Consider the following 72,089-nt stretch of genomic DNA (forward strand, 5'->3'; position numbering starts at 1 on the left):
AATTGTTGCTTATTCCCAAGCAACTGAAAATCAATTAGGATAAAAGAAGAGAATATACTATAAATCCCAAAATATCAATGAATATTAATTCTAATTAGATGAGCGGGACTTGTAGCTTTTTGCTTCTGAACAGTTTTGGCATCTCACTTTTTCCTTTGAAGTTTAGAATGATTGGCTTCTCTAGGAACTTAGAATTTCGGATTGTGTTATTGAATTTCCTAGTTAAGTATGTTGATTCTTGAACACAGCTACTTTTATGAGTCTTGGCCGTGGCCCTAAGCATTTTGTTTCCCAGTATTACCACCGGATACACAAATGCCACAGACACATGACTGGGTGAACCTTTTCAGATTGTGACTCAGCTTTGCTAGAGTCCCCAGTTAGAGGTGTCCAGAGCTCTTAAGCACAATCTTTTTGCTTTGGATCACGATTTTAACCACTCAGTCTCAAGCTTTTCACTTAGACCTTCATGACACAAGCACATGGTTAGGGACAGCTTGATTTAGCCGCTTAGGCCTGGATTTTATTTCCTTGGGCCCTCCTATCCATTGATGCTCAAAGCCTTGGATCCTTTTTACCCTTGCCTTTTGGTTTTAAGGGCTATTGGCTTTTTCTGCTTGCTTTTTCTTTTTCTTTCTATTTTTTTCACCATTTTTTTCACAAGCTTGTGTTCTTCACTGTTTTTTCTTGCTTCAAGAATCAATTTTATGATTTTTCAGATGATCAATAACATTTCTCTTTGTTCATCATTCTTTCAAGAGCCAACAGTTTTAACATTCATAAACAACAAGATCAAAAATATGCACTGTTTAAGCATTCATTCAGAAGACAAAAAGTATTGTCACCACATCAATATAATTAAACTAAATTCAAGGATAAATTCAAAATTTATGTACTTCTTGTTCTTTTGAATTAAAACATTTTTCATTTAAGAGAGGTGAAGGATTTCATGGAATTTATTCATAGCTTTAAGACATAGTTACTAAACACTAATGATCATGAAGTAGAGACACAAAATATAGATAAACATAACATAGAAACCGAAAAACAGAAAGAAATAAGAACAAGGAATGAATCCACCTTAGTGGCGTCTTCTTCTTGAAGGTCCAACAATGTCCTTGAGCTCTTCTATGTCCCTTCCTTGCCTTTGTTGCTCCTCCCTCATTGCTCTTTGATCTTCTCTTATTTCATGGAGAATGATGGAGTGCTTATGATGTTCCACCCTTAATTGTTCAACATTGTGGCTCAAATCTTCTAAGGAAGTGTTGAGTTGTTTCCAATAGTTGTTGGGAGGAAAGTGCATCCCTTGAGGCATCTCAGGGATTTCTTGATGATGAGCTTCCTCATGCATCTCTTGAGAACCGTGAAGGGTCTCTCTTGCATGCTCCATCCTCTTCTTGGTGATGGGCTTATCCTCTTCAATGGAGATGTCTCCTTTTATGATAACTCCAGCTGAGTAACATAGATGGCAAATAAGGTGAGGAAAAGCTAGCCTTGCCATGGTGGAGGGCTTGTCGGCTATTTTGTAGAATTCATTGGAGATGACTTCATGAACTTCTACTTCCTCTCCAATCATGATGCTATGAATCATGATGGCCCGATCCACAGTAACTTCAGATCGGTTGCTAGTGGGAATGATGGAGTGTTGAATGAACTCCAACCCTCCTCTAGCCACAGGCTTGAGGTCCAGTCTTCTTAGTTGAACTGGCTTGCCTTTGGAGTCTCTCTTCCATTGAGCTCCTTCCACACATATGTCCATTAGGACTTGGTCCAACCATTGATTAAAGTTGACCCGTCTAGTGTAGGGGCGTTCATCTCCTTGCATCATGGGCAAGTGAAATGCCAACCTCACATTTTCCAGACTAAAATCTAAGTATTTCCCCCGAACCATTGTGAGATAATTCTTTGGACTCAGGTTCATACTTTGATCATGGTTCCTAGTGATCCATGCATTGGCATAGAACTCTTGAACCATTAAGATTCCGACTTGTTGCATGGGGTTGGTTATGACTTCCCAACCTCTTTTTCGGATCTCATGTCAGATCTCCGGATACTCATTTTTCTTGAGCTTGAAAGGGACCTCAGGGATCACCTTCTTCTTTGCCACAACATCATAGAATTGGTCTTGATGGCTCTTGGAGATGAATCTTTCCATCTCTCATGACTCGGAGGTGGAAGCTTTTGTCTTTCCTTTTCCTTTTCTAGAGGATTCTCCGGCCTTAGGTGCCATTGATGGTAATGGAAATGCAAAAAGCTATGCTTTTACCACACCAAACTTAAAATATTGCTCGTCCTCGAGCAATAGAAGAAAGAAAAGAAGAAGAAGAAGAAAAGAATATGGTAGAGAGGGAGAGATGTAGGTTCGGCCAAGGTGAAAAAGAGGGGGTTGTGTTGTGTGAAAATGAAGTAGAATGAAAGGGTATATATAGGGAGAGGGGAGAGGGAAGTTTCGGCCATATAGGGTGGGAATGGGTGGGAAAATGTTTTTGAATTTTTGAAGGTAGGTGGGGTTTTTGGGGAAGAGTGGATGGATGTGAGTGGTGAAGGGGTTGATTGGGAAGAGGGATTGAGGTGATTGGTGAAGAGTGTTGGGAAGTGTGACATGGGGAAGAGTAAAATAGGAATAGGAGGTAAGGTGGGAATATGTTAGGTGGGGATCCTGTGGGGTCCACAGATCCTGTGGTGGCAAGGAATTCCATACCTGCACCAAATAGGCATGTAAAATGCCTTTGCACACCATTCTGGCGTTTAGACGCCGAGTGGTGCATGTTCTGGGCGTTCAACGCCCACATGTAACATGTTTCTGGCATTGAACGCCAGTTTCATGCTTGTTACTGGCGTTCAGCGCCAGCTTTTCCTCTTAGGCACATTCCTGGCGTTCAGCACCAGAATGTTGCTTGTTTCTGGCATTCAGCGCCAGTTTCATGCTCTGTTCTGGCGTTGAACGACAGCCAGATGCTCCTTACTGGCGTTGAACGCCAGTCTGTGCTTCCTCCAGGTGTGATTTTTTTCTTCTGCTGTTTTTGATCCTGTTTTTGATTTTTATATTTTTTTCGTGACTCCACATGATCATGTACCTAATAAAACACAAAATAAAAATAAAATAAAAATTAGATAAATAAAATTGGGTTGCCTCCTAACAAGCGCTTCTTTAATGTCAATAGCTTGACAGTGGCTCTCACGGAGCCACAAAGGTGATCAGGTCAATGTTGTATAGTCCCAACACCAAACTTAGAGTTTGAATATGGGGTCTTAACACCAAACTTAGAGTTTGGTTGTGGCCTCCCAACACCAAACTTAGAGTTTGATTGTGGGGGCTCTTCTTGACTCTGAACTGAGAGAAGCTCTTCATGCTTACTCTCTTTTGTCACAGAAGGATGGCCATGTGCCTTAAACACAAGGTAGTCCCCATTCAATTGAAGGACTAATTCACCTCTGTTGACATCTATCACAGCTCCTGCTGTGGCTAGGAAAGGTCTTCCAAGGATGATGCAATCATCCTCTTCCTTCCTAGTGTCTAAGATTATGAAATCAGCAGGGATGTAAAGGCCTTCAACCTTTACTAACACGTCCTCCACTATTCCATAAGCTTGTCTCAATGACTTGTTTGCCAATTGTAATGAGAACAAGGCAGGTTGTTGATGCCAGGGCATTTTAGCCAGTTTCACTGACCTTTTCTTTACTGTTTTTAGGTAATTTCATGCATTTTCTTAGGAAATAAGTTAGTTTTGGGCAAATATTCACTCATACCTTGATTCAAGCATACATTGTTCATTTTACATTATTTCATGAGGATTTTGCATAATTTTAATGACAAAAATTGTATATTGCATTACCCATGACGTGGACTAGAACTTTGATGCACTCTATTGCTTGATTTCAGGACCAAAGAAAGCAAGGAATGGGAGGTAACTTGCAAAGTTAATGAGAAAAATGATTGCCAAAAACACTCTCAAAAGCCATCAATGCCCACGTTAAAGAGTCACGTTAACTAAGTTAACGTGAACTCTAACGTGGAGAAGAGAAGTTGAGCCAACGTTAGTGACACTTAACATTGTCACTAACGTTGGCAATTGCTCACAAATGGCCACGTTAGAAGCCACGTTAACCTAGTTAACGTGGCCTCTAACGTTAAAGGGGGAAGAGAAGCCAACGTTAGTGACACTCAACATTGTAACTAACGTTGGCCTAAGGTGCAAAGAACCATGTTAACTCCCACATTAACTTGGTTAACGTGGGAGCTAACATAAGAGATGGAGAGTTGTTGACAACGTTAGTGACACTAAACATTGTCATTAACGTTGGAGCAACCACACAACCCCCAAGAGCCACGTTAACTTGGTTAACGTGGAAGCTAACGATGAGGAATGAAGAATGAGCCAACGTTAGTGACACTCAACATTGTCACTAACGTTGGGATGGCTAAGAATGGCCACGTTAGAAGCCACGTTAACCTAGTTAACGTGGACTCTAACGTGAGACCTAGGGGCACACTTGAACGTTAGTGACAATGTTGAGTGTCACTAACGTTCTCGAAGGTTGGCAAAAGCCACGTTAGAAGCCACGTTAACCTAGTTAACGTGAGCTTTAACGTGAAGCAAGAAGGGGCACACTTGAACGTTAGTGACAATGTTGAGTGTCACTAACGTTCTCAAAGGCTAACAAGGCAACGTTAAAAGCCACGTTAACCCAGTTAACGTAGGCTTTAACGTGAGGCAGAGGGGTGCATGGCAACGTTAGTGACAATGTTAAGTGTCACTAAGGTTCTCGAACTTGTATTTTCACTAACTGTTAAACACCCCTAACTTCTTGAGCTAAAGTCTCTGCCCACTTCACACTTTCTCTCTGCAAGTAAGCCAAGCCCAATTGAAGAAAGGAACTGCTTCAAGCTCAAAGATCCAGAGGCCCAAGACTTGAAGAGCTAACTAGAAGCTAAGAAGAGTAGTATATATAGGAGTAGTTTTGAAATAGAGAGGAGCTTTTTGGGAGGAGCTAGGAAAGAGAACTACTCTTTGTATTTACCTTCTTTGCACTTCTAGCTTTATTATGTATTCTCCATCTTTGATTTTGATTTCTAGAGCTATGAACAACTAAACCCCTTTCATTGGGTTAGGGAGCTCTGTTGTAATTTGATGGATCAATACTAATTTTCTTATTCTTCTTCTATCTTTCCTTTTGATTTTACTTGAAAGCTTTCGATCTTCATCCAATTGGATAGTTATCTTGGAAAAGAAGCTATTCAAACATGGATCTCTTCGGATCCTTGAAAGAGGAATGAAGAGATTAGCTAGAAATGCTTTCTCATGCTGGACCAAATTGAGTGTGGATGGGTATGTGGCTATAACCCTCTAAGCATTTGATTTGGGAAGTGCATGTGGTATAATCAGTGACCACACTTCATCTCTTCTCATGAGCAATTGACCAAGGAATTGGCTATTGATCAAGATTTGAGAGATTGAATTGCAAGAAATTGTGATTCAATCACTTAAGATTGCCAAGGAGATCAATGAGTGCATTGATTGAGGAAGAGATGAAAATGAAATTGATTCGGAGAATGCAACATCTCCTAAGCCCAATGAACTCCCCATTTCTGATCTTACCCATTCTCTTTATTTTCTGCAATTTACTTTTATGAGCAATTCCCCCATTCCCATTTACAATTCTGCTATTTACTTTCAGTCATTTACTTTCTCTCCATTTTAATTTCTGCAATTATCAACTCTATTCATGGATTCACTCAACTAGATCATTCCTCTAATTAATGTTGCTTGATCAATCAATCCCTGTGGGATTCGACCTCACTCTATTGTGAGTTTTTACTTGACGACAAATTCGGTACACTTGCCGACTGGGAATTTGTTGAGAGACAAGTTTTACCCCGATCAAGTTTATGGCGCCGTTGCCGGGGATTGATTGTGCATCAACAATGATTACATTAGAGGATCACTAGATTGAGCATTTGTATTTTGTTTGATTTAATTTTCTGTTTGGTTAATTTGCTTTCCGTCTTAGTTTAATTCTTCCCCTCCCCTGTTTCTTAGTTTTTCTTTGCTATTTACAATTCAGTTCACTAACCCACTAACTGTTTGATATATTGCATCACTGACACTAACAAGTAATTCTAACAAGATACTTTCTCCATTGCTTTTCTTGCTTGTACTCTGTTGGTTGTATGACAGGGAGAAGAAGCGGAGCTTCAACTTCCTTTGATTCTGAACCTGAGAGAACCTTCTTAAGATTAAGAAGGGAGGCAAAAGAAAAACGTGTAGTGGGTGCTGAAGAAGAGGAGGAACACTGTGAAGAATACTTTGAAACAACCATGGAAGACCATCGTGAGGAAGAGGTGCACAACCATGGTGGAGGAGGTAGAGCAAATCCTGGTGGGGAAGATAGAGGAGTCTTGGGCTCTTACATCAACCCAAACCCAGGGAATTGCGGAAGTAGCATCCAAAAACCAACCATCCATGCCAACAACTTTGAACTAAAGCCACAGCTCATCACCCTCGTTCAGAACAATTGCTCATTCGGAGGAGGTGTTCAAGAAGACCCTAACCAACACTTAAACACCTTCCTGAGAATATATGACACAGTGAAGTCCAATGGCGTTCAACCTGATGCCTATAGACTGTTGTTGTTCCCATTCTCTCTTAGAGACAAGGCAACCAAGTGGTTGGAGTCTTTTCCAAAGGAGAGCTTGACAACTTGGGATGATGTTATGAACAAATTCTTAGCAAGATTTTACCCCCCTCAACGAGTCAATCAGCTGAGAGCTGAGGTCCAAAATTTCAGGCAACAAGATGGTGAGACTCTATATGAAGTATGGGAGAGGTTTAAAGACCTAACAAGGAGATGTCCATCTGATATGTTCAATGAATAGGTGCAGCTGCACATCTTCTATGAAGGACTGTCATATGAATCAAAGAAGGTTGTAGACCATTCATTCGGAGGTTCTTTGAACAAGAAGAAGACCATTGAGGAAGCATAGATGTCATTGAAACTGTAGCTGAGAATGACTACTTCTATTCTTCCGAAAGAGGGAACACTAGAGGGGTAATGGAGCTGAACAATGTAGATGCTCTGCTGGCTCAAAATAAGCTCATCACCAAGCAGCTATCTGACCTCACCAAGAAGATGGAGAGAAGTCAAGTAGCAGCGATCACCACTTCAACTCAAGAGGAAGCAAGTGAAGAGGAAGAAGGCACTCAGGAGCAAGCCAACTACATTGGGAATTCACATAGACACAACCATGATCCATACTCCAAGACCTACAACTCTGGATGGAGGAATCACCCAAACATTGGGTGGGGTAATCAACAAGACCAAGGCCAAGATCAGAGACGTCACAACTCCAACAACAACACAGCTCTCCAACAATTCACACAGAGGACATATCCACAAAACCACATCAATACATCTCACTCTTCTACCTCCACCCCAACATACCATCATTTGATGACAGAATCTCTAAGATTGAAACCCTGCTTGAGAGCATATGCAGAGACATCCAAGATAGTAAAGCATTCCGAGAGGAAGTGCAGTCAAATATGTAGAACCAAGATGCTGCCATTGAGAAGCTTGAAACACAAGTTGGTTACCTATTCAATTAGACTTCTAGCAACAACAGAAGCAAAAAGGAGGAGTGTCAAGCTATCACTCTTAGGAGTGGGAAGGAGCTGAAGGGATTTAACCAGAAGAAACTAGAAGAAGAGTCAATTGAGGAAGGAGAAAAGCAAGATGGAGACCAAAGCCCAACTTCTAAAAGTCAACAAGAAGAAGGGAAGCTGAAACCGGATGTCCTGAGAGTTCCATACCCTCAGCAATTGAAGAAAAAGGGGGACGACAACCTGTTTTTGAGATTTTTAGAAATCTTCAAAAAGCTACAAATCAACATACCCTTTGCTGATGCAATAGAACAAATGCCTCTCTATGCCAAGTTATTAAAAGAACTTATGACTGAGAAGAGAAGCTGGAAGAACAACGAAACTGTAATACTGACCGAAGAATGCAGTGCTATCATTCAGCACAAATTACCCCAGAAATTGAAGGATCCAGGGAGTTTTCAGATCCCCTGTGACATAGGTGAGATCACGGTAGAGAAGGCTCTTTGTGACCTAGGAGCCAGCATTAATTTGATGTCAGTAGCTATGATGAGGAAAATGAAGATTGAAGAGGCTAAGCCAACAAAGATGGCCCTACAACTGGCAGACCGATCATTCAAGTTCCCTCACGACATAGTAGAAGATTTGTTGGTGAAGGTGGGAGAGTTCATATTCCCAACAGATTTTGTAGTCCTAGATATGCAAGAGGAACCCAAGGCCTCCATTATCCTAGGAAGGCCCTTCTTGGCCACTGCAGGAGCCGTCATTAACATCCAAAAAGGTGACCTCACCTTGAGACTACACAATGAAGAGATGACCTTCAACGTATTCAAGGCCATGAGTTACCCACCAGAGCAATTCGGGGAATGCATGAGGTTAGATGCGCTTGAGGAAGAAGTACACGAGGACTTTGAGGAAGAAGAACCTGAAGAGCCAGAGAGGGTAGTAGGGGAGGAATATGAATCAAGTGAAGAGGTTACAGCAACAGAAATTCATACACAAGAAGCGCCCAAGGTGGAAAATCAAAAGTCAGAGGCACTAAAGCTTGAGCTCAAAGCATTGCCACCTACTCTCAAATATGCATATTTGGGGAAAAATGGAAGTTACCCAGTAATCATAAGCTCATCCCTCAACCAGGATCAAGAGGATGAACTACTCCAAGTACTGCGGAGGCATAAGGATGCCATTGGATGGACTCTTGCTGACCTGAAAGGAATAAGCTCAGCCATATGCATGCACAAGATACTGCTAGAAGAAGATGCCAAACCATCCATTCAATCTCAAAGGAGGCTGAACCCAATTATGAAAGAGGTGGTGCAGAAAGAGGTTATGAAGTTGTGGCAGGGAGGGGTGATATACCCTATCTCAGATAGCCCATGGGTCAGCCCTGTACATGTTATCCCAAAGAAGGGAGGAATAGCTGTAGTTCCGAATGAGAGGAACGAATTAATTCCTACAAGGACCGTCACTGGATGGCGGATGTGCATAGACTACAGAAAACTCAATGAAGCTACACGAAAAGATCATTTCCTGCTTCCATTCATGGACCAGATGTTGGAACGACTTGCAGGCCATGCATTTTATTGTTTTCTGGATGGCTATTCAGGATATAACCAAATAGTGGTTGATCCTAGAGACCAAGAGAAAACCTCCTTCACATGCCCATATGGAGTGTTTGCTTATAGGCGCATGCCATTTGGGCTATGTAATGCACCTGCAACGTTCCAACGCTGCATGCTTTCTATCTTCTCAGACATGATAGAGAAATTCATTGAAGTTTTTATGGATGATTTTTCAGTATTTGGAGATTCTTTTCCTAGTTGCCTACATCACCTAGCCCTGGTATTGAAGAGATGTCAAGAGACCAATCTGGTTTTGAAATGGGAAAAATGTCACTTCATGGTGACAGGAGGAATAGTCCTTGGTTATAAGGTTTCTAACCAGGGTATTGAGGTGGACAGAGCTAAAGTGGAAATTATTGAAAAACTTCCTCCACCCGGTGATGTCAAGGCAATTAGGAGCTTTTTAGGGCATGCAGGTTTTTACAGAAGGTTTATTAAGGATTTTTCAAAGATAGCAAAGCCCTTAAGCAATCTCCTTGTAGCTGACACACCATTTGTCTTCGATGAAACATGCATGTTGGCTTTTGAGAACTTGAAAATGAGGCTATCCTCTGCACCTATCATCTCCCCACCTGATTGGAACTTACCTTTTGAACTAATGTGTGATGCATCTGATTATGCAATAGGGGCAGTGTTAGGACAGAGGAAAGATAGCTGATGAGCGGATAATATGTACGCTTTTTGGCATTGTTTTTAGTATGTTTTTGGTAGTTTTAGTTGAGTTCTTAGTATATTTTTATTAGTTTTTAGCTAAAATTCACTTTTCTGGACTTTACTATGAGTTTGTGTGTTTTTCTGTGATTTCAGGTATTTTCTGGCTGAAATTGAAGGTTCTGAGCAAAAATCTGATTCAGAGACTGAAAAGGACTGCAGATGCTGTTGGATTCTGACCTCCCTGCACTCGAAGTGGATTTTCTGGAGCTACAGAAGCCCAATTGGCGCGCTCTCAACGGCGTTGGAAAGTAGACATTCTGGGCTTTCCAGCAATATATGATAGTCCATACTTTGCCCAAGATTTGATGGCCCAAACCGGCGTTCAAAGTCACCTACAGAAATTCCAGCGTTAAACGCCGGAACTGGCACCTAATTGGGAGTTAAACGCCCAAACTGGCATAAAAGCTGGCGTTTAACTCCAAGACAAGTCTCTACACGAAAATGCTTCATTGCTCAGCCCAAGCACACACCAAGTGGGCCCGGAAGTGGATTTTTATGTCATTTACTCATCTTTGTAAACCTTAGGCTACTAGTTTTCTATAAGTAGGACCTTTTACTATTGTATTTTCATCTTCGGACATCTAGTTCTTAGATCAGATCTTGGTTCTTCTGGTTCCCTCTCTTGGGCCGAAACCAATGATCACTTTTGTTCTTATGTATTTTCAACGGTGGAGTTTCTACACACCATAGATTAAGGTGTGGAGCTCTGCTGTACCTCGAGTATTAATGCAATTACTATTGTTCTTCTATTCAATTCCGCTTGTTCTTGTTCCAAGATATCACTTGTTCTTCAACTTGATGAATGTGATGATCTGTGACACTCATCATCATTCTCACCTATGAACAAGGTGATTGACAACCATTCTTGTTCTACAAGCATACGAGGCCTAGTGAATATCTCTTGGATTCTTTAGTCGGAGTCTTTGTGGTATAGGCAGGACCTGATGGCGGCATTCAAGAGAATCCGGAAGGTCTAAACCTTGTCTGTGGTATTCTGAGTAGGATTCAATGATTGAATGACTGTGACGTGCTTCAAACCTGTAACCTACTGGGCGTTAGTGACAGACGCAAAAGAGTGATTCTATTCCGGTAGGGGAGGGAACCAAACCGGTGATTAGCCGCACTGTGACAGAGTGCATGAGCATTAGTTTTCACTGCGAGGATGGGAGGTAGCTGCTGACAACAGTGAAACCCTACACGAGCTTTATTTTGATACCTTTATTTTCCTTTTCACTCAATTTTCGAAAAAGCAAAAAAAAATTACAAAATCATAAAATCCAAAAATGTCTTGTTTGAGTCTAGAGTCTCAACTTAAGTTTAGTGTCAATTACATGTTTTCGTTCTTATTGCATTCATGCATGTGTCTTCATTGATCTTCAAGTTGTTCTTGATGATTTCATTGCTCTAATCTTTAAATTCTATTGACTTGAGTGTTTTGTGTTTCTCATATGCATTCTCATGTTGTTAGTGTCAGTAGTATACAAACTGTTAAGTTTGGTGTCTAGCATGCATTGTTATTTGATTTTTGTTGCATCTTGATTAGTCCTTATTATTAAAAATCCAAAAATATTTTTAAATTGTGTCTTTTCAAGTCAATAATACAGAGAATTGAAGATTCAGAACATACTGCAGAGGAATCACACAGAAAAAGCTTGGCATTCAAAAATGCCCAGTAAAGAAGACAGACTGGCGTTTAAACGCCAGCCAGGGTGCCTGGCTGGGCGTTTAACGCCAAAAAGGGTAGCATTTTGGGCGTTAAATGCCAGAATGGATACCATTCTGGGCGTTTAACGCCAGGATGGCTAGAAGGGAAGATTCTGTTTTCAAATCAAATTTTTTCTAAGTTTTCAAAGTTTTTCAAAATCAAATCTTTTTCAAATCATATCTTTTCAATCAAATGTTTTCAAAATCAATTTCTTTCCTTTTTCAAAGATACTTACTAACAATTAATGATTTGATTGAACATTTTTTGCCTTTTCTGTTGAGGAAGGTTTTATGTTTGAATCATATCTTTTCTTGTTAGGCAAGTCATTAATCTTTAAAATCATATCTTTTCAAATTATTTTCAAATCAAATCTTTTTAAAATGTTTTTCAAATCGTATCTTCTCAATCACATTTTTTTAAAAATCAATCATATCTTCTTAACCACATCTTTTTCAAAATAGTTTTCAATCAAATCCTTTTGATTTCTAATTTCAAAATCTTTTTAAAAAATCACTTGATTTCTTTTCCATTTTCATTTTCGAAAATTAAGTAATGTTTTTCAAAAATGTTTTCAAAATTTTTCACTTAATTTTCGAAAATTACTTCCCTCCTTCTCACATCCTTCTATTTATGGACTAACACTATTCCTTAATGCAAAATTTGAACTCCATCTTCTTTGATAAGTTCGAATTTTCTACCTCTGTCTTCCATTTTTCTTCCTCTGACACCTCAAGGAATCTCTATACTGTGACATAGAGGATTCCATATTTTCTTGTTCTCTTCTCTTTCTTATGAAGCAGGAGCAAAGACAAAGGCATTCTTGTTGAGGCTGATCCTGAACCTGAAAGGACCTTGAAGAGAAAGCTAAGAGAAGCCAAAGCACAACTCTCTTTAGAGCACCTGACCGAATTCTTCAAGGAAGAAGAACAAATGGCAGCCGAAAACAACAACAATGCCAACAATGCAAGGAAGGTGCTGGGTGACTTTACTGCACCTACTCCCGACTTCTATGGGAGAAGCATCTCTATCCCTACCATTGGAGCAAACAACTTTGAGCTTAAGCCTCAATTAGTTTCTCTAATGCAACAGAATTGCAAGTTCCATGGACTTCCACTGGAAGATCCTCATCAGTTTTTAGCTGAATTCTTGCAAATCTGTGACACAGTCAAGACTAATGGGGTAGACCCTGAGGTCTATAGACTGATGCTATTCCCTTTTGCTGTAAGAGACAGAGCTAGGACATGGTTGGACTCACAACCTAAAGAAAGCCTGGACTCTTGGGAAAAGCTAGTCAATGCCTTCTTCGCAAAGTTCTTTCCACCTCAAAAATTGAGTAAGCTTAGAGTGGAAGTCCAAACCTTCAGACAGAAGGATGGAGAATCCCTCTATGAAGCTTGGGAAAGATACAAACAATTGATCAGAAAATGTCCTTCTGACATGCTTTCTGAATGGAGCATCATAGGTATTTTCTATGATGGTCTCTCTGAACTATCCAAGATGTCCTTGGATAGCTCTGCTGGAGGATCTCCTCATCTGAAGAAGACGCCTACAGAGGCTCAAGAGCTAATTGAAATGGTTGTAAATAACCAATTCATGTATACTTCTGAAAGAAATCCTGTGAACAATGGGACTAGTCAGAAGAAAGGAGTTCTTGAGATTGATACTCTGAATGCCATATTGGCTCAGAATAAAATATTGACTCAACAAGTCAATTTAATTTCTCAAAGTCTGTCTGGAATGCAAAATGCACCAAGCAGTACTAAGGATGCTTCATCTGAAGAAGAAGCTTATGATCCTGAGAACCCTTCAATGGAGGAGGTGAATTACCTAGGAGAATCCTATGGTAACACCTATAATTCTTCATGGAGAAATCACCCAAATTTCTCATGGAAGAATCAAGAGAGACCTCAACAAGGTTTCAATAACAATAATGGTGGAAGAAACAGGTTTAGCAATGGCAAGCCTTTTCCATCATCTTCTCAGCAACAGACAGAGAATTCTAAGCAGAACCCCTCTGACTTAGCAACCATGGTCTCTGATCTAATCAAAACCACTCAAAGTTTCATGACTGAAACAAGGTCCTCCATTAGAAATTTGGAGGCACAAGTGGGACAGCTGAGCAAGAAAATTACTGAACTCCCTCCAAGTACTCTTCCAAGCAACACAGAAGAAAATCCAAAAGGAGAGTGCAAGGTCATTAACATGGCCGAATTTGGAGAGGAAGATGAGGCAGTGAACGCCACTGAGGAAGACTTCAATGGGCGTGCACTGACCTCCAATGAGTTCCCCAATGAGGAACCATGGGAATCTGAGGCTCAAAATGAGACCATAGAGATTCCATTAGACTTACTTCTGCCTTTCATGAGCTCTGATGAGTATTCTTCCTCTGAAGAGGATGAATATGTCACTGAAGAGCAAGTTGCTAAATACCTTGGAGCAATCATGAAGCTAAATGACAAGTTATTTGGAAATGAGACTTGGGAGAATGAACCTCCTGTGCTCACCAAAGAACTGGATGACTTGTCTAGGCAGAAAGTACCTCAAAAGAGACAAGATCCTGGGAAGTTTTCCATACCTTGTACCATAGGCACCATGACCTTCAAGAAGGCTCTGTGTGACTTAGGGTCAAGTGTAAACCTCATGCCTCTCTCTGTAATGGAGAAGCTAGGGATCTTTGAGGTACAAGCTGCAAGAATCTCACTAGAGATGGCAGACAACTCAAGAAAACAAGCTTATGGACTTGTAGAGAATGTTCTGGTCAAGATTGAAGACCATTACATCCCTACTGATTTCATAGTCCTAGAGACTGGGAAGTGCATGGATGAGAACATCATCCTTGGCAGACCCTTCCTAGCCACAGCAAAGGCTGTGATTGATGTTGATAGGGGTGAATTGATCATTCAAGTGAATGAAGAATCCTTGGTGTTTAAAGCTCAAGGATATCCCTCTGTCATCATGGAGAGGAAGCATGAAGAGCTTCTCTCAAATCAGAGGCAAGCAGAGCCCCCACAGTCAAACTCTAAGTTTGGTGTTGGGAGGCCACAACCAAACTCTAAGTTTGGTGTTGAACCCCCACATTCAAACTCTAAGTTTGGTGTTGGGAGGTTCCAACATTGCTCTGAGTATCTGTGAGGCTCCATGAGAGCCCTCTGTCAAGCTACTGACATTAAAGAAGTGCTTGTTGGGAGGCAACCCAATGTTATATTTTATCTATTTTCTTTTGTTATTTTACTTTATTTTGTAGGTTGATGATCATAAGAAGTCACAAAATTAATGAAAAAAAGCAAAAATAGAATGAAAAACAGAAAGAAAAACAGCACACCCTGGAGGAAGATGCTGCTAGCGTTTAAACGCCAGTAAGCCTAGCAGTTGGGCGTTTAACGCCCAGTCTGGCACCATTCTGGGCGTTTAACGCCAGAAAGGGGCACCAGACTGGCGTTAAACGCCAGGAATGGGCAAGAACCTGGCGTTAAACGCCAGGAATGGGCACCAGCCCGGCGTTTAACGCCAGAATTGGCACAAAACGAGATTTTGCTTGCCATTTGGTGCAGGGATGACTTTTCCTTGACACCACAGGATCTGTGGACCCCACAGGATCCCCACCAACCCCACCACACTCTCTCTTCTTCACCCATTCATCAATCACCTCAACCTCCTCCATCTCCTCCATTTTCTTCTTCTTCTCCTCTATTCTTCCTTCTTTTGCTCGAGGACGAGCAAACCTTTTAAGTTTGGTGTGGTAAAAGCATTGCTTTTTGTTTTTCCATAACCATTTATGGCATCCAAGGCCGGAGAAACCTCTAGAAAGAGGAAAGGGAAGGCAAAAGCTTTCACCTCCGAGTCATGGGAGATGGAGAGATTCATCTCAAGGGATGCACTTTCCTCCACAAGACTATTGGGAGCAACTGAACACCTCCCTAGGAGAATTGAGTTCCAACATGGGACAACTAAGGGTGAAGCACCAAGAACACTCCATTCTCCTCCATGAAATTAGAGAAGATCAAAGAATCATGAGAGAGGAGCAACAAAGACAAGGAAGAGACATTGAGGAGCTCAAGCACTTCATTAGACCTTCAAGAGGAAGAACAAGCCGCCATCACTAAGGTGGACCCGTTCCTTAATCTCCTTGTTCTTTATTTTTCTGTTTTTCGAAAATTATGCTTTATGTTTGTCTATGTTTGTGTCTTGTGATCATTAGAGTCTTAGTGTCTATGCCTTAAAGCTATGAATATGAATCCATCACCTTTCTTAAATGAAAACTGTTTTTAATCACAAAAGAACAAGAAGTACAGGATTTCAAATTCATCTTTAAAACTAGCTTATTTAGTTTGATGTGGTGGCAATACTTTTGTTTTCTGAATGTATGCTTGAACAGTGCATATGTCTTTTGAATTTGAGGTTCATGAATGTTAAAATTGTTGGCTCTTGAAAGAATGATGAAAAAGGAGACATGTTACTGAGGATCTGAAAAATCATAAAAATGATTCTTGAAACAAGAAAAAGCAGTGAATACAAAAAAAAAAAGAAAAGAAGGAGAAAAACGAAAAAAAAGGGGAGAAAAAAAAAGAGAAAGAAATAAAGTTGTGATCCAAGGCAATAAGAGTGTGCTTAAGAACCCTGGACACCTCTAATTGGGGACTTTAGCAAAGCTGAGTCACAATCTGAAAAGGTTCACCCAATTATGTGTGTGTGGCATGTATGTATCCGGTGGTAATACTGGAAGACAGAGTGCTTTGGGCCACGGCCAAGACTCAATAAGTAGCTGTGTTCAAGAATCATCATACTTAACTAGGAGAATCAATAACACTATCTGGATTCTAAGTTCCTAAAGAAGCCAATCATTCTGAATTTCAAAGGATAAAGTGAGATGCCATAACTGTTCGGAGGCAAAAAGCTACTAGTCCCGCTCATCTAATTTGGAGCTTAGTTTCATTGATAATTTGGAGTCTATAGTATATTCTCTTCTTTTTATCTTATTTGATTTTCAGTTGCTTGGGGACAAGCAACAATTTAAGTTTGGTGTTGTGATGAGCGGATAATATGTACGCTTTTTGGCATTGTTTTTAGTATGTTTTTGGTAGTTTTAGTTGAGTTCTTAGTATATTTTTATTAGTTTTTAGCTAAAATTCACTTTTCTGGACTTTACTATGAGTTTGTGTGTTTTTCTGTGATTTCAGGTATTTTCTGGCTGAAATTGAAGGTTCTGAGCAAAAATCTGATTCAGAGACTGAAAAGGACTGCAGATGCTGTTGGATTCTGACCTCCCTGCACTCGAAGTGGATTTTATGGAGCTACAGAAGCCCAATTGGCGCGCTCTCAACGGCGTTGGAAAGTAGACATTCTGGGCTTTCCAGCAATATATGATAGTCCATATTTTGCCCAAGATTTGATGGCCCAAACCGGCGTTCAAAGTCACCTACAGAAATTCCAGCGTTAAACGCCGGAACTGGCACCTAATTGGGAGTTAAACGCCCAAACTGGCATAAAAGCTGGCGTTTAACTCCAAGACAAGTCTCTACACGAAAATGCTTCATTGCTCAGCCCAAGCACACACCAAGTGGGCCCGGAAGTGGATTTTTATGTCATTTACTCATCTTTGTAAACCTTAGGCTACTAGTTTTCTATAAGTAGGACCTTTTACTATTGTATTTTCATCTTCGGACATCTAGTTCTTAGATCAGATCTTGGTTCTTCTGGTTCCCTCTCTTGGGCCGAAACCAATGATCACTTTTGTTCTTATGTATTTTCAACGGTGGAGTTTCTACACACCATAGATTAAGGTGTGGAGCTCTGCTGTACCTCGAGTATTAATGCAATTACTATTGTTCTTCTATTCAATTCCGCTTGTTCTTGTTCCAAGATATCACTTGTTCTTCAACTTGATGAATGTGATGATCTGTGACACTCATCATCATTCTCACCTATGAACAAGGTGATTGACAACCATTCTTGTTCTACAAGCATACGAGGCCTAGTGAATATCTCTTGGATTCTTTAATCGGAGTCTTCGTGGTATAGGCAGGACCTGATGGCGGCATTCAAGAGAATCCGGAAGGTCTAAACCTTGTCTGTGGTATTCTGAGTAGGATTCAATGATTGAATGACTGTGACGTGCTTCAAACCTGTAACCTACTGGGCGTTAGTGACAGACGCAAAAGAGTGATTCTATTCCGGTAGGGGAGGGAACCAAACCGGTGATTAGCCGCACTGTGACAGAGTGCATGAGCATTAGTTTTCACTGCGAGGATGGGAGGTAGCTGCTGACAACAGTGAAACCCTACACGAGCTTGCCATGGAAAGGAGTAAGAAGAATTGGATGAAGGCATTAGGAAAGCAGAGAGACGGAAGGGAAGGCATCTTCATACACTTGTCTGAAGCTCTTACACCAATGATATACATAAGTATCTCTATCTTTATCTTTATGCTTTATTCATCATCTATACCCATTTGAGTCTGCCTGACTGAGATTTACAAGATGACCATAGCTTGCTTCATACCACCAATCTCCGTGGGATCGACCCTTACTCGCGTAAGGTTTATTACTTGGACGACCCAGTGCACTTGCTGGTTAGTTGTGCGAAGTTGTGTTTATGCCATGGTATTGAGCACCAAGTCTTTGGAGCCATTACCGGGGATTATGAGAGTTGTGAAAAAGTAATGTTCACAATTTCGTGCACCAATAGCTTAGTCCATGTGATATACTATGCCAGCAAGGTCCTTAATGATGCTCAAAGAAATTATACCACAACCGAAAAGGAACTGCTGGCAATAGTCTTCGCATTTGACAAGTTTAGATCATACCTCATTGGTGCAAAAGTGATTGTTTTCACAGATCACACAACACTTAAATATTTGTTTGCTAAGCAGGAATCAAAACCAAGACTAATAAGATGGATCTTATTGTTGTAGGAATTTGATATTGAAATCAGAGACAAGAAAGGAGTGGAGAACAAGGTAGCAGATCACCGCTCCAGAATCCCTCAGGATGAAGGTGGGGGACATGATACTCAAGTGAACGAGCTCTTCCCTGATGAGCAGTTGATGATAGTTCACAAGGCTCCATGGTTTGCAGACATAGCCAACTTCAAGGCAACTGGGGCTTTACCACCAGAGATACATAAACATCAGAAAAGAAAGCTCATAAATGATGCAAAGTACTTTGTCTGGGACGAGCCATACCTCTTCAAGAAGTGCTCAGATGGAGTACTCAGAAGATGTGTATCCGAAGAAGAAGGACGAGAGGTCCTATGGAATTGCCACAGTTCAAGTTATAGAGGCCACTTTGGAGGGGACAGAACTGCAGCAAAGGTTCTACAAAGCGGGTTCTTTTGGCCGACCCTTTTCAAGGACGCCAAAGAACTGGTAAAAAAGAATGCCAAAAATCGGGAAACTTGCCCAAAAGAAATGCCATGCCACAAAATTTCATCCTAGAGCTGGAACTGTTTGATGTGTGGGGAATAGATTTCATGGGGCCATTTCCAACTTCATATGCAAACAAGTACATCTTAGTAGCTGTGGATTATGTCTCCAAGTAGGTGGAGGCCATTGCAACTCCAACAAATGATAACAAGGTGGTTATGAACTTCCTCAGGAAGAATATGTTTAGCCGGTTTGGAGTCCCAAGAGCCCTCATCAGTGATGGAGGGAGCCATTTTGGTAACAGACCATTAGAGGCTCTTCTCCTACGATATGGGGTAAAACACAAGGTAGCCACACCTTACCACCCCCAAACAAGTGGACAAACTGAGATCTCCAACAGAGAACTAAAGAGAATTTTGGAAAAGACTGTGGGTGCATCTAGAAAGGATTGGTCAAAGAAGCTGGATGATGCTCTTTGGGCATACAGAACAACATTCAAAACACCACTTAGAATGTCCCCATATCAGCTGGTGTACGGTAAAGCTTGTCACTTACCACTGGAGCTAGAACACAAAACTTTATGGGCTATCAAAATACTAAATTTTGATAGCATTACTGCTGGTGCAAAGAGAATCTTGCAGCTGTAAGAGATGGAGGAATTCAGGTCACAAGCCTATGAGAATACCAAGATGTACAAGGAGAAGGCAAAGAGAAGACATGACTCACATCTTGCACCCAGAAGTTTCGAAAGGGGGCAACGAGTGCTCCTATACAATTCCAAACTAAGACTGTTCCCAGGAAAACTCAAATCAAGGTGGTCCGGGCCCTTTCTTGTCACAAAGGTCTCGCCATACGGGCACGTAGAAGTCATGGATGAAGGGTCAGAAAGGACTTTTACAGTGAATGGACAAAGACTCAAGCATTATCTGGGCAACATGGGGGAAAACCCCAGAATGAAATACCATCTCAAGTGAGTGAGGACTCGTCGAGCTAGCGACGATAATAAAAAAGCGCTTCGTTGGGAGGCAACACAACCTCAGGTAGTCATTTTCATCTTCATTTCAATAAAAATCACAAGTTGTTTCCCCTGTATTGCAAGGAGCTAAGTTTGGTGTTTCACACCAGAACAATCAAAAGAGACAGTGTAATTCTAAGTTTGGTGTTCCACCAAAAGGACAATTAGTTAGAATTACACCTGCTCCCAAAACACATTGCTAGCTCTAACCAATTGAGGGAAACCACTTAGATGTAGTTAGACTTTAGTTAATCATTGTTCTGTTAACAACAAGATATGAGTTATCATTGTATGTGCAAGATTGTGTACTAAACAAGGAACTAAGTTTGGTGTTCACACACCAAATCAAGTTCATAAGACACAAGCACATGCAAGCTAATTATTCCTCAAGTGCTTTGGAAACAAGCAACTTCCAATAACTTTACAGGAACCTTATGGTGCCCCTTCGCTCAAGGAAGCAAAGAGCAAGAGGAGAACGAAAAGAAGGCGATTAGAAGTTGTCACCTGAAGGTTGTATTGTCACTTAATTCCATATATTTACAGTTCGAACATTGGAAGCTCAAATGCAATCTTGATTAATGATTACCAGTGAGGCCTAAACATGTTTTTTTTTTTAAACTTTACCTTGTTGTTGAGCATGGTCTGTGATTCTGGTTTAAGTGTCACTGCATCTTTCCCTTATTTACTTGTAAGCTTGTCTATTTGTTTGAAGAAGGGAATATTTTATGTTTTAAAAGAGCAGAGTAGGGCTCATAATATGGAAGTGCATTCATGAATCTTTGGGGGTAGCCATAAGTTAGCTAAGTTGGTTCAACCACAAGGTTAGGATGACATCTATCTATCCTGAATGCTTTACTTTTGATATACCCATGAGATTAAGATAACAACAAGATCCTAATAAGAGAAAAGGGAAAGAACAAGGGAAGTGAAAAACAAAAGAAAAAGAGTAAGCAATAAGGCTAGGCACCAATGGTTTACCCTAAGACATGTGTCTGTGTTGCTCCTGTGTAAGGGATCTACTTGGAGGAATAAGCTCTTTGGGGTGCTTCATCACCTGGTAACTTGGGTTAACTAACCCGGGATTATCAGCTGAAAATCCACTATCAAGAGTAACCCTCACCACAGAGCATTTAGTAACCCAAAGACGTGCTGGACACCAAGGTCTGAAGGAAAGAAAATAAATAAACTATATGCCTGTGGTGTGTATGTATGGGGGAGAGACTTGAGCAAGTAAGTCCTTAGGGGTGCGTTAACACCTAGCACCTTGAACCAAATGGTTCGGGAGTGTTGGCTGAAAGCTTATCCTAAAGAGTTGCCCCCTTACAAAACACTTAGCCTAAAGACACAAATAAGCCCTTGAAATAACAATAAAAGGATCAATAAATAAAGGTCTCATGGGATATAACAAAGTGAGTATTTTAGGAGATGATAAAGGTCTGAAAGCCAGTAGTGGAATGAACCTAAGTTGCTATGCATGAAACCACCATAAAATCAGTAATATGACTTCCACAAGAATGACTAATTTCTCTGGAGATTCCATTCATCATTCTCTTGTTCCAATACTTGCTTAAGGACAAGCAAGCTTTAAGTTTGGTGTTGTGATGCCAGGGCATTTTAGCCAGATTCACTGACCTTTTCTTTACTGTTTTTAGGTAATTTCATGCATTTTCTTAGGAAATAAGTTAGTTTTGGGAAAATATTCACTCAGACCTTGATTCAAGCATACATTGTGCATTTTACATTATTTCATGAGGATTTTGCATGATTTTAATGACAAAAATTGTATATTGCATTACCCATGACGTGGACTAGAACTTTGATGCACTCTATTGCTTGATTTCAGGACCAAAGGAAGCAAGGAATGGGAGGTAACTTGCAAAGTTAATGAGAAAAGTGATTGCCAAAAACACTCTCAAAAGCCATCAATGCCCACGTTAAAGAGTCACGTTAACTAAGTTAACGTGAACTCTAACGTGGAGAAGAGAAGTTGAGCCAACGTTAGTGACATTTAACATTGTCACTAATGTTGGCAATTGCTCACAAATGGCCACGTTAGAAGCCACGTTAACCTAGTTAACGTGGCCTCTAACGTTAAAGGGGGAAGAGAAGCCAACGTTAGTGACACTCAACATTGTCACTAACGTTGGCCTAAGGTGCAAAGAACCATGTTAACTCCCACGTTAACTTGGTTAACGTGGGAGCTAACGTAAGAGATGGAGAGTTGTTGACAACGTTAGTGACACTCAACATTGTCACTAACGTTGGAGCAACCACACAACCCCTAAGAGCCACGTTAACTTCCACGTTAACTTGGTTAACGTGGAAGCTAACGATGAGGAATGAAGAATGAGCCAACGTTAGTGACACTCAACATTGTCACTAACGTTGGGATGGCTAAGAATGGCCACGTTAGAAGCCACGTTAACCTAGTTAACGTGGACTCTAACGTGAGACCTAGGGGCACACTTGAACGTTAGTGACAATGTTGAGTGTCACTAACATTCTCGAAGGTTGGCAAAAGCCACGTTAGAAGCCACGTTAACCTAGTTAACGTGAGCTTTAACGTGAAGCAAGAAGGGGCACACTTGAACGTTAGTGACAATGTTGAGTGTCACTAACGTTCTCAAAGGCTAACAAGGCAACGTTAAAAGCCACGTTAACCCAGTTAATGTGGTCTTTAATGTGAGGCAAAGGGGTGCATGGCAAAGTTAGTGACAATGTTAAGTGTCACTAAGGTTCTCAAACTTGTATTTTCACTAACTGTTAAACACCCCTAACGTCTTGAGCTAAAGTCTCTGCCCACTTCACACTTTCTCTCTGCAAGTAAGCCAAGCCCAATTGAAGAAAGGAACTGCTTCAAGTTCAAAGATCCAGAGGCCCAAGACTTGAAGAGCTAACTAGAAGCTAAGAAGAGTAGTATATATAGGAGTAGTTTTGAAATAGAGAGGAGCTTTTTGGGAGGAGCTAGGAAAGAGAACTACTCTTTGTATTTACCTTCTTTGCACTTCTAGCTTTATTATGTATTCTCCATCTTTGATGTTGATTTCTAGAGCTATGAACAACTAAACCCTTTCATTGGGTTAGGGAGCTCTGTTGTAATTTGATGGATCAATACTAATTTTCTTATTCTTCTTCTATCTTTCCTTTTGATTTTACTTGAAAGCTTTCGATCTTCATCCAATTGGATAGTTATCTTGGAAAAGAAGCTATTCAAACATGGATCTCTTCGGATCCTTGAAAGAGGAATGAAGAGATTAGCTAGAAATGCTTTCTCATGCTGGACCAAATTGAGTGTGGATGGGTATGTGGCTATAACCCTCTAAGCATTTGATTTGGGAAGTGCATGTGGTATAATCAGTGACCACACTTCATCTCTTCTCATGAGCAATTGACCAAGGAATTGGCTATTGATCAAGATTTGAGAGATTGAATTGCAAGAAATTGTGATTCAATCACTTAAGATTGCCAAGGAGATCAATGAGTGCATTGATTGAGGAAGAGATGAAAATGAAATTGATCCAGAGAATGCAACATCTCCTAAGCCCAATGAACTCCCCATTTCTGATCTTACCCATTCTCTTTATTTTCTGCAATTTACTTTTATGAGCAATTCCCCCATTCCCATTTACAATTCTGCTATTTACTTTCAGTCATTTACTTTCTCTCCATTTTAATTTCTGCAATTATCAACTCTATTCATGGATTCACTCAACTAGATCATTCCTCTAATTAAAGTTGCTTGATTAATTAATCCCTGTGGGATTCGACCTCACTCTATTGTGAGTTTTTACTTTACGACAAATTCAGTACACTTGCCGAATGGGAATTTTTTGAGAGACAAGTTTTACCCCGATCAGTTGTACCTCAATGATTCCCAGCTTTTCCATTACAGAGAGTGGCATAAGATTTATCCCTGACCCCAGATCACACAGAGCTTTTGCAAAGGTCATGGTGCCTATGGTGCAAGGTATCAAAAACTTGCTAGGATCTTGTTTCTTTTGAGGTAGAGTTTGCTGAATCCAGGTGTCCAGTTCACTAATGAGCAAGGGAGGTTCACTTTCCCAAGTCTCATTACCAAACAACTTGGCATTCAGCTTCATGATAGCTCCTAAATATTGAGCAACTTGCTCTCCAGTCACATCTTCATCCTCTTCAGAGGAAGAATAGTCTTTAGAGCTCATGAATGGCAAAAGGAGATTTAATGGAATCTCTATGGTCTATATATGAGTCTCAGATTCCTTTGGATCCTTGATAGGAAACTCCTTCTTGCTTGAGGGACGTCCCAGGAGGTCTTCCTCACTAGGATTTTCGTCCTCCTTCTCCCTTGTGCATTCGGCCATATTGATTATATCAATGGCCTTGCACTCTCCTTTTGGATTCTCTTCTGTATTACTTGGGAGAATACTGGGAGGACTTTAACTGACTTTCTTACTCAACTGGCCCACTTGTGCCTCCAGATTTCTAATGGAGGATCTTGTTTCACTCATGAAACTGAAAGTGGCCTTTGACAGATCAGAGACTAGATTGGCTAAATTAGAAGTGTTTTGTTAAGAATTCTCTATCTGTTGCTGAGAATATGATAGAAAAGGCTTGCTATTGCTCAGCCTATTGCGTCCACCATTGTTAAAGCCTTGTTGAGGCTTTTGTTGATCCTTCCATGAGAAATTTGGATGATTTCTCCATGATGAGTTATAGGTGTTTCCATAAGGTTCACCCATGTAATTAACCTCTGCCATGGCAGGATTCTCATGATCATAAGCTTCTTCAGAAGCTGCCTCCTTAGTACTGTTGGATGCATGTTGCCATCCATTCAGACTTTGAGAGATCATGTTGAGTTGCTGAGTCAACACTTTGTTCTGAGCCAATATGGCATTCAGAGCATCAATTTCAAGAACTCCTTTCTTCTGAGGCGTCCCATTATTCACGGAATTCCTCTCAGAAGAGTACATGAATTGGTTATTTGTAACCATGTCAATGAGTTCTTGAGCCTCTTCAGGCGTTTTCTTTAGGTGAATAGATCCACCTGTAGAATGGTCCAATGACATTTTCGAAAATTCAGATAGACCATAATAGAATATATCTAATATGGTCCATTCTGAAAACATGTCAGTTGGACATCTTTTGGTCAACTGCTTGTATCTTTCCCAAGCTTCATAGAGGGATTCACCATCTTTTTGTTTGAAGGTTTGAACATCCACTCTCAGCTTGCTCTGCTTTTGAGGAGGAAAGAATTTATCCAAGAAGGCAATGACCAGCTTATCCCAAGAGTCCAGGCTATCCTTGGGTTGTGAATCCAACCATATTCTAGCTCTGTCTCTTACAGCAAAAGGGAAAAGCATGAGTCTGTAGACTTCAGGATCAACTCCATTCGTCTTTACAGTCTCACAGATCTGCAAGAACTCAGTTAAAAACTAATAAGGATCTTCAGATGGATGTTCATAAAACTTGCAGTTTTGTTGCATTAAAGCAACTAGCTGAGGTTTCAGCTCAAAGTTATTGGCTCCAATGGCAGGAATGGAGATGTGGTAGACGAAATTGTGATCAACAATTTTAGCTCTTTTGTATGTGCACAAAAACATTAACTCAGCACTTTCTTTTCACAACTCCGTTCAACTAACCAGCAAGTGTACTGGGTCGTCCAAGTAATAAACCTTACGCGTGTAAGGGTCGATCCCACAGAGATTGTTGGTATGAAGCAAGCTATGGTCACCTTGTAAATCTCAGTTAGGCAGATTAAAATTGGTTTATGGATTTTCGAATAATTAATAGTAAATAGAAAATAAAAAGGGATAGAAATACTTATGTAAATCAATAGTGGAAATTTCAGATAGGCGTATGGAGGTGCTGTGCTCCTCTTGAAACTCTACTTCACTACTCGCTCTTTCTTCAATCCTTCTTACTCCTTTCAATGGCAAGCTGTATGTAGGGCATCACCATCATCAATGGCTACTTTTAATCCTCTCGGGAAAATGGTCCTATGCTCTGTCACTGCACGGCTAATCGTCTGGAGGAATCACCCTTGGTTGATGGCTACATCCCATCCTCTCAGTGAAAATGGTCCAAATGCTCTGTCACAGCACGGCTAATCATCTGTCGGTTCTCAATCAGGTTGGAATAGAATCCCTTGATTCTTTTGCGTTTGTCATCACGCCCAGCCTTCAGGAGTTTGAAGCTCGTCACAGTCATTCAATACCGGAATCCTACTCGGAATACCACAGACAAGGTTAGACTTTCCGAATTCCCGGGATCCTACTCGGAATACCACAGACAAGGTTAGACTTTCCGGATCCCCATGAATGCCGCCATCTATCTAGCGTATACCACGAAGATTCTGTTGGGGAATCTAAGAGATATGCGCCCGGCCTAAGGTAGAACGGAAGTGGTTGTCAATCACGCGCGTTCATAGGTGAGAATGATGATGAGTGTCACGGATCATCACATTCATCAATTGTTGTGCAACGTATATCTTGGAATAAGAATAAGAGAGAATTGAATGAAAAGTAATAGTAATTGTATTAAAACTTGAGGTACAGCAGAGCTCCACACCCTTAATCTATGGTGTGCAGAAACTCCACCGTTGAAAATACATAAGCGAAGGGTTCAGGCATGGCCGAATGGCCAGCCCCCCAAAACATGCTCAATGGCCTCCTAAGATGAAGAATAAAACAAAACTGAGACCAAAGATGAAACGTGGTCAAAAAGACATCTAATACAATAGTTAGCTCCTAGGGTTTACATGAGTAAGTAATTGATGCTTAAATCCACTTCCGGGGCCCACTTGGTGTATGTTTAGGCTGAGCTTGATCTATCCACGAGCTGAGGCTTTTCTTGGAGTTGAACTCCAAGTTATGACGTGTTTTGGGCGTTCAACTCCGGATCATGACGTTTTTCTGTCGTTTAACTCTAGACAGCAGCATGTACTTGGCGTTCAACGCCAAGTTACGTCGTCAATTTCCGAATAAAGTATGGCTATTATATATTGCTGGAAAGCTCTGGATGTCTACTTTTCAACGCCGTTGAGAGCGAGCCATTTAGAGTTTTGTAGCTCCAGAAAATCCAATTCGAGTGCAGGGAGGTCAGATTCCAACAGCATCAGCAGTCCTTTTGTCAGGCTTTTTCAGAGTTTTGCTCAAGTCCCTCAATTTCAGCCAGAATTTACCTGAAATCATAGAAAAACACACAAACTCATAGTAAAGTCCAGAAATGTGAATTTAACATAAAACTAATGAAAACATCCCTAAAAGTAGCTTGAACTTACTAAAAACTACCTAAAAACAATGCCAAAAAGCGTATAAATTATCCGCTCATCAAGATGCTTCTTCCATCAAATTTGGACGTTGGCTTTGTGAAGTCACCAAGCATTCTCCTTGCATTATTATTTTTTTCGACTGCCATCTCCTTCTCTTGTTCTAATGTTTCTGAAAGGTTACCTTTAGATTGTTGTAACTTAGCTTCTGTTAATTTTCTCTTTAGAGTCCTTTCAGGTTCTGGATCAATTTCAACAAGAGTGCCTTTTTCCTTGTTCCTGCTCATATGAAAGAGAAAAAAACAAGAAAAGAAAGAGAAATCCTTTATGTCACAGTATAGAGATTCCTTTATGTTAGTAGAAGAAGAAAGGGAAGAAGAATGAAGAAGAGTGGGTTCGGATATTTAGATGGAGAGAGGTGAAGAGAAGTGTTAGTAATTAAATAATTAAATAGAGTAAGAAAAGCGAGGGCAAATTTCGAAAATAATTTTGAAAAAGGGGTTAGTAATTTTCGAAAATTAGAAATAAGATAAGATTAAAATTAAAATTTAAAATAAAAAGAATTTTTGAAAAAGAGATGAGATATTTTCGAAAATTAGAGAGGGAAGAGTAGTTAGGTGGTTTTGAAAAAGATAAGAAACAAACAAAAAGTTAGTTGGTTGATTGAAAAAGATATTAAAATCAAATTTGAAAAGATAAGAAGATAAGAGGTTAGATAAGATATTTTGAAATCAAATTTTTAAAAAAGATAAAATTTTTGAAAAAGATAAGATAAAAGATAAAATCATTTAATTCAAAAATTTTAAAATTACTTACTTCACTAACAAGAAACTACAAGATAAGATTCTAGAACTTAAAGATTGAACCTTTCTTAACAAGAAAGTAACAAACTTCAAATTTTTGAATCAATCGCATTAATTGTTAATGATTTTTCGAAAATTAGATATAATGATAAGAAAAAGATTTTGAAAATTATTTTGAGAAAGATTTTTTGAAATTTTCAAAAAATAGAAAAAAAATGAAAAAGATATAATTTTTGAAAAAGATTTTTGAAAAGATAAGATTTTTAAAATTGAAATTTTGACTTGACTTGTAAGAAACCACTAATTTTAAAAAATTTTTGACCAAGTCAACCCAAAATTTCGAAAATTTGGAGGGAAATAAGGAAAAGATATTTTTTTTATTTTTGAATTTTTAATGAAGAGAGAGAAAAACACAAATATGACCCAAAACATAAAAATTTTGGATAAAAAAACATCATGCATGCAAGAACACTATGAATGTCAAGATGAACTCCAAGAACACTTTGAAGATCATGATGAACATCAAGAACATATTTTTGAAAAATTTTTGATGCAAAGAAAACATGCAAGACACCAAACTTAGAAATCTTTAATGCATGGACTCTAACAAACAAAAAATGCATATGAAAAACAACAAACAACACAAAACAAGAAAACATCAAGATCAAACAAGAAGACTTGTCAAGAACAACTTGAAGATCATGAAGAACACCATGAATGCATGAATTTTCGAAAAATGCAAGAAAATTTTTTTTAAGGCATGCAATTGACACCAAACTTAAAACATGACACAAGACTCAAACAAGAAACACAAAATATTTTTGATTTTTATGATTTTATTAATTTCTTTTGTATTTTTATTTATTTTTTCGAAAAACATTATTAGAAAAACGAAAAATAAATAAAAAAAATTTTGAAATATTTTTTGAAAACTTTTTGAAAAGAAAATTACCTAATCTGAGCAACAAGATGAACCGTCAGTTGTTCAAACTCAACAATCCCCAGCAACGGCGCCAAAAACTTGGTGGACGAAATTGTGATAAAAGAGTTCCAGGCACTGTTAGAGAAGCTCACAACTCCATTCAACTTAACCAGCAAGTGTACTGGGTCATCCAAGTAATACCTTACGTGAGTAAGGGTCGATCCCACAGAGATTGTTGGTATGAAGCAAGCTATGGTCACCTTGTAAATCTCAGTTAGGTAGATTAAAAGGTTATGGGTTTCGAAAATTAATAATAAATAGAAAATAAAAAGGGATAGAAATACTTATGTAAATCAATAGTGGGAATTTCAGATAGGCATGTGGAGATGCTAGAATCCTTTCGAATCTCTACTTTCTTATTGCTTTCATCCAATCCTTCTTACTCCTTTCCATGGCAAGCTGTATGTAGGGCATCACCATGATCAATGGCTACTTTTAATCCTCTCGGAAAAATGGTCCTATGCGCTGTCACTGCACGGCTAATCGTCTGGAGGCATCACCCTTGTTGATGGCTACATCCCATCCTCTCAGTGAAAATGGTCCAAATGCTCTGTCACAGCATGGCTAATCATCTGTCGGTTCTCAATCAGGTTGGAGTAGAATCCATTGATTCTTTTGCGTTTGTCATCACGCCCAGCCTTCAGGAGTTTGAAGCTCGTCACAGTCATTCAATACCGGAATCTTACTCGGAATACCACAGACAAGGTTAGACTTTCCAGATTCCCAGAATCCTACTCGGAATATCACAGTCAAGGTTAGACTTTTCGGATCCCCATGAATGTTGCCATCTATCTAGCTTATACCACGAAGATTCTGTTGGGGAATCTAAGAGATATGCGCCCGACCTAGAGTAGAACGGAAGTGGTTGTCAATCACGTGCGTTCATAAGTGAGAATGATGATGAGTGTCATGGATCATCACATTCATCAAAGTGTTGTGCAACGTATATCTTGGAATAAGAATAGAAGAGAATTGAATAGAAAGTAATAATAATTGTATTGAAACTTGAGGTACAGCAGAGCTCCACACCCTTAATCTATGGTGTGCAGAAACTCCACTGTTGAAAATACATAAGTGAAAGGTTCAGGCATGGCCGAATGGCCAGCCCCCATGGTCTAAGGACTAGGCGTCCAGAGATGTCTAATACACTAGTAAAAAGTCCTATTTATAATAAACTAGCTACTAGGGTTTACATGAGTAAGTAATTGATGCATAAATCCACTTCCGGGGCCCACTTGGTGTATGTTTGGGCTGAGCTTGATCTATCCACGAGCTGAGGCGTTTATTGGAGTTGAACTCCAAGTTATAACGTGTTTTGGGCATTCAACTCCAGATCATGATGTGTTTCTGGCATTTAACTCCAAGTTGTACTTGGCATTCAACGCCAAGTTACGAAGTCAATTTCCGAATAAAGTATGGACTATTATATATTGCTGGAAAGCTCTGGATGTCTACTTTGCAATGCCAGTGAGAGCGCGCCAATTAGATTTCTGTAGCTCCAGAAAATTCATTTCGAGTGCAGGGAGGTCAGATTCCAACAGCATCAGCAGTCATTTTGTCAGCCTTTTTCAGAGTTTTGCTCAAGTCCCTCAATTTCAGCCAGAAATTACCTGAAATCACAGAAAAACACACAAACTCTTAGTACAGTCCAGAAATGTGAATTTAACATAAAAACTAATGAAAACACCCCTAAAAGTAGCTTGAACTTACTAAAAACTACCTAAAAACAATGCCAAAAAGCGTATAAATTATCCGCTCATCAAATATATACAAAAACATCAATGCATATGGTTTACACATGATTAATACATGAGTATGTACCCAATTCCCAAGATTTTCAACACAAATACAAAATATACTTTTATCTCTACCCAATGTTCCCAACTTTCCTAAAATCAAATAATAAATACTCTCACTAGCCTAAGCTAATCAAAGATCCAAATTAAGGACATTTATTGTTTTTCACTTAGGCTTGTAATGTGCTACAATTAAGAATTAGTGGGTTAAGCATAGGCTCAAAATTGGTTAACAATGGAAGGTAAAAGGTAAGCTATTTGAACAATGGCCTCAATCATATAAATGCATGTATACATAAAATAATGGATGATGAGCGGATAATTTATACGCTTTTTGGCATTGTTTTTAGTATGTTCTAGATAGTTTTTAGTATATTTTTATTAGTTTTTAGTTAAAATTCACTTTTCTGGACTTTACTATGAGTTTGTGTGTTTTTCTGTGATTTCAGGTATTTTTTGGCTGAAATTGAGGGACTTGAGCAAAAATCTGATTCAGAGACTAAAATTGGATTTTCTGGAGCTACAGAAGCGCAATTGGTACGCTCTCAACGGCGTTGGAAAGTAGACATCCTGGGCTTTCCAGCAATATATAATTATCCATACTTTGTCCAAGATTTGATGGCCCAAACCGGCGTTCAAAGTCACCATCAGAATTCCCAGCGTTAAACGCCGGAACTGGCACAAGAATGGGAGTTAAACGCCCAAACTGGCACAAAAGCTGGCGTTTAACTCCAGGATAAGTCTCTACACGAAAATGCTTCAATGCTCAGCCCAAGCACACACCAAGTGGGCCTGGAAGTGGATTTTTATGTCATTTACTCATCTCTGTAAACCCTAGGCTACTAGTTCTTTATAAATAAGACCTTTTACTATTGTATTTTCATCTTTTGATCATGTTTTTATGATTGAAACCTCTTTGGGAGGCTGGCCATTCGGCCATGCCTAGACCTTGTTCTTATGTATTTTCAACGGTGGAGTTTCTACACATACACCATAGATTAAGGTGTGGAGCTCTGCTGTACCTCGAGTATTAATTCAATTACTATTGTTCTTCTATTCAATTCCGCTTGTTCTTGTTCTAAGATATCACTTGTTCTTCAACTTGATGAATGTGATGATCCGCGACACTCATCATCATTCTCACCTATGAACGTGTGCCTGACAACCACCTCCGTTCTACCTTAGATTGGGTGGATATCTCTTGGATTCTTTAACCGGAATCTTCGTGGTATAAGCTAGAACTGATGGCGGCATTCAAGAGAATCCGGAAGGTCTAAACCTTGTCTGTGGTATTCTGAGTAGGATTCAATGATTGAGACTGTGACGAGCTTCAAACTCCTGAAGGCTGGGCGTTAGTGATAGACGCAAAAGAATCACTGGATTCTATTTCGACCTGATTGAGAACCGATAGATGATTAGCCGTGCCGTGACAGGGTGCGTTGAACATTTTCACTGAGAGGATGGGAGGTAGCCACTGACAACGGTGAAACCCTACATACAGCTTACCGTGGAAAGGAGTAAGAAGGATTAGATGAAGACAGTAGGAAAGCAGAGAGACGGAAGGGACCAAGCATCTTCATACGCTTATCTGAAATTCCCACCAATGAATTACATAAGTATCTCTATCTTTATCTTTATGTTTTATTCATCATTCATGACCATTTGAGTTTGCCTGACTAAGATTTACAAGGTGACCATAGCTTGCTTCATACCAACAATCTCTGTGGGATCGACCCTTACTCGCGTAAGGTTTATTACTTGGACGACCCAGTACACTTGCTGGTTAGTTGTGCGAAGTTGTGTTTATGCCATGGTATTGAACACCAAGTTTTTGGATTCATTATCGGGGATTATTGGAGTTGTAGTGATCACAATTTCGTCCACCAAATTTTTGGCGCCGTTGCCGGGGATTGTTGAGTTTGGACAACTGACGGTTCATCTTGTTGCTTAGATTAGGTATTTTTCAGAATTCTTAAGAATGAATTCTAGAGTTTCATGATGATCTGTTGAAGTCTGGCTGGAGGTGAAGCCATGTCTAATTTTATTGGACCGAGGTTTCAACTTATCATCACAAGAGCTTGTTGATTTCTATCATTCTTGCTGTTGGAGCAGTGATCTGCTAAGGCTTGGCTGGCCATTGGCCATGTCTAGTGTTTTGGACCGGAGCTTTCTTTGAAAGCTTGGCTGGCTATGAAGCCATGTCTAATTCCTGGACCGGAGTCTTAGACTAGCATTGCAATGATTCCTGGAATTCTCATTAAGAATTTTGATACCTTTATTTTCTTTTTCCGCTTAATTTTCGAAAAAAAATCCAAAAATATATTTCTTGTTTGAGTCTAGAGTCTCATGTTAAGTTTGGTGTCAATTGCATGTTTCTGTTCTTTTTGCATTCATGCATGTGTCTTCATTAATCTTCAAGTTGTTCTTGATGGTCTCATTGCTCTGATTTTTAAATTCTCTTGACTTGAGTGTTTATGTGTCTCATATGCATTCTCATTTTGTTAGTGTTAGTAGTATACAAACTGCTAAGTTTGGTGTCTTGCATGCATTGTTATTTGATTTTAGTTGCATTTTGATTATTCCTCATTATTAAAAATCCAAAAATATTTTTATTTGGGTCTTTTCAAGTCAATAATACAGAGGATTGAAGATTCAGAACATTCAGCAGAGGAATTACACAGAAAAAAAACTGGGCGTTCAAAACGCCCAGTAAGGAAGACAAACTGGCGTTTAAACGCCAGCCAGGGTGCCTGGCTGGGCGTTTAACGCCCAAAAGGGTAGTGGTTTGGGCGTTAAACGCCAGAATGTGCACCATTCTGGGCGTTTAACGCCAGGATGGCACAAGAGGGAAGATTCTATTTTTTTTTTCAAATTTTTTTTGGTTTTCAAAATCTTTTCAAAATCAAATGTTTTTTCAAATCATATCTTCTCAATCACATCTTTTTAAAACCAATCATATCTTCTTAACCACATCTTTTTCAAAATAGTTTTCAATCAAATCTTTTTTATTTCTAATTTCAAAATCTTTTTCAAAAATCACTTTACTTCTTTCTCAATCTTGGTTTTCGAAAATCAATTAAAGTTTTTCAAAATGTTTTTAAAATCTTTTTAATATTTTCGAAAATTTCTTCCCCTCTTCTCACATCCTTCTATTTATGGACTAACACTATTCCTTAATGCACAATTCGAACTCCATCTTTCTTGATAAGTTCAAATTTTCTACCTCTTCCTTCCATTTTTCTTTTCCTCTGACACCTCAAGGAATCTCTATACTGTGACATAGAGGATTCCATATTTTCTTGTTCTCTTCTCTTTCATATGAGCATGAGCAAAGATAAAAGCATTCTTGTTGAGGCTGATCCTGAACCTGAAAGGACCTTGAAGTGAAAGCTAAGAGAAGCTAAGGCACAATTCTCTATAGAGGACCTAACAGAAATCTTCAAAGAAGAAGAACCCATGGCAGCCGAAAACAACAACAATGCCAACAATGCAAGGAAGGTGCTGGGTGACTTTACTGCACCTACTCCCGACTTTTATGGGAGAAGCATCTCTACCCTGCCATTGGAGCAAACAACTTTGAGCTTAAGCCTCAATTAGTTTCTCTAATGCAACAGAATTGCAAGTTCCATGGACTTCCATTGGAAGATCCTCATCAGTTTTTAGCTGAATTCTTGCAAATCTGTGACACTGTCAAGACTAATGGGGTTGACCCTGAGGTCTACAGACTTATGCTATTCCCTTTTGCTATAAGAGACAGAGCTAGGATATGGTTGGACTCACAACCTAAAGAAAGCCTGAACTCTTGGGAAAAGCTAATCAATGCCTTCTTGGCAAAGTTCTTTCCACCTCAAAATTGAGTAAACTTAGAGTGGAAGTCCAAACCTTCAGACAGAAGGAAGGAGAATCCCTCTATGATGCTTGGGAAAGATACAAACAATTAATCAGAAAGTGTCCCTCTGATATGGTTTCTGAATGGAGCATCATAGGTATTTTCTATGATGGTCTGTCTGAACTGTCCAAGATGTCTTTGGATAGCTCTGCTGGAGGATCTCTTCATCTGAAGAAGACGCCTACAGAAGCTCAAGAGCTAATTGAAATGGTTGCAAATAACCAATTCATGTACACTTCTGAAAGGAATCCTGTGAACAATGGGACTAATCAGAAGAAAGGAGTTCTTGAGATTGATACTCTGAATGCCATATTGGCTCAGAACAAGATATTGACTCAGCAAGTCAATTTGATTTCTCAAAGTCTGTCTGGAATGCAAAATGCACCAGGCAGTACTAAGGAAGCTTCATCTGAAGAAGAAGCTTATGATCCTGAGAACCCTTCAATGGAAGAGGTGAATTACATGGGAGAACCCTATGGAAACACCTATAATCCTTCATGGAGAAATCATCCAAATCTCTCATGGAAGGATCAACAGAGACCTCAACAAGGTTTCAACAATAATAACGGTGGAAGAAACAGGTTTAGCAATAGCAAGCCTTTTCCATCATCTTCTCAGCAACAGACAGAGAGTTCTAAGCAGAACCACTCTGACTTAGTAACCATGGTCTCTGATCTAATCAAAACCACTCAAAGTTTCATGACTGAAACAAGGTCCTCCATTAGAAATTTGGAGGCACAAGTGGGTCACCTGAGCAAGAAAATTACTGAACTCCCTCCTAGTACTCTTCCAAGCAATACAGAAGAAAATCCAAAAGGAGAGTGCAAGGCCATCAACATGGCTGAATTTGGAGAGGAGGGAGAGGCAGTGAACGCCACTGAGGAGGACCTCAATGGATGTCCACTGGCCTCCAATGAGTTCCCCAATGAGGAACCATGGGAATCTGAGGCTCCCACTGAGACCATAGAGATCCCATTGGATTTACTTCTGCCATTCATGAGCTCTGATGAGTATTCTTCCTCTGAAGAGGATGAGTATGTCACTGAAGAGCAAGTTGCTAAATACCTTGGAGCAATCATGAAGCTAAATAACAAGTTATTTGGTAATGAGACTTGGGAGGATGAACCCCCTTTGCTCACCAAAGAATTGGATGACTTGTCTAGGCAGAAACTGCCTCAAAAGAGACAGGATCCTGGGAAGTTTTTAATACCTTGTACCATAGGCACCATGACCTTCAAGAAGGCCTTGTGTGACCTAGGGTCAAGTGTAAACCTTATGCCTCTCTCTGTAATGGAGAAGCTAGGGATCTTTGAGGTGCAAGCTACAAAAATCTCACTAGAGATGGCAGACAATTCAAGAAAACAAGCTTATGGACTTGTAGAGGATGTTCTGGTAAAAGTTGAAGACCATTACATCCCTGCTGATTTCATAGTCCTAGAGACTAGGAAGTGCATGGATGAATCCATCATCCTTGGCAGACCCTTCCTAGCCACAGCAAAGGCTGTGATTGATGTTGATAGAGGAGAAATTGATAATTCAAGTGAATGAAGAGTCCTTTGTGTTTAAGACACAAGGATATCCCTCTATCACCATGGAGAGGAAGCATGAAGAGCTCCTCTCAAAACAGAGTCAAACAGAGCCCCCACAGTCAAACTCTAAGTTTGGTGTTGGGAGGCCACAACCAACCTCTAAGTTTGGTGTTGAACCCCAACATTCAAACTCTAAGTTTGGTGTTGGGAGGTTCCAACATTGCTCTGAGCATCTCTGAGGCTCCATGAGAGCTCACTGTCAAGCTACTGACATTAAAGAAGCGCTTGTTGGGAGGCAACCCAATGTTATATTTTATCTATTTTCCTTTGTTATTTTATGTTTTCTTTAGGTTGATGATCATGAGAAGTCACAAAATCAATTGAAAAAGCAAAAACAGAATGAAAAACAGAAAGAAAAACAGCACACCCTGGAAGAAGATCTTGTTGGCGTTTAAACGCCAGTAAGGCTAGCAGATGGGCGTTTAACGCCCAGTCTGGCACCATTCTGGGCGTTTAACGCCAGAAAGGGGCACCGGACTGGCGTTAAACGCCAGTAAAGGGCAAGAAGTTGGCGTTAAACGCCAGAAATGGGCACCAGCCCGGCGTTTAATGCCAGAATTAGCATAAAGAGCAATTTTGCTCGCCACTTGGTGCAGGGATGACTTTTCCTTGACACCTCAGGATCTGTGGACCCCACAGGATCCCCACCTACCCCACCACTCTCCCTCTTCCCCAAAAAACCCTTCACCTATCAAATCCCATCTTTCTCTTCACCACTCACATCCATCCTTCATAAAACCCCACCTACCTCACCATTCAAATTCAAAACACTTTCCCTCCCAAACCCACCCTCCCATAACCGAACCCTACCCCTCTCCCCACCCCTATATAAACCCATCTTCACTCCTTCATTTTCACACAACCTAAACACTACCTCTCCCCCTTTGGCCGAACCACAAAGCCATCTCCATCTCCTTCATTTCTTCTTCTTCTACTCTCTTCTTTCTTCTTTTGCTCGAGGACGATCAACCTTTTAAGTTTGGTGTGGTAAAAGCATTGCTTTTTGTTTTTTCATAACCATTTATGGCATCCAAGGCTGGAGAAACCTCTAGGAAGAGGAAAGGGAAGGCAAAAGCTTTCACCTCCGAGTCATGGGAGATGGAGAGATTCATCTCAAGGGTGCATCAAGACCACTTCTATGAAGTTGTGGCCTTGAAGAAGGTGATCCCCGAGGTCCCTTTCAAACTCAAAAAGAGTGAATATCCAGAGATCCGACATGAGATCCGAAGAAGAGGTTGGGAAGTTCTTACCAACCCCATTCAATAAGTCGGAATCTTAATGGTTCAAGAATTCTATGCCAATGCATGAATCACCAAGAACCATGATCAAAGTGTGAACCCGGACCCAAAGAATTGGCTTACTATGGTTTGGGGGAAATACTTGGATTTTAGTTCGGAAAATGTAAGGTTGGCATTCAACTTGCCCATGATGCAAGGAGATGAACACCCTTACACTAGAAGGGTCAACTTTGATCAAAGGTTGGACCAAGTCTTCACAGTCATTTGTGAAGAGGGCGCGCCCAATGGAAGAGAGATTCAAGAGGAAAGCCGGTTCAACTGAGAAGGCATGACCTCAAGCCTGTGGCTAGGGGATGGTTGGAGTTTATCCAACGCTCAATCATTCCCACTAGCAATCGGTCTGAAGTTACTATAGACCGGGCTATCATGATTCATAGCATCATGATTGGAGAAGAAATAGAAGTTCATGAGGTGATATCCCAAGAACTTTATAAGGTGGCGGACAAGTCCTCTACCTTGGCAAGGTTAGCCTTTCCTCATCTCATTTGTCACCTCTGTTATTCAGTTGGAGTTGACATAGAGGGAGACATCCCTATTGATGAGGACAAGCCCATCACTAAGAAGAGGATGGAGCAAACAAGAGACCCCTCTCATCATCAAATCCCTGAGATGCCTCAAGGGATGCACTTTCCTCCACAAAACTATTGGGAGCAACTAAACACCTCCCTAGGAGAATTGAGTTCCAACATGGGACAACTAAGGGTGGAGCACCAAGAACATTCCATCCTCCTCCATGAAATAAGAGAAGATCAAAGAATCATGAGAGAGGAGCAACAAAGACAAGGAAGAGACATTGAGGAGCTCAAGCACTCCATAGGATCTTCAAGAGGAAGAACAAGCCGCCATCACTAAGGTGGACCTGTTCTTTAATTTCCTTGTTCTTTATTTTCTGTTTTTCGAAAAATCATGCTTATGTTTATCTATGTTTGTGTCTTTTGATCATTAGTGTCTTAGTGTCTATGCCTTAAGGTTATGAATGTCCTATGAATCCATCACCTCTCTTAAATGAAAAATGTTCTTAATTGAAAAAGAGAAGAATTGCATGAATTTTGAATTTTATAACAGTTTAATTATTTTGATGTGGTGGCAATACTTTTGTTTTCTGAATGTATGCTTAAACAGTGCATATGTCTTTTGAATTTGTGGTTCATGAATGTTGGCTCTTGAAAGAATGATGAACAAGGAGACATGTTACTGAGGATCTGAAAAATCATAAAAATGATTCTTGAAGCAAGAAAAAGCAGTGAATACAAAAAAAAAAGAGAAGGAGAAAAACGAAAAAAGAAAAAAATGAAAGAAAGAGAAAGAAAGAAATAAAGTTGTGATCCAAGGAAAAAAGAGTGTGCTTAAAGACCCTGGACACCTCTAATTGGGGACTCTAGCAAAGCTGAGTCACAATCTGAAAAGGTTCACCCAATTATGTGTCTGTGGCATGTATGTATCCGGTGGTAATATACTGGAAGACAGAGTGCTTTGGGCCACGGCCAAGACTCAATAAGTAGCTGTGTTCAAGAATCATCATACTCAACTAGGAGAATCAATAACTCTATCTGGATTCTGAGTTCCTAAAGAAGCCAATCATTCTGAATTTCAAAGGATAGAGTGAGATGCCAAAACTGTTCAGAGGCAAAAAGCTAAAAGCCCCGGTCATCTAATTAATACTGATCTTCATAGATGTTTTTGGAATTCATTGTATATTCTCTTCTTTTATCTTATTTGATTTTCAGTTGCTTGAGGACAAGCAACAATTTAAGTTTGGTGTTGTGATGAGCGGATAATTTATACGCTTTTTGGCATTGTTTTTAGTATGTTTTTAGTATGTTCTAGTTAGTTTTTAATATATTTTTATTAGTTTTTAGTTAAAATTCACTTTTCTGGACTTTACTATGAGTTTGTGTGTTTTTCTGTGATTTCAGGTATTTTCTGGCTGAAATTGAGGGACTTGAGCAAAAATCTGATTCAGAGACTAAAAAGGACTGCAGATGCTGTTGGATTCTGACCTCCCTGCACTCGAATTGGATTTTCTGGAGCTACAGAAGCCCAATTGGGCGCTCTCAACGGCATTGGAAAGTAGACATCCTGGGCTTTCCAGCAATATATAATAGTCTATACTTTGCCCAAGATTTGATGGCCCAAAACGGCGTTCAAAGTCACCATCAGAATTCCCAGCGTTAAACGCCGGAACTGGCACAAGAATGGGAGTTAAACGCCCAAACTGGCACAAAAGCTGGCGTTTAACTCCAAGAGAATTCTCTACACAAAAATGCTTCAATGCTCAGCCCAAGCACACACCAAGTGGGCCCGGAAGTGGATTTTTATGTCATTTACTCATCTCTGTAAACCCTAGGCTACTAGTTCTTTATAAATAAGATCGTTTACTATTGTATTTTCATCTTTTGATCATGTTTTTATGATTGAACCCTCTTTGGGAGGATGGCCATTCGGCCATGCCTAGACCTTGTTCTTATGTATTTTCAACGGTGGAGTTTCTACACACCATAGATTAAGGTGTGGAGCTCTGCTGTACCTCGAGTATTAATGCAATTACTATTGTTCTTCTATTCAATTCCGCTTGTTCTTGTTCTAAGATATCACTTGTTCTTCAACTTGATGAATGTGATGATCCGTGACACTCATCATCATTCTCACCTATGAACGTGTGCCTGACAACCACCTCCGTTCTACCTTAGATTAGCTGGATATCTCTTGGATTCTTTCACCGGAATCTTCGTGGTATAAGCTAGAACTAATGGCGGCATTCAAGAGAATCCGGAAGGTCTAAACCTTGTTTGTGGTATTGATGAGCGGATAATTTATACGCTTTTTGGCATTGTTTTTAGGTAGTTTTTAGTAAGTTTAAGCTACTTTTAGAGATGTTTTCACTAGTTTTTATGTTAAATTCACATTTCTGGACTTTACTATGAGTTTGTGTGTTTTTCTGTGATTTCAAGTAAATTCTGGCTGAAATTGAGGGACTTGAGCAAAACTCTGAAGAAGGCTGACAAAAGGACTGCTGATGCTGTTGGAATCTGACCTCCCTGCACTCGAAATGGATTTTCTGGAGCTACAGAACTCCAATTGGCGCTCTCTCAACGGCGTTGGAAAGTAGACATCCAGAGCTTTCCAGCAATATATAATAGTCCATACTTTATTCGAAGAATAACGACGTAACTTGGCGTTGAACGCCAAGTACAAGCTGCTGTCTGGAGTTAAACGCCAGAAAAACGTCATGATCCAGAGTTGAACGCCCAAAACACGTCATAACTCGGAGTTCAACTCCAAGAGAAGCCTCAGCTCGTGGATTAATCAAGCTCAGCCCAAACATACACCAAGTGGGCCCCGGAAGTGAATTTATGCATCAATTACTTACTCATGTAAACCCTAGTAGCTAGTCTAGTATAAATAGGACATTTAACTATTGTATTAGACATCTTTGGTCTCAGTTTTGTTTTATTCTTCATCTTAGAAGACTATTGATCACGTTAGGAGGGCTGGCCATTCGGCCATGCCTGAACCCTTTGCTTATGTATTTTCAACGGTGGAGTTTCTGCACACCATAGATTAAGGGTGTGGAGCTCTGCTGTACCTCAAGTATTAATGAAGTTCTTTTTTCTTTTATTCAAATCTCTCTTATTCTTATTCCAAGATATTCATTCGTACCCAAGAACATGATGAATGTGATGATAAGTAACCCTCATTATCATTCTCACTTATGAACGCGCGTGATTGACAACCACTTCCGTTCTACATGCAACAGAGCTTGAATGCGTATCTCTTAGATTCCCCAACAGAATCTTCGTGGTATAAGCTAGATAGATGGCGGCATTTATGAGGATCCGGAAAGTCTCACCTTGTCTGTGGTATTCCGAGTAGGATCCTAGGAATCCGGAAAGTCTAACCTTGTCTGTGGTATTCCGAGTAGGATTCCGGTAATGAATGACTGTGACGTGCTTCAAACTTGCAAGTGCTGGGCGTTAGTGACAGACGCAAAAGAATCAAGGGATTCTATTCCAGTAGGAGCGGGAACCAACCAGTGATTAGCCGTACTGTGACAGAGTGCGTGAGCATTAGTTTTCACTGCGAGGATGGGATGTAGCCATCAACCATGGGTGATGCCTCCAGACGATTAGCCGTGCGAGTGACAGCCGCATAGGATCATTTTCCCGAGAGGATTGAAAGTAGCCACCGCTGATGGTGAACCCCTATACAAAGCTTGCCATGGAAAGGAGTAAGAAGAATTGAGTAGAAGCAGTAGGAGAGCAAGCGTCCTTGAACCATGCAGCATCTCCATTCGCTTATCTGAAATTCCCACCAATGAATCTGCATAAGTCTTCTATCCATTTTATAATCTATTCTCTTATTTCTATTTTCAAAATCCCATAAACCATTTTAATCTGCTTAACTGAGATTTACAAGGTGACCATAGCTTGCTTCATACCAACAATCTCTGTGGGATCGACCCTTACTCACGTAAGGTTTATTACTTGGACGACCCAGTACACTTGCTGGTTAGTTGAACGGAGTTGTGATAACAACTGGTGCCACAATAATGATTTCATACAACTTAAAGAACAGTGATCACAATTTCGTCCACCAAGTTTTTGGCGCCGTTGCCGGGGATTGTTTGAGTATGGACAACTGATGGTTCATCTTGTTGCTCAGATTAGGTAATTTTCTTTTCAAAAATCTTTTTCAAAAATTTTTTCTTTTTATTTTTTCGTTTTTCCAAACTATATTTTCGAAAAAAATTAATAAAAATACAAAAAAATTAGAAAATCATAAAAATCAAAAAAATATTTTGTGTTTCTTGTTTGAGTCTTGTGTTAATTTTTAAGTTTGGTGTCAATTGCATGCTTTTAAAATTTTTCTTGCATTTTTTCGAAAATTTCATGCATTCATAGTGTTCTTCATGATCTTCAAGTTGTTCTTGACAAGTCTTCTTGTTTGATCTTGATGATTTCTTGTTTTGTGTCTTTTGTTGTTTTTCATGTGCATTTTTGCATTCATATTTTCCATGCATTAAAGATTTCTAAGTTTGGTGTCTTGCATGTTTTCTTTGCATCAAAAATTTTTCAAAATAATGTTCTTGATGTTCATCATGATCTTCAAGGTGTTCTTGGTGTTCATCTTGACATTCATAGTATTCTTGCATGCATTCATTGTTTTGATCTAAAAATTTCATACATTGAGTATTTTTGTTGTTTTTCTTTCTCATAATTAAAATATTCAAAAATCAAAAAAATATCTTTTCCTTATTTTCCTCCAAATTTTCGAAATTTTGGGTTGACTTGGTCAAAAAATTTTAAAATTAGTTGTTTCTTACAAATCAAGTCAAAATTTCAATTTTAAAAATCTTATCTTTTCAAAATCTTTTTCAAAAAAATCATATCTTTTTCATTTCGAAAATTTCAAAAATCTTTTTCAAAATATTTTCAAAATCTTTTTCTTATCTTTATATCAAATTTTCGAAAATTAAGCTAACAATTAATGTGATTGGTTCAAAAATTTGAAGTTTGTTACTTTCTTGTTAAGAAAGGTTCAATCTTTAAATTCTAGAATCCTATCTTGTAGTTTCTTGTTAGTTAAGTAATTTTTAAAAATTAAATCTTTTTCAAAATATCTTTTTCTTAAAAATCTTGTTATCCCTTTTATCTGATCTTTTTCAAAAATTTTATCTTTTTCAAAATTTGATTTCAAAATATCTTATCTAACTTCTTATCCTCTTATCTTTTTAAAATTTTGATTTCAAATTTTTTTTCAATCAACTAACTAACTTTTTGTTTGTTTCTTATCTTTTTCAAAACCACCTAACTACTTTTCCCTCTCTAATTTTCGAAAACTCTCTCTCTCTTTTTCAAAAATTCTTTTTGTTTTAAATTTCAATTTTAATTATATTTTATCTTTAATTTTCGAAAATTACTAACTCCTTTTTCAAAAAAAAAAAAATTTCGAAAATTTCTCTTCTCTTCTCTTATTCTATTTAATTAATTATTTACTAACACTTCTCTTCACCTCTTTTCATCCAAAAATCCGAATCCATCCTTTTTCTTTCTTATACCCCTATCTTCTTCTACTAACATAAGAGAATCTCTATACTGTGACATAGAGGATTCCTTTTTCTTTTCTTGTTTTCTTCTCTTTCATATGAGCAGGAACAGGGAAAAAGGGCACTCTTGTTGAAGTTGATCCAGAACCTGAAAGGACTCTGAAGAGAAAATTAAGAGAAGCTAAATTACAACAATCCAGAAATAACCTTTCAGAAATTTTCGAACAAGAGAAGGAGATGGCAGCCGAAAATAATAATAATAATAATGCAAGGAGAATGCTTGGTGACTTCACAAAGCCAACGTCCAAGTTTGATGGAAGAAGCATCTCCATTCCTGCCATTGGAGCCAATAACTTTGAGCTGAAACCTCAGCTAGTTGCTTTAATGCAACAAAACTGCAAGTTTTATGGACTTCCATCTGAAGATCCTTATCAGTTCTTAACTGAGTTCTTGCAGATCTGTGAGACTGTAAAGACGAATGGAGTTGATCCTGAAGTCTACAGACTCATGCTTTTCCCTTTTGCTGTAAGAGACAGAGCTAGAATATGGTTGGATTCACAACCTAAGGATAGCCTGGACTCCTGGGATAAGCTGGTCACTGCCTTCTTGGATAAATTCTTTCCTCCTCAAAAGCTGAGCAAGCTGAGAGTGGATGTTCAAACCTTCAAACAAAAAGATGGTGAATCCCTCTATGAAGCTTGGGAAAGATACAAGCAGCTGACCAAAAGATGTCCATCTGACATGTTTTCAGAATGGACCCTATTAGATATATTCTATTATGGTCTATCTGAATTTTCGAAAATGTCATTGGACCATTCTGCAGGTGGATCTATTCACCTGAAGAAAACGCCTGAAGAGGCTCAAGAACTCATTGACATGGTTGCAAACAACCAATTCATGTATACCTCTGAGAGGAATTCCGTGAGTAATGGGATACCTCAGAAGAAAGGAGTTCTTGAAATTGATGCTCTGAATGCCATATTGGCTCAGAACAGAGTGTTGACTCAACAGGTCAACATGATCTCTCAAAATCTGAATGGATTGCAACATGCATCCAACAGTACTAGAGAGGCAGCTTCTGAAGAAGCTTATGATCCTGAGAACCCTGCCATGGCAGAGGTTAATTACATGGGTGAACCTTATGGAAACACCTATAATCCATCATGGAGAAATCATCCAAATTTCTCCTGGAAGGATCAACAAAAGCCTCAACAAGGCTTTAACAATGGTGGACGCAATAGGCTGAACAATAGTAAGCCATATCCATCATCTTCTCAGCAACAGACAGAGAACTCTGAACAAAACACTTCTAATTTAGCCGATATAGTCTCTGATCTGTCAAAGGCCACTTTCAGTTTCATGAATGAAACAAGATCCTCCATTAGAAATTTGGAGGCACAAGTGGGCCAGCTGAGTAAGAAAGTTATTGAAAATCCTCCCAGTATTCTCCCAAGCAATACAAAAGAGAATCCAAAAGGAGAATGCAAGGCCATTGATTTGATCAAAGTGGCCGAATGCACTAGGGAGGAGGAGGACGAAATTCCTAGTGAGGAAGACCTCCTGGGACGTCCTTCAAGCAAGAAGGAGTTTCCTATTAAGGATCCAGAGGACTCTGAGGCTCATCTAGAGACCATAGAGATTCCATTAAATCTCCTTCTGCCATTCACGAGCTCTGAAGACTATTCTTCCTCTGAAGATGATGAAGATGTGACTGGAGAGCAAGTTGCTCAATACTTAGGAGCTATCATGAAGCTGAATGCCAAGCTATTTGGTAATGAGACTTGGGAAAGTGAACCTCCCTTGCTCATTAGTGAACTAGATACTTGGATTCAGAGAACTCTACCTCAAAAGAAACAAGATCCTGGCAAGTTCCTAATACCATGTACCATAGGCACCATGAGCTTTGAAAAAGCTCTATGTGATCTAGGGTCAGGGATAAATCTTATGCCACTCTCTGTAATGGAGAAGCTAGGGATCATTGAGGTACAACCTGCCTTGTTCTCATTGAAATTGGCAGATAAGTCATTGAGACAAGCTTATGGAATAGTAGAGGACGTGCTAGTAAAGGTTGAAGGCCTTTACATCCCTGCTGATTTCATAATCCTAGACACTAGGAAGGAAGATGATGAATGCATCATCCTAGGAAGACCTTTCCTAGCCACAGCAGAAGCTGTGATAGATGTCAACAGAGGTGAGTTAGTCCTTCAATTGAATGGGGACTACCTTGTGTTTAAGGCACATGGCCATCCCTCTATGACAAAAGAGAGTAAGCATGAAGAGCTTCTCTCAGTTCAAGGACAAGAAGAGCCCACACAGTCAAACTCTAAGTTTGGTGTTGTGAGGCCACAACCAAACTCTAAGTTTGGTGTTCAAACTCCATATCCAAACTCTAAGTTTGGTGTGGGGACTACACACTAAAATTGACATGATCATCTTGTGGCTCCATGAGAGCCACTGTCAAGCTATTGACATTAAAGAAGCGCTTGTTGGGAGGCAACCCAATTTTATTTATCTAATTTTATTTTATTTTGTTTCTTTGTTATTTTTGTGTTTAATTAGGTACATGATCATGAGGAGTCACGAAAAAATCAAAAAAAAATTAAAAACAGAGTCAAAAACAGAAGAAAAAAATTGTTCACCCTGGAGGTAGCGCAGACTGGCGTTCAACGCCAGTAAGATGCATCTGGCTGGCGTTCAACGCCAGAACAGAGCACCATTCTGGCGCTGAACGCCAGAAACAAGCAACAACCTGGCATTTAACGCCAGGAATATGCACACAGAGGACAAACTGGCGCTGAACGCCAGATACAAGCATGAAACTGGCGTTCAACGCCAGAAACATGCATTACATGGGCGTTGAACGCCCAGAACGTGCACCAATGGGCGTTTAAACGCCAGAATGATGCATGAAGGCATTTTACATGCCTATATGGTGAAGGAATGGTATTTCTTTTCACCTCAGGATCTGTGGACCCCACAGGATCCCCACCTACCTCGCCCTCTCTCTTTCCATTCATGGTCATCCCTTCTATTTTTCATTCACCACCTACATCTATCCACTCTTCCCCATACACCCCACCTACCTTTACAATTCAACTTCTCTTTCCCACCCAATCCCACCCATATAGCCGAATCCATCTCCCCTCACTCACCTCCATTCTCTTCTTCTTCTTCTTCTTCTCTTCTTTTCTTTCTTGCTCGAGGGCGAGCAATATTTTAAGTTTGGTGTGGTAAAAGCATAGCTTTTTTTTGCTTTTCCATTACCATTAATGGCACCTAAGGCCAGAGAAACCTCAAAGGGAAGACAAAAGCTTCCACCTCTGAGTCTTGGGAGATGGAAAAAAAATATAAGCCGTCATAGCTCAGTGGTAGAACATATGGCTGCAAATCAAGAGATCCCTGAGATACCTCAGGGAATAAGTTATCCTCCACACAAATATTGGAAGCAACTAAGGGAAGAAACACCAAAATTACTAGGAATCATTCAACAGAAGCAAGGAAGAGACATAGAGGAGCTCAAAAAGCACCATTGGACCTTCAAGAAGGCGCCACCCTCACTCAGGTGGATCCATTCCTTGTTCTTTATTCCTTCCTGTTTTCGGTTTTTAATATTGTGTTTATCTATGTTTTGTGTCTCTACTTCATGATCATTAGTATGTAACCATGCCTTAAAGCTATGAATAAAACCCATTAATCCTTCACCTCTCTTAAACGAAAAATGTTTTAATTCAAAAGAACAAGAAGTACATGAATTTCGAATTTATCCTTGAATTTAATTTAATTATATTGATGTGGTGACAATACTTTTTGTTTTCTGAATGAATGCTTGAACAATGCATATTTTTGATCTTGTTGTTTATGAGTGTTAAAATTGTTGGCTCTTGAAAGAATGATGAACAAAGAGAAATGTTATTGATGATTTGAAAAAAATCATGAAATTGATTCTTGAAGCAAGAGAAAGCAGTAAAAAAAATGGCGAAAAAAAATAGAAAGAAAAAGAAGGAGCAGTAGAAAAAGCCAATAGCCCTTAAAACCAAAAGGCAAGGGTAAAAAGGATCCAAGGCTTTGAGCATCAATGGATAGGAGGGCCCAAGGAAGTTAAATCCAGGCCTAAGCGGCTAAATCAAGCTGTCCCTAACCATGTGCTTGTGTCATGAAGGTCCAAGTGAAAAGCTTGAGACTGAGTGGTTAAAGTCGTGATCCAAAGCAAAAGAGTGTGCTTAAGAGCTCTGGACACCTCTAACTGGGGACTTTAGCAAAGCTAAGTCACAATCTGAAAAGGTTCACCCAGTTATGTGTCTGTGGCATTTATATATCCGGTGGTAATACTGGAAAACAAAGTGCTTAGGGCCACGGCCAAGACTCATAAGTAGCTGTGTTCAAGAATCAACATGCTTAACTAGGAAAGTCAATAACACTATCCGAAATTCTAAGTTCCTAGAGAAGCCAATCACTCTAAACTTCAAAGGAAAAAGTGAGATGCCAAAACTGTTCTGAAGCAAAAAGCTATAAGTCCCGCTCATTTAAATAAATTAATATTCATTGATATTCTGAAATTTAGAGTATATTCTCTTCTTTTATCCTCTTTGATTTTCAGTTGCTTGGGGACAAGCAACAATTTAAGTTTGGTGTTGTGATGAGTGGATAATTTATACGCTTTTTGGCATTGTTTTTAGGTAGTTTTTAGTAAGTTTAAGCTACTTTTAGAGATGTTTTCACTAGTTTTTATGTTAAATTCACATTTCTGGACTTTACTATGAGTTTGTGTGTTTTTCTGTGATTTCAGGTAAATTCTGGCTGAAATTGAGGGACTTGAGCAAAACTCTGAAGAAGGCTGACAAAAGGACTGCTGATGCTGTTGGAATCTGACCTCCCTGCACTCGAAATGGATTTTCTGGAGCTACAGAACTCCAATTGGCGCTCTCTCAACGGCGTTGGAAATTAGACATCCAGAGCTTTCCAGCAATATATAATAGTTCATACTTTATTCGAAGAATAACGACGTAACTTGGCGTTGAACGCCAAATACAAGCTGCTGTCTGGAGTTAAACGCCAGAAAAACGTCATGATCCGGAGTTGAACGCCCAAAACACGTCATAACTCGGAGTTCAACTCCAAGAGAAGCCTCAGCTCGTGGATTAATCAAGCTCAGCCCAAACATACACCAAGTGGGCCCCGGAAGTGAATTTATGCATCAATTACTTACTCATGTAAACCCTAGTAGCTAGTCTAGTATAAATAGGACATTTAACTATTGTATTAGACATCTTTGGTCTCAGTTTTGTTTTATTCTTCATCTTAGGAGACTATTGATCACGTTAGGAGGGCTGGCCATTCGGCCATGCCTGAACCCTTTGCTTATGTATTTTCAACGGTGGAGTTTCTGCACACCATAGATTAAGGGTGTGGAGCTCTGCTGTACCTCAAGTATTAATGAAGTTCTATTTTCTTTTATTCAAATCTCTCTTATTCTTATTCCAAGATATTCATTCGTACCCAAGAACATGATGAATGTGATGATAAGTAACCCTCATTATCATTCTCACTTATGAACGCGCGTGATTGACAACCACTTCCGTTCTGCATGCAACAGAGCTTGAATGCGTATCTCTTAGATTCCCCAACAGAATCTTCGTGGTATAAGCTAGATAGATGGCGGCATTTATGAGGATCCGGAAAGTCTCACCTTGTCTGTGGTATTCCGAGTAGGATCCTGGGAATCCGGAAAGTCTAACCTTGTCTGTGGTATTCCGAGTAGGATTCCGGTAATGAATGACTGTGACGTGCTTCAAACTTGCAAGTGCTGGGCGTTAGTGACAGACGCAAAAGAATCAAGGGATTCTATTCCAGTAGGAGCGGGAACCAACCAGTGATTAGCCGTACTGTGACAGAGTGCGTGAGCATTAGTTTTCACTGCGAGGATGGGATGTAGCCATCAACCATGGGTGATGCCTCCAGACGATTAGCCGTGCGAGTGACAGCCGCATAGGATCATTTTCCCGAGAGGATTGAAAGTAGCCACCGCTGATGGTGAACCCCTATACAAAGCTTGCCATGGAAAGGAGTAAGAAGAATTGAGTAGAAGCAGTAGGAGAGCAGGCGTCCTTGAACCATGCAGCATCTCCATTCGCTTATCTGAAATTCCCACCAATGAATCTGCATAAGTCTTCTATCCTTTTTATAATCTATTCTCTTATTTCTATTTTCAAAAACCCATAAACCATTTTAATCTGCTTAACTGAGATTTACAAGGTGACCATAGCTTGCTTCATACCAACAATCTCTGTGGGATCGACCCTTACTCACGTAAGGTTTATTACTTGGACGACCCAGTACACTTGCTGGTTAGTTGAACGGAGTTGTGATAACAACTGGTGCCACAATAATGATTTCATACAACTTAAAGAACAGTGATCACAATTTCGTCCACCAGGTATTCTGAGTAGGATTCAATGATTGAATGACTGTGACGAGCTTCAAACTCCTGAAGGCTGGGCGTTAGTGACAGACGCAAAAGAATCACTGGATTCTATTCCGACCTGATTGAGAACCGACAGATAATTAGCCGTGCCGTGACAGGGTGCGGTGAACATTTTCACTGAGAGGATGGGAGGTAGCCACTGACAACGGTGAAACCCTGCATACAGCTTGCCAGGGAAAGGAGTAAGAAGGATTGGACGAAGACAGTAGGAAAGCAGAGAGACGGAAGGGACCAAGCATCTTCATACGCTTATCTGAAATTCCCACCAATGAATTACATAAGTATCTCTATCTTTATCTTTATGTTTTATTCATCATTCATGACCATTTGAGTTTGCCTGACTAAGATTTACAAGGTGACCATAGCTTGCTTCATACCAACAATCTCTGTGGGATCGACCCTTACTCGCGTAAGGTTTATTACTTGGACGACCCAGTACACTTGCTGGTTAGTTGTGCGAAGTTGTGTTTATGCCATGGTATTGAACACCAAGTTTTTGGATTCATTACCGGGGATTATTGGAGTTGTAGTGATCACAATTTCGTCCAGCAATGGACATAAAGAATCAAACAAACTAAAGATCACAATCATAGGAAGAGAATAATGCACACAAGGATGAAAATAAGTGGTTATGTATGATGTAACCACACAATTAGGCTCAAATCTCACATGCTTGTGTTCTTAGCTCAAGAACATGATCCACAAAATATATAATTCAAGCAAGTTCTAAAAAATTTTTTTTCAATCAATTGGGGTGCCCTATAGATAAAATTCTTGAAAAATTTTATTATTTTGACTAAGCTTAATATATACATATGCAAAATAAGAAAATGCAACTAAAAATCCTAGAATGAAATGCAAAAGTGTTGGGATTAGAAACTTGTTACTAAAAAACGCCGAGTGGTCGGACGACCTCCCCACATTTAAAAGTTTGCACCGTCCTCGGTGCACTAAATGAGCAAGGGGGTACGGTGACTTTCCGAGTTGCTACCTTCAGCTGGTAGATCAACCGGTCGCTACGTGTTCTACTCTTGCTTCCATTTTTGCTTATGGTGCATCAAACATGAAAAATAAAATAAACACCGTAAGATGAGAAAATGCGAAAGCAAGGAAGCGTGGATTGTTTGAGTGAGGTAAATTACTAGAATTGAGTGAGTGAGTTAATGTGACATTGATGAAAAATAGGCATGTGGGTCCTAACTTGCATGCGGTTTAAAACTCACATCCTAGTATTTAAAAGACATGTCACAATTACACAAAAGAAGTATGCACTTCACTCATTCTAGTGTGCTTGAAATACTTCAAAAGACTTGTAGGCTAAAACAACCCAATAAGTAGTGAGGAAGCATAAAAGCATTCAAGCAAAAATCAAGCAATTGTGAAATTGGATATTGCATGGACACTGATTGATGTGTAGGTAGACTTAGTGAACAAAATGGTATATGAAACTCACACAACAATCAATGACACATATTGAAGTTGTTGCAACACCTAAGTGACATAGAGGTGAAACACATGGATGCTATGGAACTTAGGAAAAAGAGGATAGAAGTGAAAATCAATCACGTAGCAAGCATGGTCCACAATGCTTTACAAAGCTCAAAAGTATGTCACTAGGTAAGCTTTCGATCTAATTTCACAACTCTGCAATCTCAATGTATGAAATAAGTGATGTGAATAGGGGTAAACCATAAACAAGCATCACCTAAAAAATGCAATGATAACATATAATTGCCTAGCAATGGATGATGAATGCATGATGGCCAAAACATGCAATTCAAAAGAGTTAAGAAGCTTAAAGGCAATGTAACATTCACTTGGTGTTCACAAATGTTAAACATGAAAACTCAAAACCAAGTGACAAAATATAACCTCAACAAAGAAATCCAATAATGAAAATTAAAAACAATGATGTTAAAATAACATCTCATCAATAATCAGCAGCAAGAAAAAGTAAATAAGATTAATAATTCAACACTTATAAAGAAAAATAGAAAACAAAATGAAAATGTACTAATTACACAATTAACTAACTAACTAAAAGAAGTGGTTATGGATGGTGTTTGGTAGTGTTGGATGATGATTGAAGGGTGGAAAGAGAAGAGAAGAAGGAAAGAAATGGAAGGAGGAAAAGAAAAGAAGGTGGGTGAAACATGGCAATCCACGTGTGCGCGTCATGTGCGCTTAAGCGTGGAACGGTGAAATGGAAGTGACGCGCACGCGTAAGGTACGCGTGCACATGCCTTGGGCACAAAGTTGGCACACTTCAGGCACAACTCTCGGGTGAATGTATGTAGGGGTGGAACTTCTGGATCCACGTGTACGCGTCATGTACGCGTGCGCGTGGATGGTCGAAAATGCTTAAGGCACGCGTACGCATGGGTGACGCGTACGCGTGGTTGGTGCTCTGTTTTTCAAAATTTTTCTAGGTTTTTGCACCAAGCCAAGCATTCCAAACCTCCAAACAACTACCAAAACACCACAAAACCTTATTTAACACACTAAACTAACGAACAAACTTAACAAATCAAACAAAACATAAAACTAAACTAATTATTAGCAATATTTACAAAAAGAAAAAAAGGAAAGATGTTACCATGGTGGGGTGTCTCCCACCTAGCACTTTTGTTTATTGTCCTTAAGTTGGACTTCTGGGGAGCTCTTATCAAGGTGGCTTGTGCTTGAATCCATCCTTGAACATCCACCAATTCTTGGACTTCCATTGTGCTTCATCATTCAAAGTTAATAACTCCAAGCTTTGATGGAGTTCTTCACAAACCATGGGCTCCCAAAGTTGATCTTCCTTGTGCGATCCGGGGTCCCACACTTTGTTCTCACACTCGTCCTTGAGTTGATCATGGTGATTTCCTCCGGGTGGCAAGAGAGATGAATTCTCATGGGAGCACCAAACTATCCTCCTAGAATCATTTAATTGAGCACTATACCAACCCTTGCTCCTTGAAGCTTCAACCATAATGAGCCTAGACTTACAACGCCAACCACTAAACATCCTCCTTTTACGCTTAATTCTGCAAAGCGCCCTAAGTTGGCCATCCGTCTCAAGCAAACCAAATGCAAGTGGGATAATAAAGCTAAGAGTTAGAAGTTTTACCCACTCAAATGAAGGATTAGATGACAACCTAGGTGGAGGAGTTCCCAATGATCTTGATAAGGCGCGCTCTACTCCCGTCCATCCTCTCTTAGAGGCTTCCACCACTTGGCAAGATTCTTCAAGCCTTACCTCTTGCCAAACTTTTTCAAGTTCAAGCTCTTCTTCACCAATTTCTTCAAGCTCTTCCCCATCACTCAATCATAAATAGGAGGTTGAGTGAAGTCTACCTCCTCATCAATTTCGAGCATAGTGGGGAAGGATTCTTCAAGCTCAAAAGGAACATATGTTGGTATGGAATCATCATAAATAGGAGGGCCTATTACTTGGAAAACCTCTTCCAATTCTTTAATTTCATTGTGCCTTGGAGGTTGTGCACTTTCCTCCTCAACATCAACTTCAAACTCTATGGAAGAAGGCTCTTCAACTTGTGATTCCTTTATGTACTCAACATATCCTAAGGTGCCAACCACTACTTCCTTTGGTTCAATCATATCTACCTTCTCCTCTTGTTGCACTTCTTGCTTTAACTCCTCCTCTTCTTCACCTTGGAGCTTCAAGTCCATTCCCTCACTAAACCCCTTGGTTGCTTCTCCACATTCAACAATGGGAGTGCCTTGATCGCATAGGCTTAGGCGGGATGAGACTATGTTGCTAATGGCTTCTACCATATAACTCCGCAAACTTCTTTTCATCATCCTCTTGTCGCCTTAAGATATGAGATTCAAGATCTCTCAATTCTAACATGAGGGCTTCATCGGGAGGTGATTGTGGAAGAAAGGGTTCATTGTTTGAGGGAAGGATATTATAGTTGGAAGGTGGTTCATATTGGTGAAATTCTTGAGGTGGTGTGTATGGACTTTGTGGTTCATGGGAGTATGGGTGTTAGAGTGGTGGTGGTTCTAGATATGGTTCATATGGTGGTTGGTACGGTGGGTATGGGTTGGGGTCATATGAAGGTGGATGATGGTATGAGGCTTGTGAGTGTGGTTGAGGGTTATGTTGAGGAGGGGGTTCATATGCATATGATGATTGTGGTTGACAACCACAATGAGGGTCATCACATACATTAGGTTGGTATGCATCAAAATTTGAATTGTACCCATAAGGAACCGGAGGAGGTTGTTGCCAAGAAGGTTGTTGCCAAGAAGGTTGTCCATAAGCTTGGGGCTCCTCCCACATTTGATCTCCAAATCCTTGATGCATGTTATCATTGTAAATTCCATCTCCTACAACATAGTTAGAACCATACTCATAGACAAAGTCATGAGAATTCATAGTAAAAGAGAAAATAAAATAAAAGCTAACAACAAATAAAGATAACAAAATCCTACAACTAGCAAAAACTAACAAACAAACCAAAAATCAAGATATTCACAATATATACAATAGCCAATAACATAGCACCATTGCAATCCCTGGCAACAGCGCCATTTTGATGATCGGCTTCTTGACGGTTTAGAATTTATTTAATGGAGTCTCATTGTAAAGTATAGTTTCCAAACCAATCAATAATCCTTTCATACAAAAATTTTGTTTGTCACAAAGAACAAACCCAAAGAAGAATTAACCGGAGTATTTAGACTCCGAGTCATCCCACGAGGATTGCAATGAAGTGGTCAATTATTGGCTATGAAGGAATATTTTGGGGTTTTTTTTTTTTTGGAATGAGAGACCTGAAAAGTAAATGGTAAGGAAATTCAAATAACAAAAAGACCTTGGCAAGGGTTGGTGGTCAAGGATCTCTATCCTTATCACTAACCACAACATGAGAATTGGCAAGGATCAACCCCATTAAGTCATCCTGTAACTAATAAAGGAGAGTCAAATAAGTTATGTCAATCCAAGTCCATAAGTCCTAGTTCTCCACCAATTCAATTAGTGAGATCTAAGGTCAATGGCTCCCAATCATTAATCACTTGGATATTAGCAACTCAAGTGTTCCTAAGTTACCTTCTGAAGCCAAGAGCATAAAATCTACTCTAAGATCCTTCTAAGTATTTTGTCAAACACTTGGAAGGCATACAAGGAAAGCATGGTAAATTGCAAGGAAAGATAAAATCTAATAACTACCAATTGCAAAAAAAGTAAAATCACAACTCAAATCAATAATAGAAAAACATCAAACATTAAATTGCATTAAAAATAAACCAAATCCATCATGAGTGCATGATTACAAAAGAGAGCAAAGAGGAAAATTAACACTACAAACCATGAGAGTGAAATAGTAGAAGCAAGAAATCATAAAGGAAATGAGATGGAAACATGTAATTGAACCTAGATCTAAGATGGAAATGTCCTAAACCTAACATAATTCTAGAGAGAAGAGGGAACTTCTCTCTCTAGAAACTACACTACATGATGCTCAGAAATACACTCAGAAACATGTTGGAATTGGGCCTGGGCTGCTCAGAAATCACCCTCAGCATTTTGCCCTTAAGTGAGTCACGTGCGAGTATCGGTGCGTGCACGCCATGTGCGCATGCGCGTCGATTGGCTATTTCATCATCTGCGCGGACGTGTCATGTACGCGTGCGCGTCTCTATGCGAGATCACTTTTTCGCGTGCGCACCTTGTACGCGTGCGCGTCCATTGATGCATTCCCAATCTTTGTTTCTTCATGCATTCTCCACTTTGTATGCTTTTCTTCTCATTTCTTCCATCCAATACTTGCCTTATGAACCTGAAATCACTCAACAAACACATCAAGGCATCGAATGGAATTAAAGTGAGTAAAAATCACCAATTCAAGGGCCTAAAAAGCATGTTTCTACACTTATGCACAAATCAAGGGAGAATTACCAAACCATGTTATTTTATTGAATAAATGTGGGAAAAGATGGTAAAATCCCCTAAAATAAGCACAAGATAAACCAAAAATCGGGGTTTATTTGTGATTCTTGTTGGTTTAGCCACCTCAATCTTCTTTCTTCCCATCATTGCTAAGGACATCAGATTTATGCTGGCTCCCAAATCACATAAAGCTTTTTCCATTATGATTTTCCCTATGATACAAGGGATTTGGAAGCTCCCTGGGTCCTTCAATTTCTGGGGTAGCATGTGTTGAATGATAGCACTACATTTCTCAGTTAGTACAACAGTCTCATCATTCTTCCAACTTCTCTTCTTGGTCATCAATTCGTATAAGAACTTAGCATAGAGCAGCATCTACTCTATTGCCTCAGCAAAAGGTATGTTAATCTGTAGTTTCTTAAAAATTTCCAAGAATCGTGAGAATTGATTGTCATTTTCATTCTTTTTCAATCGTTGAGGGTACGAAGCTTTTGGAATATATGGCTTCAACACTTCTTCTTCTTGATGTGAGTTAGGAGCAGGAGCTCGTGCTTCCTCTTGTCTTTCTTTGTTTTCATCCGTTTTCTTCTCTTGTGCTTCCTTTGATGTCTCCTTCAATTCCCTTCCACTCCTGAGTGTGATGGCTTTACATTCCTCCTTTGGGTTTGCATCAGTGTTGTTACAAGGCTGTGGTTAGGAACTTGCTTAAATAGGTAGCTAATCTATGTCTCAAGCTTCTTGATGGCTGCATCCTGATTTTGCATATTGGATCGCACTTCCTCCCTGAACGCTCTATTGTCTTGAACTTCCTTGCATATGCCTTCAAGCAGAGTCTCAATCCTAGAGAGTCTATCTTCAGATGACGATGGTGAGTTGAGATGAGAGGGTTGAGAATGGCCATTTTGGGTCTAATATGGATGTTGAGAAGAGTTGTTGGGTGGATGTTGATATGGCCTTTGAGTTGAGTATTGATAGGCTGCATTGTTGTGTTGGTTGGGGTTGTGATGCCTCTAATCTTGGCCTTGGTCTTGCTAGTTTTCCCACCAAAAATTTGGGTAGTTCTTCCAACCAGGGTTATAGGTCTTGGAGTATGGATCGTAAGACTGTCTGGACGAGTTTCCAACATAATTAGCTTGTTCCCAGTCACTTCCTTCCTCTATGTTCACTCTTTCTTGAGCTCGTGGTGGGGGTGGTAACTGCTGCAACTTGATTCCTTTCCATCTGCTTGGTAAGGTCAGCCAATTGCTTGGTGATCATCTTGTTTTGAGCTAGCAAGGCATCCATATGGTTTAGCTCCATTACTCCTCGGTTGTTGCTCCTATTAGAGGCATAGAAAAACTCATTGTTGGCCACAATTTCTATGATGTCTATGGCTTCTTCAATGGTCTTCTTCTTGTTTAGAGATCCACTTGAAGAGTGGTCCAATGCCTTCTTTGATTCATAAGACAAGCCTTTATAGAAAATGTGTAACTGCACCCATTCATTGAACATGTCTGGTGGGCACCTCCTTGTCAAGTCTTTGTACCTCTCCCATGCTTCATAGAGTCTCACCATCTTGTTGCCTGAATGTTTGGACCTCAGCCCTTAATATGTTGACTCTTTGATAAGGATAGAATCTCGCCAAGAACTTGTTCACCACATCTTCCCAAGTCGTCAGACTCTCCCATGGAAAGGATTATAGCCATTTAGATGCTTTGTCCCTAAGCGAGAAGGGAAACAAGAGCAATATATAGGTGTCGGGATGAACACCATTAGACTTCACAGTATCACATATTCTTAGGAAAGTAGTTAAGTGTTGATTAGGGTCTTCTTGGGCGCCTCCTCCAAATGAGCAATTTTTCTGAACAAGGGTAATGAGTTGAGGTTTCAATTCAAAGTTATTGGCATGTATGGTTGGTTTTTGGATGCTACTTCCATAAAGTTCTTGGATTTGGATTAGTGTAAGAACATAGAACTCTTCTCTCTTGCCCTGCATGGTTTGCTGCACATTCTCTAGCATGGTTATGTGTCTCCTCTTCATGATGGTCCTCCATGTTCTCCTCTATGTCTATCTCTAAGTTCTCCTCTTCTTCCTCTGCACCAACAACCTTCTTCCCTCTTGCTTCCATCCTTAATCTAAGGAAGGCCCTCTCAAGTTCAGATCCAAAGGAGGTTGAAGCTCTTCTTCTTTTACCTGTCATACAATCAGTAGATCACACAAGCAAGAGAAAAGTGAAGAAATCACTCTTGTTAAGATTGCTGTTAGTGTGAGTGACACAATTTATCAAACAGTTAGTGGATTAGTTGAATAGAAATGTAAATAACTAAGGAAATAAAACAAAAGGAAATAATAAAAGAAATGGATGAGACTAGAAGTAAATAACAGAAACAAAATAAACAAAACAAAAGAAAATTGCTCAATCTAGTTACCATCTAATTTAATCATTGTCAATACAAAATAATCCCCGGCAATGGCACCGTAATCTTGATGCACGAAAACTTATATCGCTACAAATTTCCCTTGGCAAGTATATCGAATTATCGTCAAGTAAAAACTCACAATAGAGTGAGGTCGAATCCCACAGGGATTGATTGGTCGAGCAACTTTAATTAGAGGAGTGTTCTAGTTGAACTAAACAAAGTTGAGTTGAGAAATGCAGAAAATTAAATGGCGGGAAAGGTAAATGATAGGAAATGTAAGTGCTGAAAATAAATGGCGGAATGTAAATTGCAGAAAAGTAAATTGCAGAATCTTAAATGGGAATTTGGGGAGAAGAGCATCAAAGTAAATAGCAGAAATTAAAGAGAATGGGTAAGATCATGAATGGGGGATTCATTGGGCTTAGGAGATGTTACATTCTCCAGATCAAGTTTATCTTCATCTCTTCCTCAATCAACGCATTCATTGATCTCATTGGCAATCTTAAGTGATTGGATCCCAATTCCTTGGCAATCCAATCTCTCTAGGCTTGAACAATTGCCCAATTCCTTCATTTAATTGCTCATGGGAAGAGATGAAGTATGGTCACTGATTATACCACATGCATTTCCAAATTAAAGTGTTGGTAGGATTAAATGTCACTATATCCATCCAAACCCCAATCCGGTCCAGCATGAGAAAGTATTTCTAGCATGATCTCCTTCCTCTTCCAAGGTTCTGAGGAGATCCAATTATGGAGAGCCTCTTTTCCAGGATAACTAAACAATTGGATGAAGATCGAAAGCTTTCAAGTAAAATCAAAAGAAAAGAAAGAGGAAGAAGAATGAAAACTACAATTGATCCATCAAATTACAACAGAGCTCCCTAACCCAATGAAAAGAGGTTTAGTTGTTCATAGCTCTGGAAATAGAAAGCAGAAATGAAGAGTGCATTGTAAAGTAAATTAAATTGCAGAGAAAGTAAATATACAGAGTGTTTACAATTCTTGGATCCCCAGATCCCCAATTCCAATCCGCTTTCTAGTTCAAAACTACTCCTATATATACTACTTCTCTGATATTCTATTAGCTCTACAAGTCTTGGATATGGGCCTTTGATCTTCAGTTGAAGCAGTTACAGACTTCAGTGGACTTATCTTTGCTTGCAGAAAGAAGTTGAGTCAGGCATGGTTCGCGTTAGTCAAGGCGTTAGTGGTGTTAACATTTAAGTGTAAATCCTGGCTCGAAGACGTTAGTGACACTAACTTTGTCACTAACATTCCAACCCATTTGAGCTACGTTAACTCACATGTTAGTGGAACTAACGTGGCCACTAACGTAGCCTTTCCTAACCTTCGATAGCGTTATTGGTTCTTGATGCATGAAAACTTGTCTCTCAACAAATTTCCCTTCGGCAAGTATACCGAATTGTCGTCAAGTAAAAACTCATAATAGAGTGAGGTCGAATCCCACAAGGATTGATTGGTCAAGCAATTTTAATTGGAAGATTATGCTAGTTGAGCTAAATAGGATGTAGTTGAGAATTGCAGAAAATTAAATGGCAGGAAAGTAAATAACAGAAAATAAAGTGCAGAATCTTAAATGGGGATTTTGGGCAATGAGCATGAAAATAAATGACAGAAAGTAAAGAGAATGGGTAAGATCAGAAATGGGAAAATCATTGGGTTCAGGAGATGTTGCATTCTCTAGATCAAGTTCATTCTCATATCTTCCTCAATCAATGCATTCATTGATCTCCTTGGCAATTTTAAGTGATTGGATCCCAATTCCTTGACAATCCAATCTCTGTAAGCTTGAACAATTGCCCAATTCCTTGATTTAATTGCTCATGGGAAGAGATGAAGTGTGGTCACTGATTATACCACATGTATTTCCAAATCAAAGTGTTGGAAGGATTACATGTCACTATATCCGCCCAAACCCGAATTTGGTCCAACATGAGAAAGCATTTCTAGCATGATCTCCTCATCCCTTTTCCAAGGCTCAGAGGAGATCCAATTATGGAGAGTTTCTTTCCCAAGATAACAATCCAATTAGATGAAGATCGAAAGCTTTCTAGTAAGATCAAGAGAAAAGAAAGAAGAAGAAGAATGAAAACTATAATTGATCCATCAAATTACAACAGAGCTTCCTAACCCAATGAAAGGGGTTTAGTTGTTCATAGCTCTAGAAATAAAAAATGGCAGAAAGGAAGAATCCATGCTAAAAGTGAAGAAAAGTAAATATACAAAGGTAGTTCTCCAAAGTGCCAAGCTTCTTTATAGTTCAAAACTACTCTTATATATACTACTCCTCTTGATCTTCTAGTGAGTTCTTCAAGTATTCGATGTGGGCTCTGGATCTTGAGTTGAAGCAGTTCTAATATTTAGTGGGACCAGCTTGTAGAGAAGTATGAATTAGGCATGGGCGTTAGTGAGATTAACGTTAAGTGACATTGTGGGTTCGAGAACGTTAGTGGCAATCACTTTTTCCACTAACGTTCCACCCTGAAATACCTCACGTTAACTCCAACGTTAGTGGCATGGTGGACGAAATTGTGATCAACAATAATGGCTCTTTGGCATGTGCATAAAAACATTAACTCAGCACTTTCTTTCCACAATCTCGTTCAACTAACCAGCAAGTGTACTGGGTCGTCCAGTAATAAACCTTACGTGAGTAAGGGTCAATCCCACAGAGATTGTTGGTATGAAGCAAGCTATGGTCACCTTGTAAATCTCAGTTAGGCAGATTAAATGGTTATGGATTTCGAAAATTAATAATAAACAGAAAATAAAATAGGATAGAAATACTTATGTAAATTAATGGTGGGGATTTCAGATAGGTGTGTGGAGATGCTAAAATCCTCTCAAATCTCTATTTTCTTATTACATTCATCCAATCCTTGCTACTCCTTTCCATGGCAAGCTGTATGTAGGGCATCACCGTCATTAATGGCTACTTTTCATCCTCTCGGGAAAATGGTCCTATGCGCTGTCACTGCACGGCTAATCGTCTGGAGGCATCACCCTTGACAATGGCTACATCCCATCCTCTCAGTGAAAATGGTCCAAATGCTCTGTCACAGTACGGCTAATCATCTGTCTGTTCTCAATCAGGTTGGAATAGAATCCATTGATTCTTTTGCGTCTGTCACTAACGCCCAGCCTTCAGGAGTTTGAAGCTCGTCACAATCATTCAATACCGGAACATTACTCGGAATACCACAGACAAGGTTAGACTTTCTAGATTCCCGGAATCCTACTCGGAATACCACAGACAAGGTTAGACTTTCTGGATTCCCATGAATGCCGCCATTTATCTAGCTTATACCATGAAGATTCTGTTGGGGAATCTAAGAGATATGCGCCCAGCCTAAGGTAGAACGGAAGTGGTTGTCAGTCACGCGCGTTCATAGGTGAGAATGATGATGAGTGTCACGGATCATCACATTCATCAAGTTGAAGTGCAACGTATATCTTGGAATAAGAATAAAAGAGAATTGAATAGAAGATAATAGTAATTGTATTGAAACTTGAGGTACAGCAGAGCTCCACACCCTTAATCTATGGTGTGTAGAAACTCCACCGTTGAAAATACATAAGTGAAAGGTTCAGGCATGGCCGAGAGGCCAGCCCCCTGAATGATCAAAAGACCGAATGGCCAAAAGATTCCTAATACACTAGTAAAAAGTCTTATTTATACTAAACTAGCTACTAGGGTTTACATGAGTAAGTAATTCATGCATAAATCCACTTCCGGGGCCCACTTGGTGTATGTTTGGGCTGAGCTTGATCTATCCACGAGATGAGGCTTCTCTTGGAGTTGAACGCCAAGTTATAACGTGTTTTGGGCGTTCAACTCCGGGTTGTGACGTGTTTCTGGCGTTTAACTCCAGACAGCAGCATGTACTTGGCGTGATCGCCACTTTATGTCGTCAATTCCCGAATAAAGTATGGATTATTATATATTGCTGGAAAGCTCTGGATGTCTACCTTCCAACGCTATTAAGAGCACACCATTTGGAGTTCTGTAGCTCCAGGAAATCCATTTCGAGTGCAGGGAGGTCAGATTCCAACAGCATCAGCAGTCCTTTGTTAGCCTCCTTCTCAGAGTTTTGCTCAGGTCCCTCAATTTCAGCCAGAAATTACCTGAAATCATAGAAAAACACACAAACACATAGTAAAGTCCAGAAATGTGAATTTAACATAAAAACTAATGAAAACATCCCTAAAAGTAGCTTGAACTTACTAAAAACTACCTAAAAACAATGCCAAAAAGCGTATAAATTATCCGCTCATCACAACACCAAACTTAACTTGTTGCTTGTCCCCAAGCAACTGAAAATCAATTAGGATAAAAAGAAGAGAATATACTATAAATCTCAAAATATCAATGAATATTAATTCTAATTAGATGAGCGGGACTTGTAGCTTTTTGCTTCTGAACAGTTTTGGCATCTCACTTTTTCCTTTGAAGTTTAGAATGATTGGCTTCTCTAGGAACTTAGAATTTTGGATAGTGTTATTGACTTTCCTAGTTAAGTATGTTGATTGTTGAACACAGCTACTTATGAGTCTTGGCCGTGGCCCTAAGCACTTTATTTTCCAGTATTACCACCGGATACATAAATGCCACAGACACATGACTGGGTGAACCTTTTCAGATTGTGACTCAGCTTTGCTAGAGTCCCCAGTTAGAGGTGTCCAGAGCTCTTAAGCACACTCTTTTTGCTTTGGATCATGACTTTAACCACTTAGTCTCAAGCTTTTCACTTGGACCTTCATGACACAAGCACATGGTTAGGGACAGCTTGATTTAGCCGCTTAGGCCTAGATTTTATTTTCTTGGGCCCTCCTATCCATTGATGCTCAAAGCCTTGAATCCTTTTTACCCTTGCCTTTTGGTTTTAAGGGCTATTGGCTTTTTCTGCTTGCTTTTTCTTTTTCTTTCTATTTTTTTTCGCCAGTTTTTTTTTCGCAAGCCTTTGCTTTTTCACTGCTTTTTCTTGCTTCAAGAATCAATTTTATAATTTTTCAGATCATCAATAACATTTCTCTTTGTTCATCATTCTTTCAAGAGCCAACAATTTTAACATTCATAAACAACAAGATAAAAAATATGCACTGTTCAAGCATTCATTCAGAAAACAAAAAGTATTGTCACCACATAAATATAATTAAATTAAATTCAAGGACAATTTTCAAAATTTATGTACTTCTTGTTCTTTTGAATTAAAAAATTTTTTTCATTTAAGAGAGGTGAAGGATTAATGGAATTTATTCATAGCTTTAAGACATAGTTACTAACTACTAATGATCATGAAGTAGAGACACAAAACATAGATAAACATAACATAAAAACCGAAAAGCAGAAAGAAATAAGAACAAGGAATGAATCCACCTTAGTGGCGTCTTCTTCTTGAAGGACCAACAATGTCCTTAAGCTCTTCTATGTCCATTCCTTGCCTTTGTTGCTCCTCCCTCATTGCTCTTTGATCTTCTCTTATTTCATGGAGAATGATGGAGTGCTCTTGATGTTCCACCCTTAATTGTTCCACATTGTAGCTCAAATCTTCTAAGGAAGTGTTGAGTTGTTCCCAATAGTTGTTGGGAGGAAAGTGCATCCCTTGAGGCATCTCAGGGATTTCTTGATGATGAGCTTCCTCATGCATCTCTTGAGATCCGTGGAGGGTCTCTCTTGCTTGCTCCATCCTCTTCTTAGTGATGGGCTTATCCTCCTCAATGGAGATGTCTCCTTCTATGATAACTCCAGCTGAGTAACATAGATGGCAAATAAGGTGAGAAAAAGCTAGCCTTGCCATGGTGGAGGGCTTTTTGGCTATTTTGTAGATTTCATTCGAGATGACTTCATGAACTTCTACTTCCTCTCCAATCATGATGCTATGAATCATGATGGCCCGATCCACAGTAACTTCAGATCGGTTGCTAGTGGGAATGATGGAGCGTTGAATGAACTCCAACCATCCTCTAGCCACAGGCTTGAGGTCCAGTCTTCTTAGTTGAACTGGCTTGCCTTTGGAGTCTCTTTTCCATTGAGCTCCTTCCACACATATGTCCATTAGGACTTGGTCCAACCTTTGATTAAAGTTAACCCTTCTAGTGTAGGGGCGTTCATCTCCTTGCATCATGGGCAAGTGAAATGCCAACCTCACATTTTTTGGACTAAAATCTAAGTATTTCCCCCGAACCATTGTGAGGTAATTCTTTGGATTCGGGTTCATACTTTGATCATGGTTCCTAGTGATCCATGCATTGGCATAGAACTCTTGAACCATTAAGATTCCGACTTGTTGCATGGGGTTGGTTAAGACTTCCCAACCTCTTCTTCGGATCTCATGTCGGATCTCCGGATACTCATTTTTCTTGAGCTTGAAAGGGACCTCAGGGATCACCTTCTTCTTTGCCACAACATCATAGAAGTGGTCTTGATGGCTTTTGGAGATGAATCTTTCTATCTCCCATGACTCAGAGGTGGAAGCTTTTGTCTTCCCTTTTCCTTTTCTAGAGAATTCTCCGGCCTTAGGTGCCACTGATGGTAATGGAAAAACAAAAAGCTTATGCTTTTACCACACCAATCTTAAAATATTGCTCGCCCTCGAGCAAGAGAAGAAAGAAGAGAAGAAGAAGAATAAGAGAATATAGAGGAGAAGGGGAGATGGTGGTTCGGCCAAGGTAAGCAAGATGGGGTTTGTGTTGTGTGAAAATGAAGTGGAATTGAGGGGTTTATATAGGAAAAGGGGAGAGGGTAGGTTCGGCCATTTTAGGGTGGGTTTGGGTGGGAAAGTGTTTTTGAATTTTGAAGGTAGGTGGGGTTTATGGGGAAGAGTGGATGGATGTGAGTGGTGAAGGGGGTAATTGGGAAGAGAGATTGAAGTTGATGGGAAGTGTAACATGGGGAAGAGTGAAATAGGATTAGGAGGTAAGGTGGGAATACGTTTGTTGGGGATCCTGTGGGGTCCATAGATCCTGAGATGATCCTATGGGGTCCACAGATCCTGAGGTGACAAGGAATTACATCCCTGCACCAAATAGGCATGTAAAATGCCTTTGCATACCATTCTGGCGTTTAAACGCCGAGGTGATGCACGTTCTAGGCGTTCAACGCCCATGTGAAGCATGTTCTGGGCGTTCAACGCCCATGTGTAGCATGTTTCTGGCGTTGAACGCCAGTTCCATGCTTGTTACTGGCGTTCAGCGCCAGCTTTCCTCAAGGCACATTCCTGGCGTTCAAACGCCAGAATGTTGCTTGTTTCTGGCATTCAGCGCCAGATTCATGCTCTGTTCTGGCGTTGAACGCCAGCCAGATGCTTCTTACTGGCGTTGAACGCCAGTTTGTCCTCCCTCCAGGGTGTGATTTTTCTTCTGCTGTTTTTGATTCTGTTTTTAATTTTTATATTTTTTCCGTGACTCCACATGATCATGCACCTAATAAAACACAAAATAACAATAACATAAAAATAAAATTAAAAATTAGATAAATAAAATTGGGTTGCCTCCCAACAAGCGCTTCTTTAATGTCAATAGCTTGACATTGTGCTCTCATGGAGCCACAAAGGTGATCAGGTCAATGTCCCAACACCAAACTTAGAGTTTGGATATGGGGTCCTAACACCAAACTTAGAGTTTGGTTGTGGCCTCCCAACACCAAACTTAGAGTTTGACTGTAGGGGCTCTTCTTGACTCTGAACTGAGAGAAGCTCTTTGTGCTCACTCTCTTTTGTCACAGAGGGATGGCCATGTGCCTTAAACACAAGGTAGTCCCCATTCAATTGAAGGACTAATTCACCTCTGTTGACATCTATCACAGCTCCTGCTGTGGCTAGGAAAGGTCTTCCAAGGATGATACACTCATCCTCTTCCTTCCTAGTGTCTAAGATTATGAAATTAGCAGGGATGTAAAGGCCTTCAACCTTTACTAACACATCCTCTACTATTCCATGAGCGTGTCTCAATGACTTGTCTGCCAATTGTAATGAGAACAAGGCAGGTTGTACCTCAATGATTCCCAGCTTCTCCATTACAGAGAGTGGCATAAGATTTATCCCTGACCCCATGTCACATAGAGCTTTTTCAAAGGTCAATGTGCCTATGGTACAAGGTATTAAGAATTTGCCAGGATCTTGTTTCTTTTGAGGTAAAATTTGCTGAATCCAGGTATCTAGTTCACTAATGAGCAAGGGAGGTTCACTTTCCCAAGTCTCATTACCAAACAACTTGGCATTCAGCTTCATGATAGCTCCTAAATATTGAGCAACTTGCTCTCCAGTCACATCTTCATCCTCTTCAGAGGAAGAATAATCTTCAGAGCTCATGAATGGCAGAAGGAGATTTAATGGAATCTCTATGGTCTCTATATGAGCCTCAGATTCCTTTAGATCCTTAATAGGAAACTCCTTCTTGCTTGAGAGGCGTCCCAGGAGGTCTTCCTTACTAGGATTTTCATCCTCCTCCTCCCTTGTGCATTCGGCCATATTGATTACATCAATGGCCTTGCACTCTCCTTTTGGGTTTTCTTCTGTATTGCTTGGGAGAATACTGGGAGAAGTTTCAATGATTTTCTTACTCAGCTGGCGCACTTGTGCCTCCAGATTTCTGATGGAGGATCTTGTTTCACTCATGAAACTGAAAGTGTCCTTTGACAGATCAGAGACTAAATTGGCTAAATTAGAAGTGTTTTGTTCAGAATTCTCTATCTGTTGCTGAGAAGATGATGGAAAAGGCTTGCTATTGCTCAGCCTATTGCGTCCACCATTGTTAAAGCCTTGTTGAGGCTTTTGTTGATCCTTCCATGAGAAATTTGGATGATTTCTCCATGATGAATTATAGGTGTTTCCATAAGGTTCACCCATGTAATTTACCTCTGCTATTGCAGGGTTCTCAGGATCATAAGCTTCTTCAGAAGCTGCCTCTTTAGTACTGTTGGATGCATTTTGCCATCCATTCAGACTTTGAGAGATCATGTTGACTTGCTGAGTCAACACTTTGTTCTGAGCCAATATGGCATTCAGAGCATCAATTTCAAGAACTCCCTTCCTCTGAGGTGTCCCATTATTCACGGAATTCCTCTCAGAAGTGTACATGAATTAGTTATTTGCAACCATGTCAATGAGTTCTTGAGCTTCCGCATGTGTTTTCTTTAGGTGAATGGATCCACCTGAAGAATGGTCCAATGACATTTTCGAAAACTCTGATAAACCATAATAGAATATATCTAATATGGTCCATTCTGAAAACATGTCAGATGGACACCTTTTGGTCAGCTGCTTATATCTTTCCCAAGCTTAATAGAGGGATTCACCATCTTTTTGTTTGAAGGTCTGAACATCCACTCTAAGCTTGCTCAGCTTTTGAGGAGGAAAGAATTTATCCAAGAAAGCAGTGACCAGCTTCTCCCAAGAGTCCAGGCTATCTTTAGGTTGTGAGTCCAACCAGATTCTAGCTCTGTCTCTTACAGCAAAAGGGAAAAGCATGAGCCTGTAGACTTCAGGATCTACTCCATTCGTCTTTACAGTCTCACAGATCTGCAAGAACTCAGTTAAGAACTGATAAGGATCTTCAGATGGAAGTCCATAGAACTTGCAGTTTTGTTGCATTAAGGCAACTAGCTGAGGTTTCAGCTCAAAATTATTTGCTCCAATGGCAGGAATGGAGATGCTTCTCCCATCAAATTTGGACGTTGGTTTGGTAAAGTCACCAAGCATCCTTCTTGCATTATCATTTTTGGGTTCGACTGCCATCTCCTTCTCTTGTTCGAAAATTTCTGAAAGGTTACTTCTGGATTGTTGTAATTTAGCTTCTCTTAGTTTCCTCTTAAAATTCCTTTCAGGTTCAGGATCAGCTTCAACAAGAGTGCTTTTGTCCTTGTTCCTGCTCATATGAAAGAGAAGAAAACAAGAAAAGAAGGAGGAACCCTCTATGTCACAGTATAGAGATTCCTTTATGTTAGTAGAAAAAGAAGGGGATAGAAGAAAGAAAAGTGAAGAATCCAAACACAAGGGATAGATTGGGTTCGGATTTTTAGATGAAGAGAGGTGAAGAGAAGTGTTAGTAAATAAATAATTAAATAGAATAAGAAAAGAGATAGAGAATTTCGAAAATAATTTTGAAAAAGTGGTTGGTGATTTTCGAAAATTAAAGATAAGATATGATTAAAATTAAAATTTAAAACAATTAAAAAGAATTTTTGAAAAAGAGAGAGGTATTTTCGAAAATTAGAGAGGGATAGGTAGTTAGTTGGTTTTGAAAAAAGATAAGAAACAAACAAAAAGTCAAATAGTTAGTTAAAAAAAAAGATATTGAAATTAAATTTGAAAAGATGAGAAGATAAGAAGTTAGATAAGATATTTTGAAATCAAATTTTAAAAAAGATAAAATTTTTGAAAAAGATAAGATAAAAGATAAAAAGATTTTTAAGAAAAAGGCATTTTGAAAAAGATTTAATTTTTAAAATGACTTAACTAACAAGAAAGTACAAGATAAGTTTCTAGAATTTAAAGATTGAACCTTTCTTAACAAGAAAGTAACAAACTTCAAATTTTTTAACCAATCACATTAATTGTTAGCATATTTTCGAAAATATGATATAAAAATAAGGAAAAGGATTTTGAAAATAGTTTGAAAAAGAATTTAAAAAGATAAGATTTTTAAAATTGAAATTTTGACTTGACTTGTAAGAAACAACTAGTTTTAAAAATTTTTGACCAAGTCAACCAAAATTTCGAAAATTATGAGAGAAAAAAGGAAAAGATATATTTTTGATTTTTTTGAATTTTTAATTATGAGAGAGAAAAACACAAATATGACCCAAAACATGAAAATTTTGGATCAAAACACTTAATGCATGCAAGAACACTATGAATGTCAAGATGAACACCAAGAATACTTTGAAGATCATGATGAACATCAAGAACATATTTTTGAAAAAAATTTTATGCAAAGAAAACATGCAAGACACCAAACTTAGAAATCTTTAATGCATGGACTCTAACAAACGAAAAATGCATATGAAAAATAACAAACAACACAAAACAAGAAATCATCAAGATCAAACAAGAAGACTTGTCAAGAACAACTTGAAGATCATGAATAACACTATGAATGCATGGAATTTTCGAAAAATGCAAGAACAATTTTTTTTAAAACATGCAATTGACACCAAACTTAAAAATTGACTCAAGACTCAAACAAGAAACACAAAATAATTTTAGTTTTTATGATTTTATTAATTTTTTTGGATTTTTATTAATTTTTTTTGAAAACAAAGTTGGAAAAACGAAAAAGAAAAGAAAAATTTCGAAAAAAAAAGATTTTTGAAAAGTTTTTGAAAAGAAAATTACCTAATCTGAGCAACAAGATGAACCGTCAGTTGTCCATACTCGAACAATCCCCGGCAACGGTGCCAAAAACTTGGTGGACGAAATTGTGATCAACAATAATGGCTCTTTGGCATGTGCATAAAAACATTAACTCAGCACTTTCTTTCCACAATCTCATTCAACTAACCAGCAAGTGTACTAGGTCGTCCAAGTAATAAACCTTACGTGAGTAAGGGTCGATCCCACAGAGATTGTTGGTATGAAGCAAGCTATGGTCACCTTGTAAATCTCAGTTAGGCAGATTAAATGGTTATGGATTTCGAAAATTAATAATAAACAGAAAATAAAATAGGATAGAAATACTTATGTAAATTAATGGTGGTGATTTCAGATAGGCGTGTGGAGATGCTAAAATCCTCTCGAATCTCTATTTTCTTATTACATTCATCCCATCCTTCCTACTCCTTTCCATTGCAAGCTGTATATAGGGCATCACCGTCATCAATGGCTACTTTTCATCCTCTCGGGAAAATGGTCCTATGCGCTGTCACTGCACGGCTAATCGTCTGGAGGCATCACCCTTGACAATGGCTACATCCCATCCTCTCAGTGAAAATGGTCCAAATGCTCTGTCACAGCACGGCTAATCATCTGTCGGTTCTCAATCAGGTTGGAATAGATTCCATTGATTCTTTTGCGTCTGTCACTAACGCCCAGCCTTCAGGAGTTTGAAGCTCGTCACAGTCATTCAATATCGGAACCTTACTCGGAATACCACAAACAAGGTTAGACTTTCTAGATTCCCAGAATCCTACTCGGAATACCACAAACAAGGTTAGACTTTCCGGATTCCCATGAATGCCGCCATCTATCTAGCTTATACCACGAAGATTCTGTTGGGGAATCTAAGAGATATGCGCCCGGCCTAAGGTAGAACGGAAGTGGTTGTCAGTCACGCGCGTTCATAGGTGAGAATGATGATGAGTGTCACGGATCATCACATTCATCAAGTTGAAGTGCAACGTATAGCTTGGAATAAGAATAAAAGAGAATTGAATAGAAGATAATAGTAATTGTATTGAAACTTGAGGTACAGCAGAGCTCCACACCCTTAATCTATGGTGTGTAGAAACTCCACCGTTGAAAATACATAAGTGAAAGGTTCAGGCATGGCCGAGAGGCCAACCCCCTGAATGATCAAAAGACCGAATGGCCAAAAGATTCCTAATACACTAGTAAAAAGTCTTATTTATACTAAACTAGCTACTAGGGTTTACATGAGTAAGTAATTGATGCATAAATCCACTTCCGGGGCCCACTTGGTGTATGTTTGGGCTGAGCTTGATCTATCCACGAGCTGAGGCTTCTCTTGGAGTTGAACGCCAAGTTATAACGTGTTTTGGGCGTTCAACTCCGGGTTGTGACGTGTTTCTGGCGTTTAACTCCAGACAACAGCATGTACTTAGCGTTGAGCGCCACTTTACGTCGTCACTAACGTATCCAAAAAATATCATAAAATCATAAAAATCAAAAATATTTTGTGTTTCTTGTTTGAGTCTTGAGTCAATTATTAAGTTTGGTGTCAGTTGCATGCTTTAAAATTTTTCTTGCATTTTTCGAAAATTCCATGCATTCATAGTGTTCTTCATGATCTTCAAGTTGTTCTTGACAAGTCTTCTTGTTTGATCTTGATGTTTTCTTGTTTTGTGTTGTTTGTTGTTTTTCATATGCATTTTTTGTTTGTTAGAGTCCATGCATTAAAAATTTCTAAGTTTGGTGTCTTGCATGTTTTCTTTGCATCAAAAATTTTTTCAAAATTATGTTCTTGATGTTCATCATGATCTTCAAAGTGTTCTTGGTGTTCATCTTGACATTCATAGTGTTCTTGCATGCATTATGTGTTTGATCCAAAATTTTTATATTTTGGGTCATTTTTATGTTTTTTTCTCTCATAATTAAAAATTCAAAAAAATCAAAAAAAATATATTTTCCTTATTTTTCTCATAATTTTCGAAAATTTGAGTTGACTTAATCAAAAATTTTCAAAATTAGTTGTTTCTTACAAGTCAAGTCAAATTTTCAATTTTAAAAATCTTATCTTTTCAAAACCTTTTTCAAGAATTATATCTTTTTCATTTTTTTCTATTTTTCGAAAATTTCAAAAATCTTTTTCAAAATGTTTTCAAAATCTTTTTCTTATCTTTATATCATATTTTCAAAATTACACTAACAATAAATGTGATTGATTCAAAAATTTGAAGTTTGTTACTTTCTTGTTAAGAAAGGTTCAATCTTTAAGTTCTAGAATC

At 39.3% G+C, this 72,089-nt stretch overlaps 2 non-coding genes across 2 annotated transcripts; one reads left to right on the forward strand and one right to left on the reverse strand.

Moving 5' to 3' along the window:
* Positions 1–12,974: 12,974 nt before the first annotated feature.
* LOC112766133 (small nucleolar RNA R71) lies at positions 12,975–13,082 on the reverse strand. Its single transcript, XR_003184157.1, has one exon. It is a non-coding gene; the product is annotated as a small nucleolar RNA R71 (small nucleolar RNA).
* A 12,034-nt stretch (positions 13,083–25,116) lies between these two features.
* On the forward strand, positions 25,117–25,220 carry LOC112764300 (small nucleolar RNA R71). Its single transcript, XR_003183091.1, has one exon. It is a non-coding gene; the product is annotated as a small nucleolar RNA R71 (small nucleolar RNA).
* Positions 25,221–72,089: the final 46,869 nt, after the last annotated feature.

Source organism: Arachis hypogaea, chromosome 2, assembly GCF_003086295.3.
Source record: "Arachis hypogaea cultivar Tifrunner chromosome 2, arahy.Tifrunner.gnm2.J5K5, whole genome shotgun sequence".
NCBI classification, from domain to species: domain Eukaryota; kingdom Viridiplantae; phylum Streptophyta; class Magnoliopsida; order Fabales; family Fabaceae; genus Arachis; species Arachis hypogaea.